This window comes from Perca fluviatilis, chromosome 24 (assembly GCF_010015445.1).
Source record: "Perca fluviatilis chromosome 24, GENO_Pfluv_1.0, whole genome shotgun sequence".
Classification (NCBI taxonomy): domain Eukaryota; kingdom Metazoa; phylum Chordata; class Actinopteri; order Perciformes; family Percidae; genus Perca; species Perca fluviatilis.
In genome coordinates this window covers 6,427,019-6,498,701 of record NC_053135.1, presented here as the reverse complement: position 1 = coordinate 6,498,701, position 71,683 = coordinate 6,427,019, and the positions used below count along the sequence as shown (strand labels likewise).

Sequence of the window (71,683 nt, the reverse complement as noted above, 5' to 3'; positions counted from 1 at the left end):
TCTGTATCAGAGATTAAAACTGTGCTATGAGCCTTAATCCTTCCGGAGCGCATACACACTGATGAAGCCTTGCAGCATAAATCCCACTTAGGCAGCTCTAAAGCACGCTTTAATTGAAAGTATTCTGCATATTTAAAAAGGTGGCTGCCACACTGCAGCCTCCATCAATGGGTAACAACAGTGCGTGCATGCAATGGACATTTATCTGGGATCAGGATGAGACAGGATTCCATACTGAGAAACAACAGCTTCTGCGCTTTAGCAATATTCAGTGTTAAACTAATACATGACATGCATGCAGAGCTGTGTTGTGTACATGGGTCTCTTTAATTTCAGTGCTTAAGCGACAGCATGAATGATTGACAAATTCCACATACAAAAGGTCCAAAGACAGCCTTGACACTGCCAGCACATTTGTTTCCTTCCTTTGCCCTTTATTAGCCTGCGTTGGCTTTTCTGACCTTTCCATGGCCTCTCTAACCACTTTCTCTCTCGCCTGAGGTCCACCCTGCTGCATGCACGCTGACACTAAAATGTACCACTAAGTGTGTAGCTTCACAAGACTGAGCTCCCCATCATCACCTGACTCCACAGATTAGACGATAGTGAAGTTGAGTGCCAGGGTTAAATCAAGTTGTTGGCTGGTTTGTAGCTGGGCGGCGACGGCCTGAGGCCACGGAGACGGGAGCTCGCGAGTAACACCCGCTGTATCTTTAGATAAATCAGAAAAGCGCTGAGAGCAGAATGGGTACACGGCGGGTGGGGAACATAACACAACTACAACCTGATACGCCTGGATTCAACCTGGGCGTCAACTCTGAGTAACAGCATAATTACTAAGGCAGGTGGGTCATATTATAATGGATGCCACTTAGCAGCAATGAGGTGTGACAATTATATTGGCCCTAGATTTCATGGTAACATAAGCAGTAAAAATGGCCATAGCAAAATCATCCATCCATCCATCCATCCATCCATCCATCTTTGTCTGCTTATCTGGGAGCAGCAGCTCCAGCAGGGGACCCCAAACTTCCCTTTCCCGAGCCACGTAAACCAGCTCCGACTGAGGCGTTCCCAGGCCAGGTTGGAGATATAATCCCTCCACCTAGTCCTGAGTCTTCCCCGAGGCCTCCTCCCAGCTGGACGTGCCTGAAACACCTCCCTATGGAGGTGCAAAATCAGTTCAACTGAATTATCAGAATCCTTCATTTACCCGACTAAACAACAAAAACTTTAAATTGTTCTAATGAAATTTGGGAGTTTTTCTGGCTATAAACTAAATTTATCAAAAAGTCTACTCTTCCCTATAAATTATATTAGCGGAACACTAGATTATGATGTATTTCATTTTAAAACTGAATATCAATCATTTAAGTACCTAGGTGTACATGTAACCAGCTCATTAAAAATACTTAAGAAGGCTAACTTTGATAATTTACTAGAACACACAAAAAAGGATCTGGAGAGGTGGTCGGGCCTTCCCATTTCGCTGGCGGGCCGCATTAACGCCCTCAAGATGACAATACTACCTAGATTCTTGTGTTTGTTTGTAACAATTCCCGTCTGGCTCCCAAAACATTTCTTTATCAAACTGGATAGCTATATCTCACTGTTTATATGTAATCATTCCATGCCCCTATCTGGAAAGACCTGAATCTGAAGGGGGGCTGGGTCTCCCAAACTTTCTCCGTTATTACTGGGCATCAAACATTTCCAAACTGGCATACTGGGTGACGGCATTCTCTGACAAAAACGGGCCTGCCTGGGCGATAATGGAACTTTCATCACACGCATCTCTATCCCCTATTTCTCTATTAACAGCTCCCTTGTCGACTCAGACCAATAGTAAGACTTTTTTTAACCCTGTTGTTTCTAATTCCATTAGAATCTGGACACAATTTCGTAAACATTTTAACCTTGATCAGATGAATAGCTTCTCTCCTCTATCCTTTAACCACCTTTTCAAGCCTTCACAGATGGATCAGAATTTCGCTGGTTGGCATCAACATGGACTGGTTTTCTTTGCTCATCTTTTTGATGAGAATTCTTTTCTGCCCTTCGAAGCCCTAGTTAGAGATCATAATATCCCAAGGTCACACTTCTTCAGATATCTCCAAGTCCGCAGTTTTACCTCCAAACATTTCCCTACTTACCCCAAGCCGCCAAATAAAGACACAGCATATGACCTATTAAATCTGAATCCATGGAACAGGAACTGATCTCTAAGACGTATGATATAATACATAAGATTGATCTTCCATCACACACTAGAATACGTGAAGCCTGGGAAAAGGACCTGGAAATTGTAATCCTGGATGATGTCTGGGCTAAATGCATCTCCAGCATACACACATCCTCTATATGTGTAAGGCATGGACTAATACAATTCAAGGTATTTCACAGAGTATACTACTCCAATGACAGGCTAGCTAAAATATATCCATCTGTTCACCCTATTTCTCCTAGATGCGGAAACTCTGTGTCATTGGGTCACATGTTCTGGTCATGCCCCTCCCTAGTTGATTTCTGGTCCTCCATATTTGACTGCCTTTCAGCTTTATGCAACACATCACTCAAACCCATTCTACTCACTGCTATATTACATATATACAGAGTCACACCCTCGGAAATACCTTCTCATTATTTGTAAGACCGACTTGCCTGAAAAACCCAGGCTGGCAGAGTCATAATAGTCTTTTATACTAATACTCTTTTCTTTTAACTTTTATATTACTGTCAAGGACTCTTTGTTCGCTGCATGAATTCATTAGTTACATTATTGCTGATTCATTCAATTGTCTTGTCATATCTCATGTCATTGGGTCAGTTCTTTATGTTTCTCAGCTGTTAAGCAGTTTTGTAACTTTCTTATGAAAATCTCACTATTGATAATCATTATAGATATACATTATTGTGGAGGCAAACGTGGCAGAACAGGGATTTCTGCAAAGATTTAGTGGATACTGGGTAATACTGGGTACAGGCTTGTGGTGTTTGCATGCTGTAACAGCATGCCACAGTACAGGAGAGGACAGGCATCATTTAAATGAAATGAGTCTTGGCCTGGTAGCCTGTTGATATCTAAAGATGATAATACACAGGCATAATTGCCTTTGGTGATGAAATCAGCTGAGGGACTGTCGGACCTGGGCTATTGCTCCCTGGGCTATTCGCTCTGTCCCTCCATCACACATAAAACCTCACGGGCATGGATTCTTATCCACATTCTATAGACTTTTTATCTCAGTAAAGTATAAACACCATATTCTGAATAATCTTATTTTGACAGAGAAGTAAATAATGCATGGTATTGCTCAATTTACAACATTTTTACTGTGATTATTCTGAGGAGGGCACTACTAATTATACACACACACATACACAATTGCTTGAAAGCCAGTGAATTTCACTCATGTCAAAATAAAACTATTTATTAGAACTTGTTTTGACTTTTCAAAAGCGTGTGCGTATATTAACAGTAGCTCTCCAATGTGTGGCCATGTTTTCGTTTTCGTTTTATTTTATAAATTGGCTCTTCTTGTGAAACAGAGACTATTTGGAGCCTCTACAGCAGTGATTACCCTTACTTGTACCGCAGGGGGTATCCATATACTGTAATGCAGCTCATCTATGTTGGTGAGCTGTGCGTTTAAGTAAACAGTAAATCTGGCATCAGGTCATTCTGGTGAGTAAGTCTGTACAAAAGCCAAGGAGGGCTAATGCTCCAAACGCAGCCAAGTACATTTATTTTAAATTACAGTTAAATAATTTACAGCCTTATTTGCTGCTTTCATTTTCCTTTTTTTTTTTTGATTTCCTGCTAAAATAAAAGAGTGGTGTGTTTACTGAAGATGTATGGGAACACAGTTTGACAGCACAATGTGAAAACATTAACATTAAGCTTCTATTTTTCACTATATACACTGCGCTGGAACCACAGTGTGCTCATACTCCTTTCATTTTGTGAAAACAGACGCCTAAACAATTAAACAGATGGGAGATATCAACAATTTGTGCTGTAATTAACTCTGATTTTAGCGGTTTTTGGTAGATGGAACGATTTTCTATTGCTGCTGCTACTTAAAAGGAGGAAACGGGTCTATTAAATAAATTGCTTTGGTTACTGTAAAATCAATTATAGAAAATATATTAGAGTTATATAGAGTTCAGAATAAGGAAGAATACTTGTCAAGGGCAAGTTGAATATAACTTGACAGTAGAGAGAGCTTAAGTCTCCAATGATTTTGTAACATGTGTCTCTACCTGATAAAAATCAAAAACGAGAGCCTGTTCTCAAATAGGTGGAGAATGTAGTTACAAAAGGCTCGGAGATTAAACAAACGCACTGTGATCTCTGATTACGGCAGCATGCCCGGTGCATATCAGGATCCACAAATCTGGCGGTGGTTAAAATGAAAATCTGTTGCTCAAAACATGTCAGATGGAGAGGAGAGGAATGGAGCCAGACATAAAAAAACAGATAGAAAATAGTCATTTTAGTACCAGGAATACAACCAAGATGTGCCTGAGCTGACAAGGGTTTATTTTTCACATCATTTTAAGGTTCAGTGATTGCAATGACAATCATCGCTACAAGGGATTTGACCTTGTGCTCTCTCGATGATGATGATCAGCAGATCAGATGATGCATTACATTAATTTGGGGAATATAACTTGTCTGTTTTACACAGGTTGGAGGAATGTATTAGCATTATAACACATGTTATAAGAGTAAGAATATGGTAAAGTGTGTGATTTTCATTAATATTCCGTGCATTTGTCACATTGAGTATGTGTAATGGAGCATAGTGAAAATTTCGTATTAGCAGTAGAGCCACTTCATTTGTCGCAAAAATTATTGGAGGGTGACTGTCAGTAAGGTGAGGCAGAAAGACAAGCCTTTGAACTGAATATCCTATTTGACCCTGAGAAAACAAAGCTAATATAAAGCCATGGTAAGGGCACGGCATATTAAAAGAAACTTTATAAACCTAATATTCTCTAGTAGTGTGGTTAAATAAAGTACACAGTGCATTTGACATTAAGTAACTCTTGAATCTTGCAATTTCAACCAAAATTGGGTGACGTGCACATACAAACTACTGACTATAAATCTATGGTCATAATCCTTCTACTTCCAATTTGCAACATTTTTTTAAATGATCGCCTCCTACAATATCTGTGCATAGCCACTACAGTATGGGAAAGTTTAGTTAGGCTAAGATCATGTTTATGGAATATAAAATATGGTTAAGATATGGTTACTTTAAAACACGGTTATAGTTATAGTTATAGTTAGGGAAAGAAAAATGTGCCACAATCAGCCACCGGGAGTACTGTGGTTGCACTTAAAACTTTTGAAATGGTGAAATGTCTTGCTTTCAATATGTGATTGAAATTCATCTGCATATCTCAATATATTATATATTTAATCTTTATCTTGACAACATGCACTCTTTCAACAGCAGCAGCTGGAAGCAGCAACATCTGGCACATTTTCAGCAAAAGCATTTTGTTTTTACACTTCTAACATGCTGTGGTGGTGTGGATAATAACCGCTTGCAACTAACTGCACACAGTCTCTGCGTGGTTACAAAAGTAATACTCCAATACTAGAGACCCAGGCAAATAAAAAAACTGAACACAGATCAGCATCTGACAGAACATTTTCTTGAGGCGGACTAAAATGTGCAGCAGCAACATGCAAACTCTTTGAACAATTCAAATGTCTGCAACAGTGGTAAATAATGTACTGTAAATAAACAGTATTCACTCTGAAGCATGGACACATTTAATGGTGTCTGTTAGGCAGTAATATTTAGGTACATAGTAATTATGTCAAGTGAGTGTTAAAAAAAAAAATCAAGCAGGAAACAGACTGTTTTGATCAAGCCAATTGTCCCAAAACTACCCTGTTTCTCTCATTTTCGTGTATTGACCTGGTCTCCCTTGAAAACCAACCTAATCTCAAAGGAACTAACCTGCATACAAAGAAATCAAATGAGAATGAAGAACGATTTTTAAAAAGTAACCGTGTTGTAGTACTACAAACACTCCCTGGGAATACTGTTGGCTACAATGGGCTTTTCTAGCTCAGTAATTGGATAGATGGCTCGGAGTCTGTAAAGCTTACTTCACTGTTTATGCTGCGGTTACTAAGCTAATTAGTGGTAAACAAGCAGCTAGTCAACACCCTTCTGATTGTCTTATGTTGTTTTGTGTCTTACACAAAAACAGCTTTTCCTACAGCATTCATTCATGCATCGGTAACTGAGGTTGAAAGCAATACAACCCTCAAGGCTCTCCAGTGGAGCGATTTGAGTCCTTAAGAGTTGGTGACTCTCTTGTGGTGAACATGTGTGCGTATTAAAATCAAATGGCTGAACAATGTATGCAGTCAACTTCAGTTACTGAGGGTTGGCTTTAATTGAAAGAATACCACCGATGTTAAGACCACTTAGGCTTCCTAATTATCCTACACTACAATGGCACTGAAAGCAGTGCTTTCGGACCAAGAGTGATATAAGAACAGTGTGTCTTTCTCCTGTCCTCCTATTCTTTGGAAAGGATTAACCCCGTCAGTGGTGTTCACGTCTCTCTAATGACCCTAATTAAAAGGGGCTATCACGGATAGTATAGAAACAAGAAAATGATACTGTGCTATTGAAAAAAAATCCCACTAATTATTATCAGTGTACTTCCTTTAAGCAAAGCACAAAGTGTATTATTATGGACATTTTTTGGGGAAGGTTCCACCTTCCTTTTTCCTAAAAATAAATTCATTCAAACTTAAAAATGCCAACTGACAGTTCAACTGAATACAGTGCTCACACTTCCACTGATTTCATCTCAGCTAAAATTTCAACTACTTACCACTTACATGTCAACTGACATTTAAACTGCATGCATCTATTAATCCTTAACTGACGTTTCAAGTGCTTTCATCTCTTACTCCTCAGCTAGTCTTGCATTTCCAGACCTTCCTCCACAGCCTTGCAAAGGAGGGTCTATCTAGTCCACACAGCATTCCGGGTTGGGAGAAAAATGTGCTCTGATTTATTGGCATTTCTTTAACCAATCACAATCGCCGGACGGAGCCACAGTGCCTCTGCAAAACAGCATCCGGAAGGAACTTGTTTTGGTGGAAAATGTGTACGTTCAAAAGTTGTTTTAGTCGTGCAACAGAAAACTCAGATTGGACAGATAGTCTAGCTAGCTGTCTGGATTTACCCTGCAGAGATCTGAGGAGTCCTCATAAATCTACCAGAGTTTAGAATTCCAACACAAAGAAACGGAAGGTAACGAACATCCGGCGGAATCGGAGCAATCCCGGAAGTGGAACGTCGTGGATATAGACTAGTCCTCAGCTAACATTACAAGCTTTCATCACTTGACTGAATGACAATTGAACTGCTTTCAGTTCAATCAATCACAGCTTCCACTGTTCATACACAATTTACTCACTTCAACTTTACTTAGAGCACAAACTATTTTACATTATTAAACTGCAAATTTCCAAAAGTAAGCACACGAGTCTTAAAAAAAAAAATTGCCTTTTCTAGTAGTAGTACATCCTTTATAATAATACATTTTATTTGTTGGCGCCTTTCAAAACACCCACAAACATCTTACAAAACATTAATAAAAACATCAATACAAGCACAACAATTTTATCAATAGTAAAATCCAGTAGTAAGTAAAATCTAGGTCTTCAAATAGTTCAAAACATTTTAACCTTAAATTCTCGTAAGCGTAGAATCTGACATTCAGAATAATTCAGAATACATATGAGCCAGTTGCTCAGATGACGGCAGCCATGTAGCGCCTCCATCTTTAAAATACAATAGCCAAAGAGGGACATACCTCTGCATTTCGCCCTCTTACACCTATTTGCACCGTGACGAATGCAAGAGGGAGATTACTCGCAAGGGAAGCGAAAAAGAGAATTAAAATGACAACGTGACAGGCAAAGCAACAAGACCAAATTTAATAATGGAGTTGCTAGAACAGCTGCGTGTAAATGATGGAGAAAGCTAATTTCGGGTTCGGCCACCGCAGGAGGAACGGCTAGAAAGAGAGTCCAGTTTATTGGTCTTTATTACTTTTCATTACATTTCCTAATCTGTGAGCTCACTAGATGGCACTGATCATTTGTTAGGTAATACATACAGTTCAGACATCAGGTAATTGGATCCCATTTAGAAATGAAAACCCTATAGGCTTTTATTTTGACATCTTGACAAGGATAGATGCACCGCGGATCTCAGATATTGAAATATCTGCTGAAATGTTTTGAATGCTTTGCAGGTACAAAAAAAATTCAACTTGTAAACTAGATTAACAACCACATTTGAAGTCACCTCAACTGTCTGCAAAAGCACTCTGTAAACGTTAATAAAAGTGCTACATAAGGTTTATTATTATAGTATTTGACAGTAGAATTGTGTTTTTGTGTGTAATGTGTGCTGCTAGTTTCTGCTACGTAAGTTTCAGTCTCTCTTCTGTATCCCTCTCACTGCTTCCCTGTTGGCCTCATTTCATTTACCAAGTACTGGAAATAAATAGCAATTTGTCTCAAGGGCGTAAGGTGCCAGTATTTTGACAAACCTGCAATTTCACAAGAGTGTGACACATATGATGCAAGGAGAACAGGAAATTCTCTAATAAGGTAGCGGGAACTACTGCACATGGCCGCAAGCAGCAGTGATTTGGGTCTTGACCCCAACATGTTGTAAAGCTCTACCTTAAATAGGAAAAAAACATTCACAGAAAAAAAAGTTGACCATAGCTCCACTTTCCATGCCCGGGAAATCTTTTTTTACACAGAAGCATCAAGATCAAGAAATACAGATAAACGTTCTCTAATCTCTGACAAGGAGGGTCAGAATAGAGAATGTTTAGATCTATTAAATGAATTGAATGGAGAAAAAAAACTGTGTGCAGTACAACCCTGACAGCTGCTGAATCTACAGCCAACTTCGACTCGGTCACGGCTTTTAATCCAGGCTCCAGAATAACCCAAGGTAAGGCTGGCCCCCTCTCTTTGACAAAAAACTGTTTTTATTTCCCCCTCAGAAAACAACATTTGTATTTCCGTCCGCAGAAATGTCAGGGGGATTTATGTGGTCCCTGTTTTGTGTCGGTGGCCTATTTTATGCTACACTGCACACCTCTCACAACCTTAAATTAAAGCATGACTCTTTCTGTAGATGGCCATGTTCACTGCCAATCAAACTGACAAGTATCCCAAATTCAGATTATTGGATAGTGTCTATCTTTGTAAATGGTTATGATGGTATTGATATGAATCCATTTCTGGTCCATCATACCCTTAATTAGACCGACTAAAGAACAATGACAGAAAAAAAGTGAACAAAATGGCCTCACTTATGTGGCAAAAGTAGTTCTGGTGCCATTTGGTGGATACGTTTTCAAGTAACTACGACGCCTACTGTAAGTGTCTTCTTTGGCATTGTTTTTTTTTTTCTTTTTTTTAAAGAATCCCTGTAGTTATTTAAAGTAGCTTCAATTTTATAGCAGTCAATATGCACACATAGCGTGAGTCCTTATTTGATGCAGCAGAGAGCTCATATACATTTACACAGTGATGGACAAGCAAACAAACCCTTCGCCTTGCTACAAAATTGTACTTAAGAGTACCCAGTAACCAAGAGTATAAATCCTTCTGTGGTTGGTCATTGTGACATCTGCCTGTTGTTTTTTCCTATTTGGATCCTCCTGTTATTCAGTCATTTACACTTCAGATGTGGTGTTAAGCCTAAGAAACACCCAGCAGTAATCTCTGTGGTCTGAGTTTCAGGTTCTTGGAGTAAATCCTGTTAGATAAAGGTAGGGTTTGAAAGAAACCATCTAAATAGTGCTTTTCCTGAAGTGCACCGTTGTTTGAGTGATTTGGTTAAGCAAACACTCGTCTATATCCACGACGTTCCACTTCCGGGGTTGCTCCGTTGCTGCCCGAAAATTCCGCCGGATGTCCGTTAACTTCCACTTTCTTTGTGTTGTAATTTTAAACTCTGGTAGATTTATGAGGACTCCTCAGATCTCTGCAGGGTAAATCCAGACAGCTAGCTAGACTATCTGTCCAATCTGAGTTTTCTGTTGCACGACTAAAACAACTTTTGAACGTACACATTTTCCACCAAAACAAGTTCCTTCCGGATGCTGTTTTGCAGAGGCACTGTGGCTCCGTCTGGCGATTGTGATTGGTTAAAGAAATGCCAATAAATCAGAGCACATTTTTCTCCCAACCCGGAATGCTGTGTGGACTAGATAGACCCTCCTTTGCAAGGCTGTGGAGGAAGGTCTGGAAATGCAAGACTAGCTGAGGAGTAAGAGATGAAAGCACTTGAAACGTCAGTTAAGGATTAATAGATGCATGCAGTTTAAATGTCAGTTGACATGTAAGTGGTAAGTAGTTGAAATTTTAGCTGAGATGAAATCAGTGGAAGTGTGAGCACTGTATTCAGTTGAACTGTCAGTTGGCATTTTTAAGTTTTGAATGAATTTATTTACAGTGCCTTGCGAAAGTATTCGGCCCCCTTGAACGTTTCGACCTTTTGCCACATTTCAGGCCTCAAACATAAAGATATAAAACTGTAATTTTTTGTAAAGAATCAACAACAAGTGGGTCCCAATTATGAAGTGGAACGAAATTCATTGGCTATTTCAAACTTTTTTAACAAATAAAAAACTGAAAAAGTGGGCGTGCAAAATTATTCAGCCCCTTTACTTTCAGTGCAGCAAACTCTCTCCAGAAGTTCAGTGAGGATCTCTGAATGATCCAATGTTGACCTAAATGACTAATGATGATAAATAGAATCCAGCTGTGTGTAATCAAGTCTCCGTATAAATGCACCTGCTCTGTGATAGTCTCAAAGGTCCGTGTAAAGCGCAGAGAGCATCATGAAGAACAAGGAACACACCAGGCAGGTCCGAGATACTGTTGTGGAGAAGTTTAAAGCCGGATTTGGATACAAAAAGATTTCCCAAGCTTTAAACATCCCAAGGAGCACTGTGCAAGCGATAATATTGAAATGGAAGGAGTATCAGACCACTACAAATCTACGAAGACCCGGTCGTCCCTCTAAACTTTCAGCTCATACAATGAGAAGACTGATCAGAGATGCAGCCAAGAGGCCCATGATCACTCTGGATGAACTGCAGAGATCTACAGCTGAGGTGGGAGACTCTGTCCATAGGACAACAATCAGTCGTATACTGCACAAATCTGGCCTTTATGGAAGAGTGGCAAGAAGAAAGCCATTTCTTAAAGATATCCATAAAAGTGTCGTTTAAAGTTTGCCAAAAGCCACCTGGGAGACACACCAAACATGTGGAAGAAGGTGCTGTGGTCAGATGAAACCAAAATCGAACTTTTTGGCAACAATGCAAAACGTTATGTTTGGCGTAAAAGCAACACAGCTCATCACCCTGAACACACCATCCCCACTGTCAAACATGGTGGTGGCAGCATCATGGTTTGGGCCTGCTTTTCTTCAGCAGGGACAGGGAAGATGGTTAAAATTGATGGGAAGATGGATGGAGCCAAATACAGGACCATTCTGGAAGAAAACCTGATGGAGTCTGCAAAAGACCTGAGACTGGGACGGAGATTTGTCTTCCAACAAGACAATGATCCAAAACATAAAGCAAAATCTACAATGGAATGGTTCACAAATAAACATATCCAGGTGTTAGAATGGCCAAGTCAAAGTCCAGACCTGAATCCAATCTAGAATCTGTGGAAAGAACTGAAAACTGCTGTTCACAAACGCTCTCCATCCAACCTCACTGAGCTCGAAGCGTTTTGCAAGGAGGAATGGGCACAAAATGTCAGTCTCGATGTGCAAAACTGATAGAGACATACCCCAAGCGAACTTACAGCTGTAATCGCAGCAAAAGGGCGGGGGCACAAAGTATTAACTTAAGGGGGCTGAATAATTTTGCACGCCCAATATTTCAGTTTTTTATTTGTTTAAAAGGTTTGAAATATCCAATAAATTTCGTTCCACTTCATGATTGTGTCCCACTTGTTGTTGATTCTTCACAAAAAATTACAGTTTTATATCTTTATGTTTGAGGCCTGAAATGTGGCAAAAGGTCAAAAAGTTCAAGGGGGCCGAATACTTTCGCAAGGCACTGTATTTAGTACAACAGTAAGGAGCGATCATTTAATAAAGCTAACAGACACTGATAGCATCACAAGCATTGCAACCACAGCGCTCCGAGATGACTCAGAATACAGCAATTTTGCAATGCTTCAGTCTATGTGAAAGTGTTGCAGAACACAGGCTTCTCAAAATACAACATATTAACACTGCAAACAGAAGTGTCACAGTGTCAGTGATGAAGGTGATTAAGTGCAATTTAGGTTGAGAGAGTGCACTAATACTAGACTAGAATGTGTTTTATTAGTTATTTGATGCTATAACAATGGGGTGAAACGTCAAGATTGACTTGTGATTGGTCGGGCAGGTGTATGGGCAGGACTTCGATATCGCAACTCCAGCGCCCGATCATTACTTCACAGACTCTGGCTCCAAAATTACGAGATGGCAGTGCCCATATCCGGGATATTTTGACTTCACTATTGTACAGGGCGAGGAAGTGGTCTTAATATACAGTCTACGGCACTAAACTAGATCGAGGTACTACAGTATAGAACAAATGAGGGATTCAAAGTAGAGGTTCAGATGTTTTTTGTTTAAATGACTGTAGCTGTATTCAAAGGCACATTAAGGTTTAGTATGATAAAAAACAATGACATTTAAAGAAAAGTTAATTATGCCTGCAGACAAGACTGCATTCACATTTTTACTTTTTCATTCAACACGTAATATCTTCAGTTTAAGTGCGTCAAACGAAGAAACCACAGCAACCCCTTTTCAAAGGTGAATCATGATTTCGCAAATTTAGGAAAAAGACTGCAGCCGATGGAGAGATGATAACTCCAGCATCTTTTCGCCCCACAATAACAAGTGATATTGAAAGTGAGAAAGACTCTAAATTGTCACAATCACACAGCACTGTGGGTCCAATTATGATGCGGAGATTCTGGCTAAAATCGTTTTTGATTTTGGGGGGTTTGGAAAGTGACTATAGCAATTTTCTAAAAAGTCAAACTCACTTTGAACACTGTAAGAAAATAGATTTGAAAGGCTTTCTACCACACCCCAACAGAAAAAAGCCTGATTATTTTACCCCAAGTAACCATGATACCTACAAAAATGCAATGACTGTCGCCATCACAGAATGCAAGGGAAAAATGCTGTATCTACGAATAAACTTCATCAAATCTTCATTAGGCTTTCTTGTCCATTTTGTTTAAAACTAAACACTTTATCTTGATTACAGAACATAGAGTATTAAGAATTAAATGTATCCGTTCTACGTGATGTTAGTCTGCCTCATCTAAATATCTATTGGAATTCAATTATCACAAATTCATTTACAGTTTAACATATTTAAATATGTGAGTTGAAGGTATCTTAACCACATAAAATAGCAAGAATTCCACTAGACAAAGCTGAGATGGTAGTGCTACTGCTCTTAGCATTAGCATGGATATACCAGGGGTTTTTCTTCCACCATGATTAGATGCAGCAACTGACTCATTTAGTTATGTGGAATATCAAAATTGAGTTACCACGGCATATGTTTGTTTTAAATCAATATACCACACTACACGCTGAGGAAGGCTTAAACAACATGAATTAAAGGCCTTTTATTTTTTGTAACCAACATGGAGTGCCTGGATAAGTTTTTTTTTTTTAATACGACTTTTTGGTCATAACTCTTCCTCCTCTCCATGATGTTTCAATAAACAGCTTGAGAAGAATAAGAAGTAACATAGTTTTAGGTTTAGCTAAGGCTAGCTAATCAGCTAGCTTTCATTTGATTGTACAGTAGCTCTCTTGCTTAAGTCAGCCTTTCTTAGCTCCATTTTATAGTCTTTTTTTAAATTTTTAAACTGCCGTTTTCTTGAAAATCATTTCTATGGCATTTTTATATGGACCAAATATGTAGTTACTGTGTTTTGGCTTTGTAGGCCTATTGAAATGATAAAAAAGGCCTGTGATATTGGTCATTAGTGTAACATGTACAGCATAAAATTACTGTCCATCTAGTATCTGCTAAGGGAGTCTTGAAGAAACGTTTTGATGAAGTGATTCTATTAAATTATACCTTTTGGAGCTCTTGTAAATAGTTGTAAAAGCAGCAGCAATTGCATCACCCACGATTGAGTTCACCTGTTGCTTCTCAGATCATCTGCTTGAGAGGGCAACTCACAGACATGTCAGTGTTGGTGCGGCTCGGCTGTTCCTGCCCCCTAAATGCCCCCAATTTTGACAGAAGTAGAAGTGCTGCATTGCTTAATTTAATAGCCTTTCAGTGATTCCGCTCTGCCAATAGTTCAGGGCACGTTGCCACAGCCACAGCCATTATGCCTTTCTGTCATCAAGGACAACGCGTAGAGCAGACTCCACATTTGCATGACCCTCAGCTGATAGTCGAGAAGAGGTCAGGACTATTGTTATAGTGGTTTATGGTCGATACAGCTGACATGGTATTAAGGCTCAGGAGATTTTAGGTTTCTTTTCAGTGGCTCCCACTCTGTCATACATAGTAACCTGACCATCTTTCACATTTTACTAAACCCTCTCTCCTTCCTTTTTTTCCTCTCTTTGGTTGAAGACCCAGACATCAATTCAAAATTTTGTAAAAACAATTAGGAAATAGGTTGTATTCCTTTTAAAAGCCCCAAAAGGTAGTGCTTTATATTCAAGGCTAAACAAATCCTGTCTTGAAGCCATTCAAAGCTCTACTTGAAGCCATCCAAACATGGACAATGCAAAAGACTTTGTTCAAATGTATTTCAGCTTTTGACAGAAGCTGCTGGGTTGCCAGTCAAATAATTTCTGGAAAAATGTAGTATCTCTGAGGAGCCATTACTCAGGCAAAACCTACCAAAACCCCAACACAAATCCTCTCTCAGGAAGTTTTAGGGAGTAATTCAGTGAAACCTGTAAAATAAAAAGCCGTTGCGAGGAAGAGGGGTGACTGCAAGTGGATGGAGTGGGTTCAAGGGAGAGATAGGGATGGGGAAAAAGGATTCTGTTAAAAGTTGAAATCACATCTGTTGCTGTAGGTTATTGTTGGTTTGAGTTATAGGGTCTGAATGAGTTCAGAGACAGCATTAGAGGCAGATTCTGCCGCACAAATGACTTCTTGTTAACTTTTTGTCCTATTTTTTGAGACTTTTCAGGATGGCCAGGTCATTGTGGCAAAACGTCAACTGGGCAAGGCTATTTTCTATTGGGGTGAAATGGGCTGGCTGAAGCAAAACTGTTCCTGTTTTCACGGTTGCCGCTGTAACTGTTTCGCATCATCAGGATGGAGAAAAGAATGTCCATTCATGGATCAAAAGCTTTACGGTAAAGTGAACTGTAAAAGAAACCAAGGTAGATACGTTTTTATTTTACTGGAAATGGTAGATGCTGACTACTTGTGAATAAATTATACAAACTGACTGAAATAGGCTGTACTGTATCCCCTCATTCTCTCTCCGTCTCTACACACACATCAAACATTCAATGTCTCTCTCCCACACATTTCGGTTACTATTAATACACTATTAATTATTCAATGCATGTCATTGCTGTGGCTTTAATTAAATGAAGCTATAGTATTGAGTGCCTTGAAGCATATATTTCAGGTCTCAAACATATGACGTGTTTTCATCATTAATTCCTCAATTTGGGGTTTTCTTTTTAAGCTGCAGTGAAAGATCTGTCCTTTAGAAGCCACCCTCTACTGTCACACCACGTATTCTGACAGTGACGTAGTTTGACTACAGGCTTCAGTGTTCCTGAATGGGTCCAACCCCATGTCTAAAAAATGTGACCTTCTTTAAAAAGCGTGTGCATGTATGTGAGTGTTTTTGTCTACAGAAGGCAGTTCAAATAAGCAATGTCCTATTAGTGTATTTTTCTATTTAAGTGGGTACACACATTCACTGAATGACAAATACATGTGGAAAACTAACTGTAAAACTCAGAGTTGGAGCCCCCTCTAGGGGTGAGAGCAGACATGACTCCATCCCAGTGAGCTCCGCAGGGTGTCAGCTCTTTTGATAATTACATTCTGACCTAAGCAGCATTCTTTTTACAATCACATAAAAATTAACATTTAAAATGTCAAACTGATGTTTAAATTAAATGTATGGCTAATGGCAACAAATCAGCGAGAGGTTACACAAATTAGAAGCTGAAAACAAATACATATTAAAAACTAGTGTTACTTTTGATGACACCAATTAGCATTTCAAACTATGGAAATCTCATTGAAAACCACAATCAAGCCTCAAAGCAATGGATGGCATGTGAATGATCTTTTTAATGCAAATACACTTAAATTAAAAAAGGTCAATCATATTTCACTGTAAAAGACCAAGTATTACACTGCTGTTTGCAATATCATACAGTTTAATAGTGATAAGCATTATGTTGCTAACTGACATCGCATTTTTAACTGAATGTAGTAAGTAATGTGATGTAGCTCGTAAGAATATACTTTAGCTGTGCTTATATATGGAGCTGTGTGGGCGGAGGGAAAACGAATTTTCAGCCTTTGTAAGAACACAGGAGAGCTTACTGGTAAATTTGAGTAGGTGGGAGGGAGGATTATACGTGGGCGAGAAAGTAACCAGGTTTTATATTACAGAAGTAGCAGGGCACACAATCTAGAGTCTCGTATAGGTGAGTAGGACTGGCATGTTTTTCGTAGTCCTGCGGTTGTGTTTATTCATGTGGGAGGGTGTGTATATGTGTGTGCACACAGCCTATTTGGAAGGTGTTTCTAGAAGTGTGTGGGGGCGTTTTGCCTATTCACAGTCCTCTCCTGGTGAAGTACTGTGAGTGACTCCAAGTTGCTTCAGCCTGGTCATCACTCTTTTCCCCATCTGGTTGAACTCAGACCTGTAGGTCGCCTCCATCTGAAGCTCCCTCTGGTGCCTGTGACAGAGCAATTTAACATTACAGATGGAGGAACTGAGGAATTCAAATTGGTTAAAAAGGACTGATCGGGTAAACTAGAGCCTGATTCACCATTCACCATAAGGTATCTAAACCACTATTGATGTACGCTCTAATAAGCAGTATTGATGATTTTAGTATTTGTGGTAGAATTTCCAGCTTACGAACTCATGCTGTGTAAATTGAGACAGGGGTGCCCCAGCTAGATGGTGTTTTTTTGCCCCAACCGCTCCTTCCAGGCAGCGCTGCGACCGCTGCCTTCAAGGCACCTAACCCTAACCTTAACCTTAAACCTAACCTTAATCTCTGCATCTCTACTGAATGCATGAGTAATCTTTGTTTTATACACATCATGCCAGTAGAGTTACCTGCAGACTGTCATTGCTCTGGTGAGGTTGCTATTGGAGACCAGAGCTTCCCCAGACAAGAACTCTGCTCTGATAATCTCTGGTGTTAGTTGGACTCCTGAGCCTTCCCACCTGAATACAGACAAACACACAGAATCTGAGCATGAAAGCAGCAATCTTACTAGAAAAAAGATCCAACAAAAAGATCAATTGATGTCAATGTTACATGTGCTTACGGATTGTCCATTAGTGGTGCCATATCATCTGGAGGGCCGGTAAGAGGAGGAGGAGGAGGTGGAAGTATATCTGTGCTGTAGTCGACAGACCTATAGAGGACACACACACTGCCGTTTCCCCTGAAGAGCCAGACCACATATTACCGAATCGAGATAATGGTCAGATATCCACTCCATCTCACTTAGATGAAAGGACTGCTTAGGGTTGTTTGAAATCGCAGTTTGAACAGGAATGATAAAAGATCTCCCAAGTGTAAGTTGATACCACTGACAGGCACAAAATAGAATGAAAGCACTGACAAGCCACAGGTTTGCTTTTGGAGTGATCCCTAGGCTCTGAACAGAAACTTGCAATATGAAGTATACGGAGTCATTTTGAGACATCATTAAGCATGTCCACCATATTCCATATCATCTCTTTTACTCCTCAATCTAAGCCGGTCACATGTTAGCAAGCTAACATTAGTTTTGTGAGTTAGCCTGCTCATTTAGCTACACAAGTTGCGGTGAGAGTGAATCAAAACAGTAAAGTTGTAGCCAGACAGCTAAACAATGAGCTGAAACTCACTATAAAGCGCTGTTAAGCCGAAAGGAGCTGCAGATTGGGCTGATCATTCTCTATAGGTTCTTCGCTATGAGCGACGACCTCTTTCACACAGGCACATTGTTTTCACAGTCATTTGATGCATTATTACAAAAAATAATCAGGGGACTTCAAACATTCTATGCTTTAAACCATTACAACGTGCTGTAATAAATGACTTAATACTAAATTACAAAATCAAACCTAGGCATTTCAATCAAACTCTCGTATGTATTGGGTATTAGTTGCAGTATCGCTGTAATAAGTAGAGTTAGTGTTTTAAAGTTTGGTAGTTTACAGAATCCTTTTTGCTCATTCACACATTGTGTATAAGGAAAACACGTCTCCTGTTCTCCTGCTGTCAAGTTGCTGTCAAGGTTGTTTTCATATTTTATTATAGCCATCTGACATAGTATTGTTTGGGTTTGTAAGATAACCTGAGAGGCTGTGAATGCAACCGCCAAGGCAGTGATAGAAATTAATTTTAAGACGTCTGAGCAGAGGCTGGGGGAAATTCATATCTTGCATGATAAAAGAAGAATATATCTACAGTTATCCTACAGATCAGTGCTGACAGGCATAAAGAGAATACTATGCCTTGCCAGGCATCTGATTATGTAACACAGGGAAGGTGAGGAGAAATGGAAAGTAGACAGAAAGGTGAGAGGAGAGAGCTGTAGCGGAGTCAGATTCAAACCCACGCATTCACTCGAACATCATGTGAACAGCGGCTGCCCAAGTGACTCCGGCATCTTTTCAAATAAGGACATGAAATTGTTTCAGATCTCACCGGGAACATTGCTTCATCAGCTCTGCAACTTTAAATGTCTATCATGCAAGACAAATTACAATGTACATGACACTATTTTCTTGGGTCAGAGACAGAGTCTTTTGCATACCAAGTGGTATTCGTTGTGACAGGGTGCATAGAGAACTGCACAGCATGGTACAGCCACATGCTGCGTCCACTTATATACTACATCAAAATATCATAATTTATTCACTGTCCATTTAGGCTTTAGACTGAATAAATCATTATTTCACAGTGTAAGTGTGCTGAGCTCTTTGCCTCAATATGACCTAGATTCTGCACACAGAAAGTATTTCACTTGAGGTATACAATTGTACTAATAGTACACCAATAGGTTTCAAATGAATTTAAAACCTATTGTTGTACTAATTATATAGTAATATAGTATAATATAGTGTCTAGCAGGGCTGTAGTCAAGTCCACCTTTGTCGAGTCCAAGACCAGGACTAGTCGAGATCGATTCAAGACCAAGTTCAAAGAGGTTCAAGTCAAGACCGAGTCCAGAAACGTTTGAGTCCAAGTCAAGACATTGTGTCTGTGGCCAAAATGAAAATGATTGATACAGCCAGGTGACCAATCTCGATGCCTGTTCTAGATGGATATTGAATTAAACTAATACCCATTTTCTGAACGAGCGCACTTCATCAATGGTTTTGTTTTGAAAGAGAAATTTACTTTAGAACAAAAGCATATATTGCTGGACTCGGTCGAGACCAACTAGATTATTTGGCCGAGTCAAGTCCGAGACCAAATACCAACGAGTCCAAGACGAGTCCGAGACAACAGAAAAGCATCAAGTACTACAACCCCTGTGTCTAGTATAACAGTAATTATACTATTTCCTCAAAAATAGGATGGCAAATCACTGCAGTAGCATCAACACACACACACTGTCTTCAATCCAAAACTACTGACATGTGGACATTTCTGTGTGTGTGTGTGTGTGTGTGTGTGTGTGTGTGTGTGTGTGTGTGTGTGTGTGTGTGTGTGTGTGTGTGTGTGTGTGTGTGTGTGTGTGTGTGTGTGTATTAAATCAGTGGATCTAACACCTAAAAAGGACAAAACTGATCTCAACACTCAAGATTGTGATTTCAAAAACATAAAAGTAGAACAAACCTAGTGCACAGCATCCATATAGTTTTATCAAATCCTAATAGGATATCAATAAAAAAAAAATGAAATTCAGATCCAATATTTGACAAAAAAACAGCTGTAAGTGCAAAATACTGGAAGACGGCGAGATGTCATGTTTCTGTAATACTGCATGTGAGATGATAAATGGAATGCCAAGCTATTAAATATTCAAGCTTTGTCATGGCAATTTGACAGGATAAATATTTACTTCAAGAAGATAAATGTACTACTCCCAGTGGCCGCTTGCTGAAGCAGTGATATGAGCCTGCGTCTTACAAACAGTAACAGGATCTTAGTAAATCTACAGATGAACAGCTTGAGATCAAGAGGTCAATTATTGATTGACTGGATGTGTTTGGGGGAAAAATGACTGCTACAAAATCTATTGCTATACATCAGTGAGATGCACCCTCCCATTGTCATTCTATATATTGTTATATTGTATGAAAATGATACTTCTGACAATGTTAAATGCTGGAGAAGCTACAATGAAGTGATTGCGACCACACGGTCATAAGTTCACATTCCTCCACAAGCTGGAAAGATATGGACAGAGGAAGTGAACAACAGCCACTTTCCACACTGTAAACATATACTAGTACTTTTTCATCCCACAACAGTCTAGTTGAAGCTTCTTTGCAGTTTTACATGGGAATCTCTGGGTGACTATACCCTGTCTTTTAACTTCTGGGTGGCTGCTGTCAGTACATTATGAATGCACTCTTACTCCCTCCCTTGTTCAGTAAATACGAGGAGGAACTGGCACAACTTGATACTGTACATAGCATTGTGCAGGTAATCGAATTTTGATCATGATTTCAGCTCCTAACTATCACAAAAACAATGTAATCGAGAAAAACAATTATTTTGCACATTACGTTTGCAAGTTAATTCTTATTTTTCTTTGTCTTCTGACAAGCACACTTCCCGAAGCCTAAACTCACTCAGCCAATAGTCAGCGAGGTCCTGTTTGTGGTTTCTGGTGGCATTTAAAAATCAGCGCGAGTGAACATGGCGGAGGGAGAGAAGCTCGCTTGGTGTGCAAGAATAGGAGAGCAAATTCCATTGTCTGGGAACAGTTCGGATTTGAAGTCAATGAGTAATCGTGTTAAATAATCGCGATTTCCATATTGACCAAAATAATTGTGATTTTTTTCCCTAATCGAGCAGCCCTAACTGTACACAGTGATTAAGTTTAGTTCTGTCCTACCTGCGCGGGGCACAGTCACTGGTGAGAGCCGGTTGGTTGGACAGACACTTTGATGTAATCAAATCAAAATCCTTCCATGTCATGATCCCTGTGATCACTTCCTGTTGTTGGTGTAGAAAAAAGAAGCCACGTCTGCATCAGTCCATTTAGATATAAAACAGTAGCTAGTTTCAGATTAACTTCCAACTCAAAAGGGATTGCTCACATATCAAAAATAGCTGTTTTAATGATTAGACCCTTTGGTCCAGCAACACAACGCCTCTACGTACAGTATATTCCCAAAAATGATTAAAGTGATACTGATAATGTACTGAAACTTGGTTCAAGTGCTTCAAGCATCCCAAAGAAAATCACAAAGTTCAAAGTCTCTGAAGATAAATTACCTTGCGGTCCAGAGACTTCTGCTGAGTGTGTGGGGTTTGTGCCCCTCTGCCACACATGTCGCTCTCAGGGATTGTGTACCTGCATACCAAAAGCACTTTCTTTAAAGTATCTGGGTTTGGTCAGGGAATAATCAGGGATATAGCTGGGCATTATTAAAAGTCAGCACAGAGAACACTTGTTTTTACTAAAACAAAGATTTACAGTATATTACCATCAACATGTATGTGATCACTGATGTGTTGCTGTTACCTGGGCAGAGGGCAGAGGTGGAACTCCAGGTCACTCTCCAGGTATTTAGGGCTTGGCTTGTAGGTCTGCAGGCCTGGAGCTGGATTCTGAAACACATGATGTGATAAACATAGGAACAATAGTAGTTTAAATATACTGCCAAACTGATACGCATCATGTACAGAAACACACTCAACGTTCAATTTCAGACTTTGGATCAATAAAGAGAAATGAAAGCCTTACAAAGATTCTGAGTGGGTTTGCTGGAAAAGGTCTGAGCAGAGCTTCGGGGGCGCTGAAGGAGAGACACGCAGCCTTCATATCCTCCAGCTTGTCCTCGAAAGTGACAACAACACAGAAGCATACATTTTAAAAAGTGTAAGTAGATGATAGAGTGGATGAGTGAATAAATAAATTAATAAATATTGTTCTCCAATATTAGCAAACTGTGCGTTTTAGGTCTGGTGCTGCATGGTTACCAGAGCTCCAATACGAAGTGGTCTGGCCAAAGTAGTGGGCGTATAGGAGTTAAATGCCTCCCAGGCTGACACAGGCCGGTAGCCCATAAGCTTATAGTGCTGGGGAACCTAGAGTGACAAAACAAATAATATGGTTACATAGTTTTCTATTTGTAAAGCCAAAGGGCTAGTCTCTTTTAAGATGAAACAATACTGCATGCATGTCATATCGACATTCAAATACGAGGTCACAGGTTCAAAGTATGAAATGTGTTATCAAGTCAACACAGAATACATCAAATATATTGTGTTTTTACATTGTCACATTTCCTATTGTTATGGCAGTGGTGGAGGAAGTGCTCAAAACATTTGCTTAAGTAAAACAACAACAATGTAATAGTTTAGCATTAAAAATCCTATTAAAGGGGTGATAGAATGCAAAACTGATTTTACCTTGTCATAGTTGAATAATTACAGTTTAGTGGGTAACTAGGACATGCATAGAACCTCTAAATCCCATTGACACCTCTTTCCTCTGCAAATCTCACAATTTGAAACTGCCTCTGAAAATGGGCAAATCTCAACAAGCTGCCTAGCTGACGTCAACTCGGCGGCTCCTCCTCATTTGGCTCTAGTCTCTCGCTTTGTCACGCTCCAACATTTGCATAGGCTACACAACTGACCTGAGATCAGTTAGTCTTCTGAATCTAGGTCGGGCAGATCTCAGAAATTGTATACATTGTTCATCTGCTATTTTACCATTAAATTCACTTCTGAGACTTTTTTATGCGAGAAATCAACTATGTAGGTCAAATATGGGCCGTTTTACGAAAATTGATGTCTAACTGCAAATTTTGTCCGACTGTGTGTCGGAGTTCAGCGGCCGGTGCTGCCTGCGTAGCTGCCTCGCCGCCTGGCCTGCCTTCCTTCACAGATCCCGGCCTGCTATGAGGTAGATTGTAGGGATGATGATTGTAGGCCACTAAAAATACTTTTATCACCGAAACAATACGGCCAAAAATTTTGTGATGACACAAACAGAAACCGCGACCTGCACGTGTGTCAGTACTCGTTCCACCTGCAAAGTGTCTCCTAAGCAAAGTGGTTGAGACGGACCACGGAGTGAAAAAAATGAAAAGTACGCTCTTAGAGTCTGTCAGCACACGTTTCAGTGAGATCTCTTCGGATCCTCTGCACTTCATCGCGACTGTACTTGATCCGCGTTATAAAGACCATTACTTGGATGCGGAAATAAAGCAGGGCGCACGAGAAATGATCCAGGCCGCGATGGATGCGGAGAACCCGCGTGGAGACGGAGACGGAGCGCACATGGAGCAGCGCCCAGCGCAGGAGGAGATCAGAGCGCAGAAAAAAAGACTCGCCTCTCTGCACCAGATGAGGGGCATGCACCCTCGTTGTCCGATATGTTCAGTGAAATCCTGCAAGAAAGTGCCTCAAATAATAATAATAATAATAATAATAATAATAATAATAACAACAACAACAACAACAAGTAAGCTATTCTGTTCTTAGGCTACTATATACTGTATGTGACTATCAGATTGTAGCCATATTTCTGCTAGACATTTTTTTAATTAAACTTTAATATTAATTTATACAATTGCAATTTCTTGATTTTAGTAAAGTTAGTACACAGTCATAGCCATAAATGCAATGGTACTAATAATTGGCATAATTTCTAACGGTGTTTCGGTTTCGGCCAAGAATTTTCATTTCGGTGCATCCCAAGTAGATTGAGCTCCGTCAGGGCTGGCAGCCCTCGGCACTCCATACCCGTGCAAAGTCACCGTTTTGTGGGTTAGTGGACTACCAAACGCCGCTGCCTGGACAGAGCTCCAGGGCCTGCAGCTCCCCTCTTCCTGCTTAATGCCCCGTGTGTGTGAGTGAGAGCACGGTCAGCGAGCTTGTTACGCCAGCAATCTCTTACCACAGGTTCCAGTTAATCTTATAATGTGTGTAATTATAATGTGTTGAGTTATTTAAACAAACGATCGGTGAAATAAACGCCTCTTGTCCGCGAGTCTCATTGATAGAGCCTGCGGCTGGATGGAACTAGCTCTATCAATGAGAGCTAGCTAGCCTCCTCTTAGAATTTGAAATTCACAAAAAATTATAAAATTGAAATCGGACACCATTGTTAGCTTTATAAGACCCTGGGGTAGAGGTAATATAAGCGGCGTGATGAAATTCAAACTGTAAATATACTTGAATTACGCCGAAAATGAAGCTAACTATCCGTGATTTGTAGCTACACATAGCTAGGATTGAAGGGACAGTCGCAGTCGCACCTAACGAAACCCTTACAGTTCACAAATATTCATTAACTTGAAATCGGACACCGTTGTTAGCTTTATAAGACCTTTAGGTAGATGTTGTATAAGAGATGGCGTGATGAAATTCAAACTGTAAATATATTATAGTTATGCCAGCAGCCGGCCGCGGCGCCCCGTAGTGCAGTAATCTACAAAGGGTGAATTTGTCCTGGGTATGGAGCCCATCAGGCTGCCGCTTTCTCGTCAGACTGTGTGGAGCTCCTAAAGTCCAACACGTCTTACCAAATTTGCAATTAGCCATCAATTTTCGTAAAACGGCCCATATTTGAGCTTGATTTCTCGCATAAAAAAGTCTCAGAAGTGAATTTGGTAATGAAACATTGCAGTGTTTGGAATATGAAATTCTGTAAGGTGGCATGAAATGGATGCACTTGTGAAATACAAGTGCATACAAATTTTTACTTAAGTATAGTACTTGAGTAAATGTACTTAAGTACTCTCCACCACTGCTGTTTGTTACACATCTGTTGATTTAGAAGCGTGATCTTCAGATGGGCAGTGCTGCAGTAAATACCTACTTGAAGCTTGAAGAAAGGAATACGTGTTGTCACATTCACATCAATAGGATCCACAGGCAATGTGTCCAAATGACTGTAACTCTAGAAATATCAAGGAGACAAATGGCATTATTTATTCAATTGAACACGAGGCCTTGTCTCTGCGGGGCATCTGGAAAATTAGAGATTTAATTAATGTGCGGGAACGTGAGCTTCCTCTTTGATTCCACAGCTAGATCAAAGACATCTTTCAAGGGAAATAATGAAAGAAAATTGTTTTGTGTGCAAGACAATTGCCACTTTTCAGCCGTTTGTCATCCTCCATATGTCGGAACCAATTTAGGTAGTTTAGGAGTGGATTTCAATAGGCTTTAACAAGACAACCTAATTTGCAAAGAAGTGGTCAAGCTATTTTGTTGACAGGTTGCTGATGACATTTTTATGACATTAATGGTAAGTAGAAAGGGTGTATTCTTTTTTTCTTTTCTTTTTTTACAGTTCTCAGTTATGTACTCACTTACCAGCGGGTCATCTTCATTAGAGAGAACGGGGAAAGCAAATGGAAAGACTGGCGAGATCTTCAGATCACAAGTCGTCTCCTCTTCAACTGAAGAAGGTCAGATGGTTAATAATTAAAAAGTAAAATTTTATATTATATTATATATATATATATATATATATATATATATATATATATATCATTATGCACACAGCACCATAAATAGCGTTGTCCCTGAGGCATGTACGTATGTTCTAAGAAGCTCATAATAACCAGAGGGGATTTCAATTTTACCTCGAGGAACACATTCAATTAAGCATGCTTTAGTGACATGGCATAATGAGATTACTTCTGAATGAGGAGATTATAGGATAATCAAAACCTTTCTTTGCCAAGGGCACGTTCTTCATGCTGCCTGACAGTTTCTTCAAACAGGTCAGTCTCCGGTTCATGCGACATCGGATCACTATCTGGATGGGAGAGAAGAGTACAGGGTGTTACTGCGAGTTACTGGTCATTCACATCCACCTCTTTGAATCTCAGAAGGAGATGTATATGGACATAGTGAGACATAAAGAACTAAAGAAAAAAGAAGGTTTTCTAGCTTTTCCACGAGAAACAAAATGACCGATATTTCACTTGCCACTAGGCAGAGAGAAGCATGCTCTTCCTGTGGCTTTAAGAAGCCATGTCAAATTACTCTGCTTTTACTGGAATGCACTCAGTGTACCCAGGGAAATTGACTGTGCTGTAAAGAATATTATACATTTAGTGTGAGTTTACACACGGCTGAACTGAAGGGACACTAGCCCTCTCCTGAGGGAAGAGGAAGGCGTGTGTATGTGTGTGATGTATTTGTGCATTGAAGTACATGCATATGTATGTATGCATTTGCACATGTACCTATACAGTAGGTGTATGGTGTGTGTACCTTGCGTGCTGCCTGCTGGAACAGTCTGAGGGCTCTTTGTCTCAGCTCCCACTGAAAACTGGAGTAAAACTGGAAGGATGGGGCTCCCTCGCAGGCCTGGAAAAGGTTAGAAATACATTTATTGCTGACTTTCATATTATGCTCATTTGGCATCGTTACACTGACTGCATATAAAAAGGACCATAAAGTGAAATTTCACGAGGTCTCAGCTTGGAGTATTTAAAAAGAACAAAAGACATTAGGACAATAAAATTGAATGTTAAATTGAATTAAATAGCAGAATGGGCTGTAAGCAAGTGATTCATTTAATTTCAGACCATTAAGAGCCAGGTGTTTATTACAAAGAAGAATAAAAGACAATGTATCATCCAGATGTATTATGACTTGGTAGAGATATATATATGGAACACACTTGCAAACATGTGTAACTACATCATGTACACCAATTGGAAAGTCAACCTGTAAAGACCAAGTGTGATCATTAATCTAGTGATTATAGGACGATCTATTTGAAAACAACAGCTTACACAACCAGGGAAGTCCAACTTTATCAGAAGCTGCATGAAATGTGAAAGTTCTGAGTCTATCTGGGAGATTAGTGAACACAGCACAGTAGAGCTTTACCTGTCCTGCTTCACAATGCACTCGTCCGGAGGAAAGTTTAGGTTGTCCAGCAGCAAAGTCTTCCTCATGCCTTACATCTCCCCTTCGGACCTACAACAAAATCAGTTAGCATGATGAAGGTCTGTAATGGAATCTACTAAAAATAGACTTACAGTACAAAGGGAGATTGCTATATGGCTTAAAAGCAAAACATTAGATGATGTTCTTTGACATTATGGTTTTGACAAAAACAAATAAAGTCACACCTAATGTCACTGTCCCAATTCTTGTAGTAACACTTAAGCAAAATAGGTTGATAAAAGTTGATAATGTCACAAAGCTGTAAACCATCACTATGATACAAACAGAGGAGGAGGGCTTCTATGTCGAGTTATTTAAGTTCTGGCCTGCAGTCAAAATTCCAAAGAGAACATAAAGAAGATAATAGCTCTTCCCATCCTATCATAAAAAAACAACAGTGTCCCCATAAAATACCAAAGTGTTGTGATATGAGGCTGTAAACAAAGAGTATAGCAGAGGATGCATGTGTGGTTTATAAAGATAGCAGGTGGAGAAGAGATGGGGGAGGAAGTGCTGTTAAGTGTCTGTGAGAGTTCTGTCAACTATTCAAATAACTTTTCTAACACACACACACACACACATACAACACACACACACACACACACACACACACTTTCAGAACCGATGTTACTTTGGCTGAGTCTGCATCTTTCCTCTGTGACTCAATAAAATCAGTCACAGAGGCAGCATGAAACGATCAAAATCACAGTGTGGATCTAATAATGCTGCAACTGAATCAAGTTATGATGCCATTGGTATGCATATGGTGTCTAGCAAAAGTGATTAGCTGCCAACCCATCCGCTAAATGTCATGTTGAATGAAATAGGAAAACAAACGCCTTACATGAAAAAAAAGGCCAGAAAAATCTGTTCTACTAAAAACAAGATTTATAGCCATCAGGATTTGATGTGTGTGTGTGTGTGTGTGTGTGTGTGTGTGTGTGTGGGGGGGGCCCACAGTGTCAGACTTTGAAAGCCCCTACTATTGATTAAACATTCTGTAATACTGTAAGAATATCAGTGGGCAGACTTAATCTCTATGTCCCCTTTAAAGAACAATCTTACCATGTATTCATGTAGTGCAATCTCTCTCTCCTCCGCTATCTGCCTCCTACTGTGCTCTGACACGGGGTCCTTACCAAGATGAACTTGCCTGAATTAAACATACATATTATTTAAGTTAGTAAGTTAAGCAAGTTCCAGTTGTTGTTGTTTTGAAGAACAAAAAACAATGTAGAGAAAAAAAAACAATATACATGAAAAAAAGATCTTTTTTTATGTAGCTGTAAGTTCCCTTGAATTAGATTTCAATTATTTCTTTCCAGTTGTAAATGAAGCAGGGTTGTTTGTATCTTGTTTGCATATTTTTTATTGTGCACTGCCAGGGGACTGCAGATGTAAATTAGCCTGAGGCTAACTCTGGTACAATGCATCAAATGGTAACATTTAGGTTTAAAATTGTACATGGTCCCTAATAAATAAAATAAAAAATCTACAAATTCTACTTTCACAACAAGAAGCTTTCTAATCATTTTGTCTATTATTTTTTCCCCACCGATTATGTTTTGCCTGTGAGACATTTGAGTTTTAACATTAGGTTAGTGCTTAAGGAAATAAATCCAATCCTATCCCAACATTTTAATTTACCAATTTTAGTTTGACCTACCATCTGAGATGGTTGGCTTGCTCCTCCTTCATGTTTTGTTGAACCTTTTTTATGAAGAGGGCCTCCTTCGTCTGCCTGTTTGGTGGGCCAACCGTGCTGCCACAGGATATGGCTTAAGTAAAGGGGATACCGGCAAAACAGAAAAGAAACATACTTTGTTACATGTTTAATCTAAAATAGAAAGGGTGACAGAGTGCAAAAGGAGAATAGAACAGGATGCTAATACAACATTTATCCATAAGTTACAGCAACTGGTTTGCAGAAGTGGCATGCATGTCACAAAAAGACTACAACCCCTGAAAGAGTAAAATCACTGGGTGGCATCTACCTTCCCTCAGGTCTTTAGAGCTGAGTTTATCAGTGTCTTTGATCAGCATCTTTGCCACCCCTGCAGGGGTACAGACATCTCCCGGAGGCTTAACACTAGCCAGATCTCTCCGTGTCTTGAGGACAGGTAAAGAAATAACAGCAAGAAATGAAGGATAACACTGCAATAAATTATCACAAAAAAAAAAAAAAAAGGAAAAAAGCTGTGTGCAAAATACTACAAAAACAATTAGGTTATTTCTTCTATTGTCTCCTTAATCAAAAATGAAAACTGAAAATGGATAAATTGAGGTAAGAGACTAATAAGCATCTTACATTGAACTTACACTAAGGCCTCTGAATTCATTAAGAAGCAAGAGTGCCTTTCATAACTATTTTCAGCATAATAATGAATTCATTAACCTCTTCATCTCTGTCCATTTTACATATAGGTAAACAAGAAAAAAAACATACATCCGTTACTGAACTACATACCTACCTTTGATTTATCAGCCTCCTTGGTCGACCTGTATTTGGTTTTCCTACGAGGGGGCACTTGGGTGGCAGGTAAAGGTCTTTTGTATTCTGCAGGCACTCCATCTCCATGCCCCGAATTTCTTCCCAGCTCGCTATCATGCAGGAAAAATAAGCACATTAAAGTGCACCTTATGGATCATTAGTAAGGGTCAAAAAGGATTCATAGAACACTCATTTGACCGTAAGTGACATTTTGCAAGTAATTTTAGGTTGCTAGTCGAAAAATCGGAATGAACAAACGCAGTGTATGGGACAAAAAGAACCAGTGGGGACGTGGTGGCGAGCACAGTAACTGTTTCATTTTTGTTGGAGGTCCAGGATCAGATCCCGTAGCAGAGTGAGAAAGCCTCTAAATTTGGTGTTTATACAATGATATATGGACATCAATGATATATGGACATCATGGGCATCACTGATATATGGGCATCACTGATATATGGGCATCATGGGCATCACTGATATATGGGCATCATGGGCATCACTAAGCTCAGCCTTTTAATGAACACAGAGTTGACTTAACACTTGTCGGACACAGTGTCAACAAGAGCTCAATATTATCTGCAATACAAAGATTTACGAGGTTTATTCAACGATTTATTGCAAGGTATTAGATTGATCAGACTGATGGAAAATGCAACAAAGAAGCAAGATATTAAACCCAAGATATTAAATTAATCACTGTTTATTTTAAGAATAGCCTCTATCTATCCGAGTCAGATAAGTGAGGCAGGGGACACTAAGCAACAAGAGAGTATCAGGCATTGGTTGTAGCTGGAAAAACATTGGCCCTTACATATATTTCTTAATCTATCCATTGCACATATCTCATCTTTTATTTGGTTCCATTGTGGGTAACAACAAACAGAGGGAGAATGTTTTATATGCTAAACATCCATCGGAAGGCATATCTTGATATCACTGCACCCGCTACCAAGCTATTTTCATGAATTATTAACTTTTGGCCGAGATAACACCAAGACAGTGCAGTGGATGGAGCTACTGCTGTGTGATGGATAGCACCCTCTTTCTCATGGGAACAGAGTTAAACATTAGGTTTTATACTGGCTGGAAAAAACAAATCAGCACACAAGCTCATTATCTTTTAATCCAGTTGGGTGCATGCTGTTAGCCCAAAATGAACCACATAGTTTTGTAGTTAGTTAGTTGAGTTTGCACATACAACCTAAGAGCTGGTATCACTACTGGACAGCAAGAAGAGAAGGGAAAGGCTCCACCCGATCAAAGACTCAGTTAAGTACCATGGGGAAGAACTATGTTAGTTACATACGGTAGATTAATTATCCTATGTATGTCACATAAATTAAATATTGTCACTGCTGTTATATAACAGCAATATGTGGTGTTACTTTGATGTGCTGCCAAACGGGCTTGTGTACTTGCTGAAGACGTCAATGGAACTAATGGAATGGGCGTGAACTTGTGGAGTGAGCAAAAGCAACATTTGAGTATGAGCTAATACAGAGGGATGAGATAGCATAGGGAGAGAAAAACAACAAGATGTGTTACAGGGCAGGAAAAACATCAGGGCGTCACCGTTCTTAGAAGATCCGGTGGAGCTTGGCGCGCGGAGAGAGAGAGAGAGGTGCGCTCATAAAAGTTAAAACATTTAGAGACTGACAACCCCATTAACATTCCCTAATGGGTATTTTTATGAAAGATATAGATTTTCAGCAGAGGGAATTAGGCTGTTTGTCGGCTTCCTGAGCCGTGTGTTGCCAATGCCACACATCGCTTTGAATGATGTTTTTATATTTTTTATTTTCTCTCACGGTCGCTTCCCACTGCCAGGGTTGCAACTGATAATATAATGGGCTAAAGCAACGACAGTTTATGGAAAGCACAAGTGTAATTATGGTCAGATCTTGGTCCTGACTGATGGGGTAGTGATATTGATAAGCTTTGTGATTTACGCTTAACAGCGTCGGCTTTTTTTGCCAGCTTTCCTTCCTGCGTTTTGCCTGTAAAACCGTGTCGGTGTTCTTCATATTTATGTTGAATTATAGTTTGCTCTTCTTATGTAAAATATGCAGCTCCGGTAGATGTTTGCGATTGGTCATGCTGAGCAAACACCGCCTCTTTTATGTGATGCGCTGGATTGGAAAACCCTGGGTTGACTGAACTAGTTGATAACCACCAACGTGACACATCTTATGCGGGACAGCGGTTGTTAGGTTACGTGAAGCCGGGTAACTGAAATAAATCCAGGGCATGTTGATCTTGATTCGTAGTACAGGCCTCAGGTCTAATCAGCCAGATTAACTCAAAACACCCGTGTGGGTGTTCAGGGCCTTTACATTATTTCTGCTGGTTCCTGGTCAGTGGAGCTACTGCTATCTGTGTGCCTTTAATGCCAGTGGGGAAACTGGAAAGAAGACTTAAAATCTTGATATTTTACATAGCGGTCACATTGTCTTTATGGCTAAATAGTCATGTTTAAGTGCTGTAATGGTGGATTATTTAACTAAACAATCAACTACTCTGATTACCTGAGGGCTAGGTGAGGTGCAGAGCTCCCAGTGATGGTACAGAGGTAGGGTCGGGTGTTGAACTGTGAGATGACCAGCTGGATGGTGACCTGACAAGTCTCATATTGCAAAGGACTAAATGTCACAATGATCTTCTCTTCACCATTGGCTGGTATCACACCTGGAAGAACAAGAAGAAGACAATAGGGATACATGGCTGTTATGTGTATATATTTGACTTGCCTTGGTCAGTGATTTCCAACCAGGGCTACTTTGTGTGGGTTTAGCGACAATTTGCTAAACACACAGTACATAATGCGCTCCACACTAAGTCTGTTGTAACACCTGAACACCACCTGTTGCCATTGAGAGTGGAAACTAGTTAGCAAGGCGAGCAGTACTTGTAATAGTTAGAAGAGGTACTATGAGCAGTTGAAATAGTTAGTTAAAAGTACTGGACAAACACTTAAAATTGTTTGCTAAAAGAACTGGATCGAAAGTTGAAATTGTTAACTAAAAGTATTGGATAAACAGGTAAAAGGATAGCTAAAAGTATACTGGATAAGCAGTTAAAATTCTTAGCTAAAAGTAATAAGTAAAAATGTTGAAATAGTTAACTAAAATTACTCAAACGGTTAAAGTAATTAAAAACAATGGACAATGATTGTCTTTATATTGTAAGCTGTAGGTGGTGTAATGTAGCCATGGTTTACTGTGTGTGTGTGTGTGCGTAGGGAGGAAAAATGACAAAACACTTCCAAAATAAGAAACTCATTTGTATCTCTTCTTCTCATTCCAGGTTTGTACCAAATTTAAAACTGCCACTGTAATTCAAATGCTGAGTGCTGGTTCCGCCATGTGTTATGATGTTTCCCAGAGCATGAATACTGCTTAGTGTCCGCGTGTGGAAAGTTCTGTGGTGACTTGTTTAATACACAACCAGTCCAAGTTTTTGAGAAAACACAGCACACCTGCTCTCCTGATGGGTTACATTCTTAATCTGGTAGGCTAAATGAGAACTATCAATAGAAAAACTTTATTAAATGATTTAACCTTAAAGGCACATTCAAAAATAGCAGTTACATAAAGAGTAAAACAAAATGCCTACATGTCATCTTTAACCCTTGTGTTGTCTTCCCATCAACCTTGATAAAAACACTTTTTTGACGCCTTTTTTTCAGTTTGTTTTTGCCTTTTCCAAATTTTTAAATTGTTAAATTTTTCTTCTACACATTTTCAGCACTTATTTCTACGTCCTATATTTTACAATATAAAACAAAAATTGGAAACGGGTCAATTTGACCCGAAGTCAACACAAGACACAAGGTACTGTAGAAACTATTTGCACTGCAATGAAAAGGCAGGTTGATAAAAATAAAAAATGTCACTAGTCCATACCTGTAAGGGGAAGGATGGTGAAGGCCTCATGGGGTTGAATAATGTACACCTGAAACTCAAAGTCAATGGGGCAGCTGCATCTCAGAGGAATAGCATGGCAAACACTAAGAGACAAGTGGAAAAAGAGATGAGATTTCTTTTTTATTATGATTTGACATCAACGGGTGAATGGAAGCATGGCTGGTTGTATGGAAGAATACAAAGAGACAGGCAAGCCCTCGGGCAGATGGGAGGTCAAAAAACAGTCCATTGAAGATATCTCTCTCACACACACACACACACACCACACACACACACACACACACACACACACACACACACACACACACACACACACACACACACACACACACACACACACACACACACACACACACACACACACACACACACACACACACACACACACACACACACACACACACACACACACACACACACACACACACACACACACACACACACACCTTTGTCCAAGTGGTACGGCTGATACGTTGATACGAGGAGGGATTTGCAGGTCATTGATGACAGGGTAAGCATGAACTGGAATTAACAGGTTCTCTTCCCCCTTAGAAAAGGGTGGAAGGTGGGTTGAATGAACAATACAGAGAGTAGATATGGAGATTAGACAAGAGAAGAGATAAGAGAAGTAAACATGGAAATGTATCATCAAAAGAGCTAAGTTAAAGCAAGTAGGAATTGTTTCTCAAGGTTGTTTGAGTCAAAAGAGTCAAGCGATTTAAGCGTAAACTAAACAGGAACGCTGCGTCCACAGCGGCGTACAAACTGTTGGATCCTAACCTTGCAGTGAACCCGAATGCAGTCATAGAAGTAGCGCCACTCGTCGGGACAGAGCCTGACCTTCAGTGTGTAGGCGAGGCCTGGGATGAGTCGATACTTGAAGGAATGGAATGAGGTTGAATCATCAGAAACATCGATTGCACTAACGGGAAGGGTGGAGTCATAATATTACATTTAGGTCAGCAATTTGTAATGAAAAAAACATACCTTTTTGGTAAAAGTTGTTTGGAAGTGCTTGGTCTGGGTGGGAATGATATGAATATTTATGACTTCAGATGAGATGTTGATTAGTTTCTGAGGGAGATGAAGAGGAAGAAAAATAATAGTTAATTTCCATCCAATCATGTGCACTTGAGAAAATCATTTCCATATTTTTGGTGTTTACATCCAGTGCTTCATCACTCATATTTAAAGTAAAATCAGTGCCGTTCAATTAAATCAAATTTATCCTAGATAGAAACCAAATGATATTCATTTGTGGGGATAGGACGTTTACAATTATTTCAATACTTCACCATTTCACCAAAAATGATACACTGTTGCTACTACAAAACCCAAACAGACGCCTTGGCATAACACCAAGTACAACACTCTACTTCCTGGTTAAAGCTATGAATGCTGCATTCATCTCTAGTGACCTTAACCTTACCATATTTCATCAAGCACAGTCTGATATGCACTGATAATAGTTTCTAAAAATAACTCACAATCAGTAAGTTAGCTGCCCACCGTAGCCTGTGAATGGGACATGTGAAAAATGAATGGTTAGACATTTAAAGCATATTAAAAAGTATTTTCCTCACCAGGATCTTTACGTAATCCTTCCCCATCTCAAACCCACTGAAGTGAAGCACTGGGGGCTCTGCTTCGATCAGGCTGTTGCTTTTCAGTTTGGCATAGATTTCTATGAAAGGGGAAAAACTTTAGTGAAATGTAATAAGCTTTTTGCAGAAAATACAAAAGAGAAAATGCAGGTTTTTCACATCCGCAAAGAGGTTTTCCATATGTGAAAAAATCAAAACCTTACAGTGTATTACTGTAAGGATGAATACTTATACTACTATAATACTATCATTGCTGGCAGTAGGAAAACAGTATTATTGCACCCTATCAGAGGGTTCCAGAGGTCATGCTTATTATGTACTTGATTCCAGTAGATGATTGGGAATGTTGGCAGTGCTCCTGCTCTCCTCTACCAGCTGGCTCAGAGGCAGGGGGGCCCCCCTCCTGAGGGGGTTTGGCACTATCTGCGAGGCAGAGAGGGCCACCTCCATCCTGGCAAAAGGTCAGCTCTGGCTCCTCATGAGAGAAATGACAGAAGGCTGGAGGACAGACAAGGAGACAGCAGTGTGTTGGGAAATAGTATGTTGGCAAACATATGAATTTATAATCTGACTACAAGAGGAGAGACATGGAAGGACAACAGGCTATTATGTGGGCAATTTGTTGTTACGTCAGCAAAAAAAGAAACGCCTCTTTTTCAGGACACTGTATTTTAAAGATACTTTTGTAAAAATCAAAATGTCTTAAGAGATCTTCATGGTAAAGGGATTAAACAATGTTTTCCATGCTTGTTCAATGAACCATAAACAATGAATGAACATGCACCTGTTGAACGGTCGATGAGACAATAACTGCTTAAGGGCGGTAGGCAATTAAGGTCACAGTTAAAAGAAAATGAGGAAAGTAAAGAGACCTTTCTACTGACTCTGAAAAACACCAAAAGAAAGACGCCCAGGGTCCCTGCTAATCTGTGTGAACTTAGGCATGGTGCAAGGAGGCATGAGGACAGCAGATGTGGCCAGGGCAATAGATTGCAATGTCCCCCTCGACAACGAGATGCTTCATCTCAAGGGGTTATCCTCTTAACAATTTCAATAAACAATGTCCCTCCTGCGAGACGCCTAAGACAGCGCTACGGGGAGACCGGAAGCACAGCTGATCGTCCTCGCAGTGGCAGACCACGAGTACCTACACCTGCATAGGATCGGTACATCCGAATATCATACCTGCAGGACAGGAAAAGGATGGCAAAAACAACCGCAAGAACTGGCCAGTCTGGTGCAGTACATGAGGAGGAGATGCACCGCAATACTTTGTGCAGCTGGTGGTCACACCAGATACTGAGGGCTACTTTTGACCCCCCCCCCCCTTTGTTCTGGGACACATGATTCCATTTCTGTTAGTCACATGTCTATTAACATTGTTCAGTTTATGTCTTAGTTGTTAAATCTTTTAATGTTCATGCAAATATTTGCATGTTAAGTTTGCTTAAAATATAAAAGCAGTTGAAAGTGACAGGACGGTTTCTTTTTTTGCCGAGTATATAAATGTACTGTAATACTGTTGGTATGAAAGTAGCCTCACATTCCCTCCACCTTTGCGATACAGTGCATTCAGAAAGTATTCAGACTCTTCCCCTTTTTCACATTTTATTTTGGTGAGGCCAAATGCTAAAATAATTTTAATTTTTCCCTGAATTAACATTCAAGACCCCTTAATGACAAAGCCAAAACAGGTTTTTTTTGTAAATTAAAAATAAAAAAAAATAAAAAAGACTGAAATATCCCATTGACATAGTTAGAGTATTGAGACCCTTAACTCATTACTTAGCTAGTTGAAGCACCTTTGGGCAGCGGTTACAGCATTGAGTTTTCTTGGGTATTAAATTTACAACAGGTGGGCTCAAATTAAGGTGTAGACACCAAGCTAATCAAGAGAAATGGGAGGCACCTGAGTGCCAAGTCAATGTGATAGTTTAGGGTCTTAAAGTCTAAAATCCTGTTTTCGCTTTGACATTATACCTATAGATTAAAGAGGGGGAAATTAATACAGCGTTTAAAAAAAAATTGTTTGCATAAGGCTGCGACTTAAAATAAAATAAAAAGTGAACAGGTCTGAATAACGTTACTTGCACCGTTTTTGTGCTGCCTGTAAATAACTTAGCGTTATAGCTAATTCTAAAAATAAAAAATACAGTAAAATACCTTTATGTGGCGTTACATATTTTGAGAAGATATAGAATAACACTCTTACCAGAATTTATAATATTGACAGTTGGCTATAATTATTAAACGTGTAACAAACCTAAATTAACAAGGAGGCTACCGAATGGCAGATAACTAACAAGGCTAGCTAGCTAATCTAATTGTTAGATTAATTTAACTAACGTTATGCTAGCTAGCGTAAACTTAAATAGACGCTTCATGCATGAGTTTTCTCCGCTTCTGATGAAACACCTTTTGAACAACGGAACTTCAAAACTTACTTAGCTAGCTATGTTTTAGACAAGGGGTTGCAATTCGTTGTTCAGAAAAAAACAGCCATACTTCATCTATTTTCATACCAGAAGCATTTAGTTTGGACACCTGCAGCTCTCGTTGTTGATGGAAAGGACCCCACTCTCTCAAACACTGCCGTTGCCATAGTCACACTGTGCTGTCAAGGGGCGGAACCAACGTCCCTGTGTGCGAATAAGCTTTGTTGGATGCCAGCGTCATTAAACCACGTCAAGTTAAAAAAATTAAGACCAGAAACTAGCCATTCCACCTTCAAAATAAAAGCATAGAGTACAAACAATGTGGTGTGCAATGAAAACAGATTCACATTTTACAATTTACTATGACTTTATTAGTACCAAAGATTCAAAGTATCTGTTATTTCATATACTACTATACGTGCCCATGAATAAAGTCTTTATTTTGAAAGTCCAGAAAGGAAGTTCGGATTGTATCATAACTATCTTGATAAGCGCTTATCAGATTGTCCTAAGGTATAATGTGCATAATTATCGACACTCTAAAGAGGCCTATGTTTGATTTTCAGACTTCCTATATCTGCTGCATGGCAGGATGCTTGCTTTTCATTCAGATATAATCAGATATACGGCTTGAGGTCTGGACCTAGGTAGCCTTACCTATCTTGATGGAAAAAAGGAACCCGTCAGACACAATGAAAAAAGTTGGACTTATTGGAGTGCTATTGTTACCCCAGGTGAGAACAAAGATGCGTGTTTGATTTGAATATATATATATGTTAAGAACAAGTGCATTATTGTCTCCTTATTCACAGGCAAAATCGTCATCATGGTGTCATCCTCATGTTCATCTTGTGAAAGAGGAGGAAAAGTGCATGACAGATCTGCTACTTTTTAAGTCACAAAAAACAACAGGTGAGTCAGTACAGTTTCTAAATTGTGTATTTTACACCTTTTGTTTATTTTTTATTTTAAAGAATACTGAATGAATCGAGATTGCTGCGTTCCATTGAAAGAAACGATGATCTCCGAAACGAATAAAATCTTTGAATTAAGCTTTTTTTAACCTACAGAAATTTGACGTGGTGTTAGTGACATCTAGTGGTCCCTTAACATTATGCTCCTTGAAATCCAAGACTTTCATGAGGCAGAATGCGTTTTATACTGAAGGATCAAGATTAATCCAGATATGGTGGTTTTGTAGTGTTTTATCCTGCAACTAAAACATCTACTCAGATATATTTATTTCTCTTTTTTTGTGTAATGGGTGACTGTGTGTGTGTGTGTGTGTGTGTGTGTGTGTGTGTGTGTGTTGACAGTGTCACTTTTTATCCTTCTATCCATTATTCTGCTAAGTGAGTGATTGATGTCATCTTAATTTCGTTGTGTAGAGATATGCAATGACAATTAAACTATCTATCTATCTATCTATCTAGAATCCCAGCAAATAAAATGAAAAAAAAAAGTGTAATTTTTGTTCCATCTATGAAGAAAACAATATAAGTGTACACTGTCAAGGAATGTGGGATGAACTGAACTGCTGGCCTCCTGCTTCTCTTGGGGATACCGTCTCTCAGCCATGTCCAGAGTTCTTCAATTCCGAAGGTGAGATACTACTCTTGCGCGCGCACACACACACACACACACACACACACACACACACACACACACACACACACACACACAAAATCAGTCACCCATTATCTAGATCTATCTACTGGTTAATTATTTGCCGGGAAACTGATTTGTTTCCATCGAGGATTAAGACATGTTTTCCCTCTCAGGGTGTCTATCCAAACATTTAGCCATAAAAAGCCTATGCACACAGAGACATTGTGTAACACACTGGAGTGCTACGTCTATTAAGAAATGAGGATGATAGATGATCATTTATCTAAAGAACTACATGTTTATTGAAGCACCTGATAAGGGAAAGTAATGGTTTGGCAGCTTTTTACTGTCCAATAAATCCAAGTTTGTGAACACAGATCTACGTGCTATGCATACTCCTGAAAAAAACATCCTCATAAGAAATTATATTTTCCAGGATACATTCATTTTTCTGTTCGGCTCAAATGCACTCTCAGACAACAGTGACAGACGCAGGTTTTTATTGCTGTTTTGCAGCTGAAGTGCATCGCAACTGCACTGCCAGTGGCTGGACAGACCCTCTCGTCCCACATGAAGATGCATGTGGATACACTTTCAATGAGACGCTTCACTTTCTCAGAGAGGTTGGTGGTAACTTGTATGCACACACTATGTGTAGTTTATCTAATAAAAAGCTATGAAGCACAAAGCACCCAGTTTTGCATTATCAGAGTACTATTCTATCTGAGTACAGACATACTGTATCTCTTGAGATGGTGGAGAAGCTTAACATATGTCGATTTGAAAGAATTGTATATGACTATAACTAGTGTTTCTATGCATACTTAGGTCTGTGAGCCAATGGGAAGAGAGTAGGGTCCCTATACCTGAGATTCATCACTTCCTTTTCAGCCATAAAAGTATACAAGCAAATAAGATATATCAACGATGTTTCATTTCCGAGATTGTTCAGCTGTCGCCGGAAATGCCGCCGGATGTCCCTTCTTTTCGGCCGGATGTCCGTCTCCTTCTGCTTTCTTCGTGTTGGCATTTTAAACTCTGGTTGATTTCTGAGGACTATGGTTAACTGCTCCTCAGATCTCTGCAGGGTAAATCCAGACAGCTAGCTAGACTATCTGTCCAATCTGAGTTTTCTGTTGCACGACTAAAACAACTTTTGAACGTACACATGTTCCACCAAAATAAGTTTCTTCCCAATGCTATTTTGCAGCGGCGCTGTTGCTCCGTCTGGCGCCTAGCGCCGACCCAGACGATTGTGATTGGTTTAAAGACATGCCAATAAACCAGAGCACGTTTTTCTCCCATCCCGGAATGTTGTGTGGACTCGCCAGACCTTCCTTCGCAGCGCTGCGAAGGAAGGTCTGGCAACGCGAGACTAAGAATGAGAGGGTTAAAGAATCTTTGGTGTAAAAAAAAAAAAATCAGCTGTAAGAGAAATAAAAAGCCACACAAAAGAGTGAAATGTTTTACTGGGCAGATATAACTTAATCTGCAGTGTGTGATAAATACGTTTGTAGTTAACATTAGGATTTTTTACATTAGCACAACAAGTAGAAAACTTTCCCTTGGGCTTCTCAAGTCCCTGCACAATGGCTGTTATTGTAATCTTTGTAATTATTGGGAGCGCTAGCTACAGTATATTGTCAAATCATGCTGTTTTGGAGGTGATAAAGTGCTGCTCTCTTTCCCTTGTTCAGTCCTCAGACTCCCATTTGTATTTCTCCTACGTGAAGACCATGTACACAGCCGGATACACACTCTCTCTCATCTCCCTCACCATCGCCGTCACCATATTCTGTCTGTTTAGGTGAGAAAACACCTTTTCGTAGCCCTTTCTCTCTCCTTCAACTAATGTGAAATGCATTGGTTGAATCTTACTATTTCTGCAGAAAGCTGCACTGTACCAGGAACCACATTCACATCCAGCTGTTTATCTCCTTCATCCTGAGAGCCATCTTCATCTTCATCAGAGATTCTCTGCTGTTCACCAATGAAGAGCTCTATCACTGTGACCACTACCCTGTACGTATGGATGCATGGACCCTTTTTTTGTCACACCCTCCCATTTTTAATTACTAGCCGATGCTCATTTTAATCTACTACATTACACAGTTACAGAAAGGTGTTCTTATTTTATATCTTATTTACATAGGAGTGTCTGATTAACACAGCCTTCTTTTCTGTGCGGCAGGTGGCATGTAAGGTGGTGTTGATGTTTTCCAACTACTCCATCCTGGCAAACTACAGCTGGCTGCTGGCGGAGGGTCACTTCCTCTTCACCCTGGTGAGCCGCTCCTTCTTCTCCCTGAAGAAACACCTCGCCGGGTACATCGTCCTAAGCTGGGGTAGGGAGAAATCAAGTGCACCTTTCTCTTTGCTTCACACAAAAACAAAAGTCACATGAATGCAATAAATCAGCCATAACATCTGATGGCCTCCTGCACACTGCTTGCGTGGCGTGAGCTTGGCGTTTCTGTTGCGTGGCGTTTTCTATCTTTTCACACCAGAAACGTGTCTGACGCGGCGCTGCTGCTAGCCTTGTCTGTACACATGTACTAGGTTTCCCATTGATAAAATTAAATGTTCAACATAAATATATACGGATTTGTTATCAGCAAAGAAAACGTCGGCAGCATTGACGGCAAAATAGGATACAGAATATTTTGTTCTGTAATGACAGGTGCAATATTTGAAAATCAATTATTATTACTTTTTTACATTTACACCTGCATTTATGTCAAAACCTCGAGACTTTCAAACATCAACATGTCATTTATTAATATGTATTCATGTCAAAATGACATATAAACATCTTTTTGTATTCTATTTTGCCTGGAAACCCTTCCAACACGCTTGCGTGTCGCGTGAAAAATAGGCGTCAGTTCTATTTTTAGCATGCACACATTTCCGGCGCGGCGCCTGAGACGTGCGTGTCACGCAAGCAGTGCACAAGCTCTAACCTGTTAACAGGGGAGCCGAAATAAAAACAGACACACCACGCAGGCAGTGTGCAGGAGGCCTAACTGTTACGCACTATGGCCTCACAGTGCTAGTTTAAAGTTGCAGAAATACGTTTTGAAATAATATTATATAGCACCTTTTGTCTTTGCTTCCATTTACCCAAGATTGATTTTATCACACAGGTTTACCTTTGATTGTTATTGTCTCCTGGGGATGCGCCAAGTATTTTTATGAAGACGAAGGGTAAGGGGACTAACAATTGGTTTCACTCATTCATTTGCAGTTTCTATATTATCTTTATTATATTTTAAGTGTGTCATTTGAAAACAATTTCTTACTTCATTGCCAAAGCTGTTGGGAAACCAGGAGACATGAATGGATTTGGTGGATTCTTCGAGTACCAGTTCTTCTGACTATATCTGTAAAAACCTTATTTTCTTTTTGACTTAAATTCCATTCTTTTTTTAAGACATTATAAAAAAAAAACAATAGTTTGATATTTTGGAGAATATAGTTATTCACCTTTTCGCCAAGAGTTAGATGAGAAGATCGATACCACTCTCACATACATGAGTGGGATGAATCTTCTCTTCTAGCTCTTGGCAAGAAAGCAAACTAGCATTATTCCCAAAATGTTGAACAACGTGCATGACAAAATAGTATAACAATAGTGTTTTACTCATTTCAGATCAATCTCATCTTTTTTGGGGGCATTTTGAGGATACTGGTGAACAAACTAAGAATGCCAGATGCACAGAGGAATGAATTCAGCCAGTACAAGTGAGTAGTGATCACACTGTGGGATTGTTGCCCAGTTACACTATATATCTGTTAGGTAAAGTGGAGGAAAAAGCAGAGTCTTTGAGGAACGGGAATGTACTTTGCATTGGATAAGGTCATAAAGATTCCTCCCATTTGCTTTGTTAATCCGAGTAACAGTACAAACACAAGCAGGTCAGTTTTACAGGGACTGACGCAAATATAAGGACATAATACAGTAGGGTCAATGCCTGGAATGAAACATTTTATGGTTAAAAATGCTTCCCTTTTTTCCTTTCACCAGGAGGCTAATCAAATCCACATTTTTTCTGGTGGCTCTGTTTGGTCTGCATTACATCCTGTTTGTTTTCCTACCCGTTGAAGTCAGCAGCTCAGTATTTCAGATATGGACATTTGCAGAGCTGGCTCTGTCATCCACACAGGTAAATTGGGTGAATGAATGAATGAATGAGAGAGAGAGAGAGAGAGAGAGAGAGAGAGAGTCTAATCGAGTCAGAATAATGACAGATCAAACTCCCCTCACCGTTTCTCCTCACATCTCTAAAGGGTTTTGTGGTCGCTGTGCTCTACTGCTTCATTAACGGGGAGGTAAGAAACGCTTAGCCAATTAGAGACTAAACTCAAAGCTCCCAAAAGTTAAAGTGTAGAGCAAATGTGGGATCTATAATGTACAACATTTTCCAGGTGCAGCATGAGTTTCAGAGGAGGTGGAGGAGGTGGAGGCTGACTCAGCACCTCCCCAGTCAGCGCCGGCAGCATCATGGCTCCATGAGCCACAGCGGCTCTCCCCAAACACAGGTCTCCCTGCTGCCCTGCTCTCCAGGCAGCCCGGCAGCCAGCGGACTCCCCGTGGATACTGTACAGATGTGATTCGAGTTGGGATTGGCTCATTTTCTCACTCTTGTCGTCGATATACATAAAGGATCCTGGCTTATTGCTGACAGCCAGTTAGTACACAACTGCAGCTTGGGTGTTTAATACTGTGGTACTGTCAAATGCATAGTTTTCTTATCCCTGGAGTGTTTTTACTTGATGACGCAAGGATGTAAAATGCACTGTAGATGCCCAGTTAGTAAGCTGCCAGGTGCACTTGTTTGTAGTTCTTCTTATAATGTATTAAAATGAATTTGGCAATGATGTTCAAATGTCACATATATAGATATCCATTTTTTGCACTTTGTGATTTTCATCTGTGAAAAGCGCTATATAAATAAATGATACTTACATTTTTAAATACCAATTAAAGGGGGTACTACAGTTATTTACTATTGCACCATTAAGTTTTGGGGACTTGAATGACACAGAAAAAGGGGGGGGGGGATGAATGGTTAGAATTTATGAAGTAGAGGCTAAGATATCCTGTTTGCCTATTTTGTCTCAAAAAACACCTGATCCTACATTTCCCATAATGCAACTCTACATGTAGGGACCCTCATTATGCTACCGTGGAAGTGTGGTGCTATTTTGAGCCTTGTTAGTGGTGTAGAAATAGCGATTTCTTTTTACTTTACCCTCTGCGCCGGCGACTAGCGTTATAAGCTAATTAGCGGTTTTCGATAAAACTGGTCACATTCGCTTGGCATGAAAACAGATCCCAGAGAACGGTCAACTCGGTACACATATGTAATTAACCCCTAGGTTCATTTTGCGCCGGATTTGTCCTTTAAGCGTGATTTATGTTTCTGCGTAAAATCTACGCCGTGGCTACGTACGTATAGGTACGTGGAGACACAGACCTGCGCTGTAGCCTGACGTGCACCTCTTGAAAAATTTACTACGCGTCGCGGCGACATACGTCACTCAGCCATGGCTTGGTAGCGTTGCATTCCCCAACTCATTTCCTGGTTCTCCTTCTCCATAAACAACATGAAATCAAGGAGATAGTTAACTTTTCCTGCTCCAGATTTCCCACCACCGTCAAAAAGAACAGGGGAGACACTTTGTTTCTCTCACTAGGACTCTAGAGTCACTGCTCGCTGTGACGATAATCAAGTCACTCTCTCACTTCTCCCTCGCTTTACCACACACTCCCCATACACACACACGCACACGTATGCTGGCTCGACGCACACACCAAGACACAAATATAAACTTCAGGGCACTTACGTAGGCTATGGCGAAAGCCATAAATCACGCTTTACACAGTAACAAAGTACCAAAGATTGGAGCGGCATGTCAAATCTGACTTTAATTTTGAGTTACTATTGAGAAGTGAGAAATGTGATGTTGAAAAAGCTACGGTACAAAATAATTTGTGAGAAACAGACTCTAGAACCCATATTCCTTCTTCAGCTCCTCCACCAACTTAACATAGGCGGCCATTGCTTCATCTTTGGACAGACCTGTTGGTTCAAAATGGACCCAAGAAAACCAGTTAGTTTTTGCAGGACAAAAACACTAACTATTTTTAACCACGTAAGGTAAAATACATCAGTTTTATGTTTTGCATATAATCTTTCATGTTATTTATATACAAATAAAAACTTCTATAAATCGGACCTTTCCTTCGTTCCCATGCATCCCATTTTCCTCGTCCTGCAAGGTCAAATATCCCTGGACGCCCTGTGGATGTAAAAGCAACCGTCAATAACTGAAATAACTGAAACATAATGCACTTTAAGTGTCAAAACTACTCATGCAGTTTATATAGTGTTATACTATTATCACTATCACGTTCTACTATTAAAAACGTACATATGATGGGTATTTTATAGGCTGATTGTAGTCTTTTTTTACAGTCAATACATTAAAAATGTTTATAGTTTTAGACCAATGAATAAGTAAATACATGATTCAGTTCACTTACTGTTGGGAAACAAAAGTTATACAAAAAGTGAAGACAAAATAATAATTGAACCGTTTACTTAATAGATTAAATACAAAATAAAATGCATGTAATTAAAAACATTAAAACATTTAGAGATAGGATTAGGGGTCCTGGACTGGAGACCTCTGTATTTCTAGAATACTTGCTAGTGTATATTTAGGAATATTACTACTGTTGCAGTTGGTCACCATGAAGCTAATTCAACTATTTTGTATCTATAATTTGAATCTGTTAAGTAACTAAAGCTGTCAAATGAACAGAGTAAAATGTACTAAATGTATCACTGAAATGTAGTTTTCAGATTTAGATTCCCATAATAGTGTTTTTTTTTTTTTCTCTCACATTTAGCCATTCATATTTAATGTTATAGAGGAATACTTCAGATCTGAAACCAGATCCTTAAAATCCTCATTTTGAGGCGCCCAGATAGCTCAGTTGGTAGAGCGGGCGCCCTTATATAGAGGTTTACTCCTCGACGCAGCGGGCCTGGGTTGGACTCCGACCTGCGGCCCTTTGGTGCATGTCATTCCCCCCTCTCTCTCCCCCCTTTCATTTCTTCAGCTGTCCTGTCAATAAAAGGCCTACAAATGCCCAAAAACTAATCTTAAAAAAAAAGAAGAAAAAAAAAAATCCTCATTTTGAATCATGTTCATAATAGTTCTTTTTTTGTCATACAGTATGGGCACACAGTCAAAAATTGTTTCCTGCATTTGTTTTTTGTAAGACTGTACTTTTTTTATTTTTAATAAACCGCTTCATGTAAATCAGTCATGGGATCTCTCACCAGGGGTGTCTGACTGGGGGGTGGGGGGGAAGGAGACTGAGTACCCAGGGCCCTCGTGTGAGGAAAGATGCTAGAATGAATAGCTGTGGGAGGGGCCCATAGAAAATTTCCTTTCTACAGGGCCCAGAATTTTGGGCTACTGTAACACCCCGTCTCTCACACAAAGACATCTAACTTGTCAAACTGCATTCTTTCTCACCACACCCTGCTGCTACTCTCCCTTTCCATAAGTACTGGACTACTCAACAGAAAGCGGGTTTTTTGTGCGTTTTCATATAAATTCTACAATGTTAGAAACCTTAACGAAGCGTTTGCGCTACAGAGACTCACCTATGTTAACATCGCCGACTGTGGCTTGCTTATATAAACCATACACTTCACCCAGCACTCCATAGCCGGGTCTTTGTTTCAGTATCTTTACGTCCTCTACTGCTTGCTCAAAGGAATCCTGATAGGATCAGACAAAACAAAAGCTGATACAGACTCATCTTCTTATGACCTGACTTACTTATTTGCAAAATGGTTTTTTTTTTATACTCTTGTTCAATTATCTAAATCATCGCCTCATTACATTTACACAAGACTTTACACGTAGCTGAGCGGAGGGATTCCTGCTCTGTAACAACCTCCCTGGGAATCTGGATGAGTAAACATCCCTGAGAGATAACTTAATAGTCCCATAAATCTTCTAGGAAACATTGTAGGGAAGGCTTAAATTTAGAAGAGTACTTACATTCATGACTGCCGGTTGAAACTGACACACCTTGCTGCTTCTGCTGCTGCACCTTGCTTGTCCAACTCGTCCTGCAATAGTGTCCTTTTTCTGGGCTGGGATTTGCTGAGGAGCATAAAGTGGGAGGTAGCTCCTTAAGGCCACACCGCCAGCGAAGACAGCAAAAGACTAATTTCTTGACACTTTTACAATTCTTTAATTATAAGGGAACGATATAGTTCAATATGACAATTTAAGTTATGTCATACATTATATCTTTTTTTAATTTGATTTTTTGGGCATTTTTAGGCCTTTATTGACAGGACAGCTGAAGAAATGAAAGGGGAGAGAGAGGGGGGAATGACATGCAGCAAACGGCCGCAGGTCGGAGTCCAACCCGGGCCCGCTGCGTCGAGGAGTAAAGGGTGCCCGTTCTACCAACTGAGCTATCTGGGCGCCCTGCCATACATTATATCTTAACACTTGCCATGACTTCTTTTACAAGGTAAGATAATTATACTCATCTTACCTTCAATTCATTTTTGCTGAAACAAGATTCTGTCACAGCTACGTATGCAGTGGACCGATAACACCGGGGGTTTCCAGTTACGCTTGCAGCGCTGCAAAACATATTTTTAACAAAACCTCTAGCCTCCTTTCACATATTTGACAAGAAATTCTCTTTTACTTTAACGACACAAGAACAGATTGAATCCTTTACTTAGGTTATGCACCCGTTTTTTACACGATTTGTTGACTTTGTTTTGAAGGAGCTGTATGAAAACCAAATGTCACTTATTACTTGTGTTTTCCAAAGTACATATTCATGTCAAAGAAAAAGTTTCTACCTTTGGAAAACAGGGGGAAAAATATTCCTCAACCACAAGATGGCAGCATCCACATATTTCACGATGTGGTGGGTTCATTGCTGTTGCACACTTTGGGTTCGGCCTGAGATTAGATTATCATTTCATTTCATCATTATTATTTCATTTCATCATTATCAGTGGACATTAGTATAATCTTTATACAGTGAAGACAGTTGTGTGTTATTCCAGCCTTTGACTCAATTAATAAATCCTTACATGAAGATTTAAAAATCAATTACCATTATTTAAGACAATACAATAGTGAAAAGAAATGTGGAACAAAATGGTTTATTCTATGTTCTCGAAATATCCATTTGAATAATTTCCATTCGCGCATTTCTGGTTAGAAACTGCTTACATTTCAGTACACTACTTTGACATAGTCATTTAGATTCATTCAACTACTACCTATCATGGAACGATAATCATCTTTGGCAAATTCACAAAACTGATCAAATACAAACTCGTATTATAAAACACAACAACAGCTGAAAACTGTGCTTTTCATGCTAATAATGAAAACAGTAAAACAGTTCTGTAACAGCCTATTGATATTTCAATGTTTGTGCTGATGGGTACTTAATCAGCAGGTCAGTTAGCACAACATCACATTGTAATGTAAAAGAGAAAAAAAAAGAAAAAAAAGGGCTATGTGTCAATGATCATTTTCTAAAACTTGTCTGTACTAGATGTTGCAAACCGACACACTGCAGCCAAGTGTGGCAGCTACAGCAGCAGTGTTTTTCAGCTTCAGTCTCGGCACGGAACAATTCATAAACACCACCTGAGTAAGGGACTGTGCAGAAATTATTCGGGGGGGAGGGATGGTCAGAAACAGGGAGATGTTGAATTCTTTTTCAGTTCTGGACCCATGTTTTCAGCCCATTAACCAAGACACTTTAAGTTTCCTTTGCATACATCACTTGGCATTTCCTTGTGCATAAAAACAGGTGCTTTACATTTAGCAATCCTTGGTTCGAACACAAATATGTCTAGAATATAAAAAAGGTACACATCATTTGCCGTACATTTGGTAATTGCTACTTCTCTAATTTGTGTAATTGTGGAGGACATCAAATATTTAAATTGGGGTACATCATATAAAATGCCTCCCTCCCCACCCGAATAATTTCCATACAGTCCCGAACAGTTTGAATTAATATTACAGCACATCAAATTGTCAAATGTTTGCAAAACGAGCTGTTAGAAGCAAAATGAAACATTGTTGCCAGTGAAAAACCTCATAACAATGTTGGGCTATGTTGAAGACTGGCTGACAAAAAAAAATAAAAATCTGTGTAGAAGTCCTGAAGTGCCGAAAGAAAATATAATTATCCAACAGGAATGCACAAGCCAAGAAATCATATTTCAAATGCTCACTTGTGCAAAACTCTGTTGTACTGCAGGTTCATTAGAAGTGTAACAGGGACTGGTTTGCATAAATTAAACCAGAAGCTAATATTGTTCTCCTATAGTTCTTCAACTAGAGTACTAATACATAACAATAAATTAGAGAACTAAATACCGATTAGTGACGATGCATAGTGCAATAAGGTTGACGACTAAGGAACTACCGGCTAATTTGATAGAAAGAAGCTCACGCATCTCTGAAATCTCGCAGTGGGACTTCGAGACGAGCCTTCAATACATTCCAAGGCTGTATAAATCATTCATCTCCTGTGTGAGTGGTGTTTATATTCATGAGTGCACACATAAGGAGCTCTACTTCACACACACACACACACACACACACACACACACACACACACACACACACACACACACACACACACACACACACACACACACACACACACACACACACACACACACACACACACACACACACACACACACACACACACACACACACACACACACACACACACACACACACACACACACACACACACACACACACACACACACACACACACACACACCTTACAGTGTGTTTCTCACACATTACTGACATCCTCCAGCCCGTTGCGGCAGTCGCCGTCCGGCAGGGTGAATCGGATGTGTCTGCTCTTTTCCCAGCCGCGGCGGATCTGTCGGAGCCGCAGGGCCACGCAGGGCACACAGAGAGCCAGGCGGCCCAGCAGGACGGCGAGGGGAAGAATCAGGACCAGTACGAAGGTGGGAGGCAGGCAGAAGCGGTACTGGGCCGGATCAAAGGCACGGTCCCAGCCAAAGAGGAGTGTGTGGAGGGTGGCCATGGTCAGGGCACAGTTACCCAGTGTGCACTGCAGGAGGCGAAAGGAGGAGGTCACAGATTGCATTTGGAAGTGAAGACAATGTATCATTATCAAATATATGGCCCTCATGGTTTGAAGTGACTCCTCTTCAGTTCCCAGTCCACTACATTAACTCACTGTGTTACAGGCTGCTGCTGCAGACCCTCAGGAAACACACTGACCTACCGCTCATGACCTAAATCAACCCCACTTATGTATGTGTGTGCCATATACTGTACCTACAGGGACCACTCATTAAAAATAACTTCCTAGGGTGCGTCAAATAGGGACCAGGAGTTAAAAAATACACTTTTGTTTTCTTTTTAAACACACACACACACACACAGACACACACACACAGACACACAGACACACAGACACACAGACACACAGACACACACACACACAGACACACACACACACACAGGGCAGAGCGGATCATAATTATTTCCACTTGACAAGAGTGATGACATTTTATTACAGCGGAACGGCAGCAATTAAAAAAAAAAAAAAAAAAAAAAAAGATACCCAGCAAAATAATCATTGTAGATTGATAGCAATAGCAAAAGGTTTCCCGAGGTGTGTCTAAAGAATCATATGGGAATTTGGGGGATTGTGGTACCTTTTTACAGCAGACATTTTGAGCCGTCAGAGCGGGAAAAGCAAGAGTGGGAAAAGCAAAGGGTGGAAGCACGGACATTAACAGTTCCAGGAAGTCCTCTTCCGTGAGCCAGCGTGTACCATACAAACCACTGGAACTGGCTCACCTAAATGGGATACAACCAATTATCAATGTGATTAGCTACACCTTCTTTTCCTACTTTGACAAAAATTGTCTTGTGGTATTTAAAGTGGATATATTTGTGAACCTGTAATAATCCGCTGTTGAAACTAGTCCCCAACAAATACACTACATGCCCTCGGTTAGCTAAACCTACAGTGCTGTTCCAGGAAATAATTTTTCTTTAAAAAAAGAATAAGATGAAACTATATATTTGTGACCAGTTGTGAAGATATATGTCCTCAGCTGGGACTGAGAGCAACAGACAGTTATGGAGTCGGAAAGTATTGTTGATTTTGGTCCGTTTGTGGATTTTGATGACAATACCAGAAATATAGCAAATCGGCAGTCTTCTTCTTCTTATATTTCTGTGAGCCTGGAACACTTAATTCACTGATTTACTCTGCCGGTCTAAGATTATGGCATTACATGAGACTATTCCACCGCACATATTTGCCATTTCTGTAAAGTAAAACTTACGTCATATGATGCGTTTTATTTTATGTAATGTAGAGACCACTGTTTGCATGGTTATGGTTTTTCTTGTACATAATCACAGTAACAAAAACAATGCTATACTAATATGTTTTTCTCTCAAAATAAAAATATTGAAATCAAGTTGTGACTTTTACAGTAAAATTATACATTGTTGCCTTGTCTGGTTTTTGTTCACACACTTTCTACATACAAACCAAGAGCTGTAAACATGAAGTCATATGGCCTGACAGTTTGATGATGTCATCCTGCATCATCATCGTTACATGGACCTACATAGAGAAATCTAAGTCTCGGGACTGTCAGCACATCCTGCTGCACTTTACCGAACCCTATTATGTTCTCTGGTGTAACAAAGAGCACAGCAAAAAGTGATTATGAACATTGTAAGTAGAGACTTCAACTGGACCTCATGTCTTACATAATGAGGATCAGTAACGGGACAAAAAAAAAGTCTTGTACTGTAACATTACAGAGGGGACAGTTAATGCGTGGTTACCACGTTCTACTTACTTTTTAATGAGAAACTGCTGAAATACAATGAGTCGGACACAAGCTCAACACATCTCTGGCTTAGAGTATTTAACAAATGCTGTGGCTCGTTTTTCTTATTATCAATTTGCTAAACTTAAAAAAAAAATAATAATAATCAAAACACATACAGGTCATGTGGACAATGTTCTGCCTTTAGGGACTAAACCCAAAGAACCATTAGTGTGTAATTGTGGTAAATCAAGTATGAGAGAGACTGATGTGTACACACACACACACACACACACACACACACACACACACACGACACACACGACACACACGACACACACGACACACACGACACACACGACACACACGACACACTGTCCTGCAGCTGCAGGAAGCAAGTCTAGATGTGCTGGGCAGAAAGTTGCTTTTTTATTGCTCCGGCTGTCCGCACATGACTAATCTGACAGCCACCGGATTAGCTGAACGGAAAGATGAAAGGAAAAAGCAGCACCAACGGACCACGAGTCCTGGAGAAATGGAGGCCACGATGGGGGAAGTTAAAGAGGAGAGGAGGAAGTGTGTGTGTGTGGTGTGTGTGTGTGTGTGTGTGTGTGTGTGTGTCTGTGTGTGTGTGTGTACCGAGTCACAACACTCCTGATGGTTTGTCATAGCCCACGTTTAATGCCAAAACTGGGCCAACACAGTGTTTGTATGTGCCATGTGAGCATGTAGGACACCTAGTGTGCGTCTGTCACACATCAGCGTGATGCCTAATTCTGCCTGCATGTTTATGTGTCATAACTGTCTGTCAATCATTCCATATTAATTCTATCTGTCTTTTACCCTGCATCCAAGAAGAATAGAAACCCATCCATGTTGCAGTATATATATATATATATATATATATATATATATATATATATATTTCTTGTGTTTCTTTATGTAACTAGTAAATCACTCTGTGTGTGTGTGTACCTGTATGAAGCTGAACTCCCTCCAGTTGACAGTGTTGGCCACTGAGGGCAGCGAGGTGACAGCCAGCAGAGAGAGCAGCCCGAGGGCCATGATGCCCACTGAGAGGTACAGCTCCATCCTCCACACCTCCTCGTCAATCCAAAAGTCCTCCCCCTCCTTCACCTGGACATCACACAATAAACAACTAAATCCTGTGTCCAGGGTTGAGTGTTTTGCACATACTACACTGTTGCGACAGTCAGCGTTTATATGAAAGTGTAAAACATTCCCCTGCTTATTTCGATCACCTGTTTAAAATCGCTGAGTAGTTTGAAGCGGGCAGACTTCCTCATGGGGAGGCACAGACTGTAGATGGCGTGTAGAACTGCACACAGGAAGCTACACAGTCCAAGCTGCTTCCTCCTGGTTAGCCACCGGTCCAGCCAATTAGGAAAGCGGTTGTACTTGGTGCCCGACCACAGCTGGAGGAAAGCGGCGCACACACCAGGCAGGTAGACCAGCGCCAACATCACCAAGGCCACGGAGGGAAGAGTGACGTTAACGGTATCGATGGGCATTTTGTAGAAAACACTCTTGCGCGCTGTGACGTAGGGCTGCAGGACATCCCGGAGGAAGTTGTACGTGTAGAAGAAGATGAACAGGGACAGGGTGCAGAGGACTGGGATGCGCCAGGAGGGGAATAGATAGAGGGGGAGGTTTTCGATCTCCAGAGAAGAGGAGAGGAGGCCCATATCGATGGGGACGAAGCCCATTCTGCGACAGAGCTGCATCACCGAAGTCTTGGCCTTGCTACTGTTACTGCACAGCAAAATCTAGAAAAAATAAAAAATAAAAAAAGATGAGGTTGAGTTCAGAGAGCCCCTAAATCTGGACTCTTTTCTTTCAGGAAACATTTCATCTGAAGTCAGAAGCTTCACTGGGCCTCCGTGAATCTACCTACCTGCCTGCTTCCATCCCGAGGTCCCATCTGGAGCGTCCAGGCTGATATGGTGTTAAACCCTTTGACTACAGAACTCTCTGGAAACAGGTCGGCCAGCTGTTCGGCATTCGAAGGCCCGTCTTGGTTGATTCTCAAACCATTGCTGACATCCACCAGTGTCTTTCCAGCTAGTGTCGGCTTCAGGTCCAGCAGCGTGGAGTGGTGCTCGGGGAACACAGCGACAAAAACCAGGTCTGCCTGGCTGGCTGCCTCCATCTGGGAGGTCACCTGGAAGACAAAGATAGAAATGGTTATACTTCACATTAGAGCTGGGCAATATGAAAAAACTAATATCACGATATTTTTGACCAAATACATCATTACATTTTTACATTACATTACATGTCATTTAGCTGACGCTTTTATCCAAAGCGACTTCCAATTAAGTGCTTTCAACCTTGAAGGTACAAACTCTGCAAAGCAAGACGTAAGTGCAAGTACATTAGCTTTAAATAAGCCAAACTTACAATGATGTTGATTTTGTGGCGATATTGTAGTGTGTAGTGTGACTATCGATGCTTTCACTAAATATTAACACAATGAGAGTTTTTATAAATAATCACCAATAATGTGGATATAATGACTAAGTGGGTAAAGGCAAATAATAAAACAGCTAGACCAGTCTGGTAAGTTCAAAAAATGACATCACTTAAAACCAGGAAAAGACAACACTTGTGTCATATCACTACATTTTATATCTATGTATCACTATATTCAAAATTTAAGACAATATCTAGCCTCATATATCGATGTCGATGTGGTCCCCGGGCGCTGTAAATGGCTGCCCACTGCTCCCCTGAGGGATGGGTTAAATTAATGAATTTCGCTACATGTATGTGTATTGTGACAATAAAGTACCTTTACCTTTATATTGCCCTGCCCTCCTTCCCATCAGGAGGAGTAGATGCACATTAAAAGTACATTATAATAATAACAAGAGGAACATGACACAGTAATAGTATGCAGTTTAGGATTATGTGATCAACTAAATAAGTGGCCAGGGAATTAGAATAAACTTCATCAGATTTTCATTCAAATGGCTAGGAATGTATTTATCTTTTGAAGATGTCAATATCATATAATTATCTGATGCTGATTGACAAAAAATGCACTTATAAGAATCCTTGTGGATTCCTTATTCGCCAATGCTGACGATAGAAGTTGAAACTCTAAAAATGTCGGATAAACTGCATTCTTCTGTTCCCATACCACAACTGACTCAGACTCAGATTAGGTATCTATTCAAGATAGTAACAACAGTTATTATGCCTTGTGGATAAAGTCAGAGTAAACCTATAATTATCACCATCGGGAGAAAAACAAAAACACCAATTACATGGTGAGTGTGAATGTCAGTGTCACTGTGTGTGTGTGTGTGTGTGTCACCTCGGCCTCTTCAGGGAACAAAGCCGCACAGCGTTTGGGGTTTCGACTCCCCACCACTACTTGGTAACCAGAGGCCACCAGCCTCCTAGCCAATGAGCGGGAGAAGTCGCCCGTACCCAGAATGCCAATAACTGGAGTGCCAGCTTCAGACATGGAGGCTTCAAGATGTCTGGAGCCTCCTCCTTCACCTCTGCCTCGGATTAAAGGCCTCGACATCTCATCAGGCATAATGCACTGACAAACCTATAGAGAAGAGAAATGGCCATTAACTAGGTTTATGTTTATTTATACCCATATTACCTCAACTTGTTCCTAAAATGCAAGAAATAGAAAAGGAGAATGAAAAGCAAAACACTTTTCATTAAAGTCATTAAGATGTTAATATTTACTTATTTACTTACAGCTAGAGATTGTTAGGGCTAGACCTTAGAGGCTTGCTTTTTCATCCAGCATGGGAACTACAATAAAAAGTCATCATTATTATTAGTAATACAATATGTAAAACATGCAGTATTAAATGCAGTTCTATCTGCCATACGGATGCTATTAGGATTCCCATCATCGTTGTGTCCGAATAATAGAATAAAAGGATATTACACACCCTGAAGACTGTAACAGCCAACTCTGTAACTATCCAGATGGCTCATAAATGACATACCAAAATGTTAATATAATAAAAACCACGCAGGTTTAACAAAGAAGTCTGCCAATCATGCAAAACTTCATTCCGAACTCCGCTGTTAAGTTCGATACACCCTTAAGGTGAGATAGGTTACGTTAGTAGTGGAAATAGTAAATTGTACATTTTATAGAAGTGCTGCATTGGTTATCATCAAGCTATGTGCCGAATTTACCAGAAAGCCGCGACTCTTCAGAAACCGTTTCAAGTAACGTTGTACCATTTATTAAAGCCGACCTACTAGCAATACAACATTAAATTGCAAGAAATCCATATTGATATTCTCTTCATAACAGAAAAACTTCAGACGCCACCATGCTTGTTGTCCTTGACTGAACTCGTGGAGACTTAACCTCCGAATAAAGTTGCTCTCCTGATTCACAGGACGACGAAGGAAAACGCACAGTGTACATTTGGATCAAGTAATGGATGGCATAACATAACGTAGCTTCTGTTGGTACTTACAGCGATATTTTTTAACCTACTTTCAGGTACTTTCTCAGCCCGCTTCTCCGCTCTCTGTAAGCTGATGCGTTTCTTCCTGATAAGATGACGCAGCAGCCAAAGCCCCGCCCATGCCACGCCTCCACGTGTGTGCAGAAGATAAAACCGAGGGAGAAAGAGAGAGCACTGGGCTCCACAAATGTAGAAAATACAATGAATATGATCTAGGAATCGATTCAGAAGCCACATAATAGACTGTTCACATTACAACAATAACACAAATAGCACTTTTAAAAGACAGTGGTTACAAAGTGCTTTACAGGAAGGGGGAAAAGTGACACAACCTCTTTATACAGGCTGCAGTTATGTGTACAACCCACATTATTAAAAGGGGATACTTCACTATTGTCAGCATGCTAACACGCTAAACGTAGATGGCAAAAGTGGTAAGCATTGTGCATGCAAAAAATCAGCATGCTGGCATGCTGACATTTGGCCCAAAGCAGTCTCACAGACATGTTAACACGTCTGTTAACTCTTGCTCTTCTTCCTGTTATAACAATGGTTTAATTGGATTTTTCACACCGCATTGTTTTCTGTTGGAAAATGAAAAGAAGACAAATCTAATCATTTTCATACTGTCTCATTAGAGACTAGAGATTTAAAGGGGAACTATGCAGGTTTTTTAGCTTAATTTACCTTAACTGAACAGCTCATTGGAATGGTTATATGACTTTTTTCGGGTTGAATGGAGATCATCTTGCTCCCCCCTAGCGCCTGTGAGAGGAAAAACCACCCTTGCAACTTTCGGCCAGGGAGTAGCCGGCCTCAGCGTCAGGAAGTATCGCGTGATATCAGGTCTTGCGATGTAACAAATTGCTTCACGGCACTGCACACATACACCCATTCGGGAACCGGCTAACAAGGTAGCGATGGAGTTTTTCACACCGTCGTATCATCATGGCTGAGCCGGCAAAAAAAAAAGGAGAAAGCTAGGAAAGCATTGTCGGAAGGAACAGAGAAATGGCCCAAACTGCATAGCGCCCCTTTAATAGTAGGTTCTCCCTTTACTCCATCTGCAGCTGTTGGCGTATTTGATAAACTGGCCTTGGGATTAGAACCAAAAAGCAAAAACAAAATCGTGTTAAAATGAAGTCTGACCGCGGGTCACACACTGTCAACATGACTTCATCATCTCTGCCTTTGCCACTTGCAAAAGGTTGAACCCCCCTGGCTCGCAGCGCTGCATCAGTGTCACCACGTACACACAAGCGCGTACACACAGTGCATGCATGCCACCCTCTCTTTCACTCTCCCTCGGCCATGGCCTCATGTTTGTTTACAACGCTTAAGGTTACAGTCCTTGACGTACACAATGGATTTTGAGATTTTTCATTCATAGGTATCGATTACTGGTGTCTCCTGGTGTGTGGTAAGCCATTATTCTTACAAGTCAAACGGTTGAGGTTATTCTGATCCAGTGGGGACAGCTTTTCAGTTTACTACTCTCCCTAAAACAAGCCTGATGACGTGGATTGAAAATGTGATGAGAAAATGAGCATACAGCAAGGTATCGTAACCTTTCCTGCAGCCTCCTGATTTCAGGTTCATAGATTATTATTAACCCAGCAATTAGAGAGTTGGATGGGAAATACTGTGCCAGAGAAGTAAAGGCACAGTCATAAACGGTTAGCCTGAGGTGGACAGGTACAGCCATGTTACCATCTGACAGGGCTTCACTGTCAAAATGTTACATGGAGGAAGACATTTGTTTCTGTGCTTTCAAGAGCGGAGGTGTCTTCAGTGCTTTTCATCAGGGATTAGGGACACATGTTAAGACAGGAGCTGATGTTGCAAATTCTTACCGCTGTATTGTTGTGGCTCAGTGAAGGTTTCCCACATTGAGTGAATACAGTACAGTATGTTTTGCTATTCCCAAATGGATGTAATGACACCGTTTCACCTATAATTCATTCTGAAGTAAAATCATAGTGATTCAAGTCCATTCTTTCCATCAGGCGAGGGTGGGTTTATGACTTCAGAGAACCTGCAACTAAAGGAAACGCCTGCAAATACACAAAACACAAGCAGATGATGAAACACTGCAAGTTGCACGCAACAAAAACGAACAAAAGGAGTTTCCAGGGGACTCTAACAACTGATGAACACATAAATGAGCTCATGGAGTTCCTTATATCTGCCATAATATCTGAGTCATGGAATCAGCGTGTTAAAACTAACGTTAACTTAAATCCTTAGTACATTTGCCAACAAATTTTAAACAGATTTCCAGAAAATATGAGAAAGAAAATGTAAAATAACCGCACATTTCCATCCACTACTGTTATGTAAATATTAGGAGTTGGAAACATCAAGATAAATGGTTGGTTGCGCTAACTCTACAGTGGAGTGCCATTAAACCACTGCTGAAGAACAGGGTGCAACAAGATGACATAATTAAGAGTGGCAGTCAAACGCCAAACAAACATAGAGATGTAGAAAACTTGATGGAAATATGACATTTGTTTTAGGTATTAATGAGAGGAAGGTGACAGTCTCCTCATCGCTCCAAACATATTTGATGTTTTCATCTGCTGCCAGTTTTTCCTATCTTCAATCAATGAACTTAACAGTATGTTCAGTAGTTAAAATGACATCCTGCTCGACAAGCCACAACACTAAAATGATACTTGCCTGTTTATGCATCAATCATTTTAATAAGATTAATCATATAGTACTATAAAAAGGGCAACTCTCTGCCATAATACTTTGGATACCCTTTCCTGTGAATGCCTCATGCTTAACTAGGCAATCTTACTCCAGAACGGGAATGGCGGACTCCGCCACTTCCAAAAAAACAACTACACAGAGAGATACGAACTGAATGTAAATCCATTTGAAGGGTATTGTAGAAAGAATAACAGGGTTATAAGTCATGGAAATCTTAAAGATTCTAACTTCAAGTATATTTTTACTTTTAATATTTCTATGATTTCACTAAATTAAAGTCTAAAGGAAGCTAATGATGGACTGACTCATTTGTATCACCGTATGGTTCGTGACACAGCAGTCCACTAACATGCAGTATGATTAAAAGCACGGCAGCGCCCCGGGGTAGGAGAATCTCAGCAGCTGCAGTGCATAATGTGGACAGTGTGCCGTGCATGGTTTACCATAGCCCAAAGATACAGTTCACTGTACTAATCCTGAGTAAAGGTCATTTCTGCAGTCATGTACGTAGCAGAGTCGGGGAGCACAATGTTCTCTGTGTTCTGCATTCTTATTTTCAGGGTTTTTGTTTTGCAGATGATTCTTGCGTTGCCTTTTGCGGTAGATGACAATTCCTAATTGAATTTTCCAGCTCTGCCAGGACTCTCCTCAAATTTAAACCCTCAATTTCATTTTGGACCGAGCTCTCGTGACTTGTCGTGCTCTTTCTCACCTTCAGACATGAGCAGCCCGGCTGGAGCCGTGTCCTGGGGAGTTAAAGCTGAGCTGAGCACAAGTTGAAATTGCTTAGGGGGTGTAAAGGGGGGAGGGGGGTAGGCTTCTGCAGTGTGACCGTAGGGCTTCAGCTAAGCCTTGTCTCTGGCCTCTGAAGATTTTTCAGCATCGCTTTGAGCTCTAAAGCCTCTGTTGTGGATGTGGGGCCTGTGCGCTAATTCCGGGTGCTTAGTTCCCAACCTGCACTTTTTAAGTATTTCAGCTCCTTTGTGGGGAATTTTTTAGCTTTAGGACAAAATCAATAGATTTTATTTCCAATAAGCAAAGTCTCTCTTTATCAAGTGTCTCAAAAGCTTGCAGTCTTTGGAAATAACCAATGGGAGGCATTAATAGCAGTCTTATTCAGCAGCTGTGCTCTCAAACCACACGGCTAGGACAAGTGTACAGTGGCCTCACCGGTAAAGAAAGAAAAGAGGCTAAAGATGTATTTAAGACAAATCTGTATGCAATAGAGCAATGATTGTCTGTGCACAAGAAGAATTTTAATTTGTTGGAGAATTGAAATTCAAGGCCTGTGGTGCTCCACCTCACGAAACAAGACATCAAATATGTCCCTTCAGCTGGGGAGCTCGGAGCTAAAGGTGTCGACAGCCGTCAGACATCTCGGGTCCATTTCCTGCATATGTTATCTGCCCCCCCACCTCGTCTGGTTTTGTTGCTCCCTCTCTGTCTGCATGTGTGTATGTGTGCAGTTGGTCATCTGATGTCACTATAGTGAACCTGCCTTCAGCCATTGGTTCTGACTTTGAAAAGACCCCTCATGGTCTGAGTCAAATATGTGGATGGGTTTAGTTGCTGTTATCACAACATTAAACATGACTTTAACCTCTATTTTTGTCAAGCTGAAGTTATAATACAAATTCTTGCCATTTTTAATTCATTTCTGTTGATTTGGGGAGTCTATTGGATGAGACCCAAAAAGATTTGAAAACAACTCTGACTTATCATTATATCTTAGATGGGTTGGACATAAATCCAAATCCCTGATCATGTACCTGAAAAATGTAAGGATCTCTTTCTAAAACCATAATTTCCAAAAGGGGAGTGTAAATAAACTGCATGGTAATTTTGGCCTCTGTATTCCACCTATAAGAATGCATACATAAAGAGCTCTATAGGCTACGGTTGAGATTTGTGAGATAAATGTGCAATCATTTGGCATTTTAAGGCTATGTGTATACACATGGATTGATACATTCAAGTGTAAGATTGAGATTTTTTCTATAGATATTGATGAATAAATGTTTAGTAAAATCTTGAATAATAATTGTGCAGACTTAAACTTTACGCACAAGCGGTACCTGGTCCACTGTCAAGTCAGTCAAACCGAAATAGAGGACTTCCTGTTGCACATTTAAAAATAAAACTGTTGTTAGCAATCTGATTTTTTTTTTTGTCTAATAATTATGTTTGCTGAAATTGGATTTGGTGGTTAGCCTGATGTAGTGGTAAAACTAAAAAGTAAAAGTCTTGCATTCAAAGTTGTACTTAAGTACAGAAACATTACTTATACAGAATTATGCAGTATCTGGTCCCTGTCAGTGTTATTTACTTCAATCATTATTAATGATGCACAGTACTTTCATGTGGCAGTCAGGGTTGAAAATGGACTTGCTGTCCACCAGCCAAATGGCTAGTGGACAACAGATTACCACTGTGTGGTGAGTGAAGCAAATCTAGCAGCCACTTGCATGTTTTACCAGCATTTGGCTGCTAAATGGTGCTGGTTTTGAACCCTGGTTGCAGTTGATAAGAGTTGCAGCTCAATTTAACTGCTTCATGCTCTTGGCTAGTTTAATCCATCACAATGCATTATGTATTATAAACTGATCATATGTTTTGTTTAAAATATTAATTTTGCAAAGATCCTACTTAATAACTGTCAAATAAGCTACAGTGAAAAGTACAAATTGACCTTCTGTATTGTAGTGGAATAGAAATATAAAGCAAAATGTACTTAAGCGTACAATTACTCAATAATAATTGATTGATTAATTGATTGATTGATTGATATAATTGCACTATACTGTAGCCTACTTGAGGAAATGTACTGGCATGGGGACATATAACTGCAAAGTATATGGCAGACAAGATAAATGTGGCCCAGACAGTGCAGCCTTATATCCCAGGGGTGTCGGGAAAGGGGACTGAGTACCCAGGGCCCTCATGTGAGGAGGGCCCAAAAACAAATGCTAAAATGAATAGCTGAGGATGTGGGGAGGGGCCCATAGAGAATGCCTTTCTACAGGGCCCAGACTTTTGTGCTACGCCACTGTCAGATCCTAATGCTTATTAAAAATGCAGTTTTGGTTCTGATCTGCACGTGCATATATAACACCATAGTTTCCAATTTTAAACTTAACTGATTTCTGTTTTTATTTTATTTTTACATATTTTCTCTTTTCGCTCAACCCGTCCTTAATCTACTTTTAATTTGAAGGCTCTATCCCATTTCTTCCGGTCTTATCCTCCGTAACTTTGACAGCTGGCTGCAGCTGGACGCCGCTGTCCGCGCGCAACTATCCATCCAGCCAGGACGCGCACCCGCTCCCCGGTCGCAGCCTCTGCCCAGGGGCTCCACAGCTACCAATTAGAACAGCTGGGACCAGGGATGCGCGCTCAATTAACGTAATCTCTTTTTCTTTTTGTCGTCCTAAAAGAACCCCCTGTCCTCCGTCACAATTCCCCCCCAAAGCGGCTCCGCGGGTTTCCTCTCGTCCGTTCGTCCCCGAGCCGCGCGGAGGAAGTGCTGGCTGGTCCTTGTGCTGACCGCCGCCGCGATGCTTCTGCTGGCTCTGGCCGTCGCTGTCCCGTTACTGCTGCTCCGCACCTCGGACACCTCCGCTCATTACTACGAAATGATGGGCACCTGTCGGATGGTTTGCGACCCGTACACCCCAAAACCGGGAGGCGCCACCGCCATGGAGGTGATCCAGAACGTAAACGGTATCGCTCCGCAGCCGCCGATGGCGCAGGGGAGCCGCGGGGAGCCGGGGCGACCGGGTAAACCGGGATCTAGGGGCCCGCCGGGAGAACCAGGACCCCCGGGTCCGAGGGGGCCACCGGGTGAGCGCGGCAGCGGTAAACTCGCCTTCCCCGCGGTAACTGGACCTGTTGGGTCCGAGAACGGCGAGACGGACGGTGTGAACTCCACGGCCAACAGTTTGAGGATCGCTTTCTACGTCGGTCTGAAGAACCCACATGAGGGATACGAGGTGTTAAAGTTTGACGACGTGATCACAAACTTGGGGAACCAGTACGATGCGAGCACCGGGAAGTTCACCTGCCATGTGTCCGGGATCTATTTCTTCACCTACCATGTGTTGATGCGGGGAGGAGACGGGACCAGCATGTGGGCCGACCTGTGCAAAAACGGACAGGTAAAATTAGACCTATACATCAATAGGAAGAATAATGACGATCATCAGTTTGAACCCAATTCCACACTTTGACTTGCTTGTGAAAACATCTAAGGGAACATTTCCACTTACAAAAGAAAAGAAGGAGGACAAATTGGTTTTTTAAATAGAGACTATCATAGCCTAGTCTACTCCGTAAATCAACTGAGATATGCATATAGCTAAAAAAAAATAGCTGTTATTCTCCTTAATATGACTTATATAACTGCGTATTCTCAGTGTGCATGCTCTGTTTGTGTGTAAACCCTGTTTGAATGAGATGTTAACAGCTCCAGCTGCATGAGGGGTCAGATAGGAGTCTTAGCATTATCAGTGCTCATTATAGATGCTGCAAGGGGATTCAATTCAAAAAGTGTCTGGATCAAATCTTTATTTTATAGCCTACTATTATGTATCATTATTCTATAATGGTTAGTAGTGATTTTAACCTAATTTACCCAACATTCCTTTTCCCTTTGAGTGTCTATTTTTGAGGCTGCACCACTGCTGTTTCACTTTGCCTCCAGGCATAGATGAACTTTTCTACTCAGTCTCTATTTCTATTCTGTTATTAACTAATGCCCCCCCTGCCCCCCCCCAGGTACGAGCCAGTGCCATAGCTCAAGATGCAGACCAGAACTACGACTACGCCAGCAACAGCGCCGTGCTGCACTTGGACTCGGGAGACGAGATCTACGTCAAACTGGACGGCGGCAAAGCTCACGGAGGCAACAACAACAAGTACAGCACCTTCTCCGGCTTCATCTTATACCCCGACTAAACGCAGCACAGCAGGTTCCATGGACAGTAATCATCACTAAAAAACTGTTTCCATCGAAGTATATGGTCCAATATGTTTCTCCTCTTTTGAAGATAGGTGCCACGACACACAGGTGTATCTGCAACTGTATGTTCTTTTGATTTAGTGAGAGACCTTTTGTATATGTGTTTGATTTAACTTAAGGTCAACAGCTCTACCGTCATCAGAGTTCGTATCTTAATACTGCCGACCTACAGTACACGCTGAGAAAGCATCATGTTTCTTAAGTTCCTCTGTATGAAGGTGAACACATTTCTAAAATGCTTTGGGGGAAATGAGCCCCAGCACAACACATTTCATGGCAACTTCAGTGGAATCACAATGATCAGTGGATTCTTTGCGGGGTAAATACCAGACCTTCCTCACCAAAAAAATAAAGATCGTCTGTGCATGCAGCTTGTTTTACGACCCATATTTATGTTTATTGTCAGGCAGCAACCTCTATTGGCCGTAGTAATTATGGCGGGAGCAAAGGCGGAAATCAGGTGACGCAGTATAAAAAGGGACAAATGTAAGTCCGCTTTGGGAGGAGGTATGGGTCAAACAAATACAGTTTACTTTCCCTCAGAAGATGGCTGTTCGTGTCGTGTGAAACCAAAAATCAACGTTGATTTATTTGATCCTACGGGCGTAAGTCACATGACAAACATACTTATTTTAACCCAAAACATGATCTTTCCTAAACCTAACCAAGTAGTTTTGTTGCCTAAACTTAATCAAGTAGTTTTGTTTCACAACGTTAACCACGTGTTTAATTTGCGACCATTTCACAATGTTGAATAGAACGGTCATATGTCGTTTTGGTGGTCATTTGCGAACCACCTATTCGGACAGGAGTCAATACGTCATTTCATTAAACAGTGAATTTACTGTCCTGTTAGCGACGAAGCTAACAAGTTTGGGACTGATAGTGAGTAAGCCAGCTAGCTTGGAACAAAATGCTAAGGGGAGTAAACAGCACAGAGAAGCTCAGAAAGCTTTTGTGACTCACTAGCGCTAGCATGTTCCAGGCTGGCTAGCATATTAGTAGTTAGCTTGCCAGTTAAATTAGTTCACAGACGTCATCAAGCTTCTCCAACCAAATATTTTGCGTAGATGCGAGGATGTGCCACTTTCTGGTGCGACCAGGGCTAAAATACTGACCCTTACAGCCACATGCAGGGGCGTCGGACTGGGGGGAAAAAGGGGACTGAGTACCCAGGGCCCTCATGTGAGGAGGACCCAAAAAGATGCTAGAATGAATAGCTGTGGATGCAGGGAGGGGCCTACGCCCCTGGCCACATGAATTACTTTCATTCTCCAGTTTGTCTTTTTTATTGCCCACAAGTAAGCACATCATCAGTATTGATGGCAAAATGGGAGCAACAACTTCAACAGGTACACCTTTCTCTCCATACTTCACCTGACATGCACCTTAACTGGATAAGCTGGACCTGTGGTAGAAGATACGATCAGTTAAAATGGTGTGACGTATGAAGTATGAAATGACGTGATGAAGGTCAGTGGAACACATTCTAAACGCATTAGATAAGATGCAAAAAGTCTAGGCCATTTTAATATCTATAGCAAGCAAAATCATGGTGCTTTGAGTAGTGTCCAATGTTTCACTAAATAACCCAATAACCACACATGAAAGATACAAACGGATGTCTTGCATCGTTATTGACTCGGTTATATTTTGTTGTCATATATGCAAATAAATATTGTGTTACAAACGTTTTGCTTTGTGTGAAAATCTTCAAGTGAATCCAAGGGTTGTTTGTTTAATCTGACAGATCCACATGTTTCTGCGAGCAATCTGCTTTTATATATATATATTTGTCTGTTCATATTTGGTTCCACAGGCTGCCTGTCTGAATGTGTTGCATTGCATGTAGCCTACAGACTGTGGCAAGAGAGTGTCCTGCACTCTGGCTCACAGGTTCCAGGTGCCTCCCTGAATGTCCTTTGTGTCGCTGTAGCTTGCAGACATTTTTTTAGTCAGTGAGCCTCGACACCATTCTGCTCTCAGACGGGGCTGTTTTGTACTGAAAACCACATTTTATTGTATTAAGTACATGACATCTTTATTCTAGTGTTCAAAAAAATCTTCCAGAGTATACATTCTACTTGTTGCAAATTCCAATCAACAAATTATACGTTTATTAATCGATTCAGAAGATACTTAATCGGCAACTATTTTGATAATAAATAATAATGCTGCTTAACTGAATATCTTTGCGCTTTGGGCTGTTGGTCGGACAAAACCAAGGAACTTAAAGATGTCACCCGGGGCTCCGAAATAAAATGATTTTTTCCCACTTGTTTTGGACATTTCGTAGACTAAATAATTAAATAGATTAATTGAGAAAATAATAAGCAGCCTTATGGATAAGGAAAATAATAGTTGCAGTCCTAGTTTTAAGTCATTACATGGAGCTGCTGTATAAGACTAAATTTAAGAATATGTAATATATTTAAAATAAACATTTGTGACATGCATCTCTCAGCTATAACCATCCCTTCTGTTACTTTGCTTTTATTTTGAAAAACAGCAAGCTGTCTTAGTGGCAAGAGACACCAGACTGCTAGCAAAATGCTGCTTAGGTGAGTCCTAATATGGTTGTTATGGTGTGGTAAGGTGAGGAAACATAAATAATAGGGGTGTGCAAAAAAAATCAATTCATATTCAAATCGCGATTCAAGCTCTACCGATTCAAAATCGATTCATATATATATATATATATATATTTTAATTGTATGTCTACTGCAATCACATGGGAACAATAACTACATTTACATACTGTGAACCGTTTTTTTAATCGTAAATCGAGCCTAAAAATTGATATTGAATCAAATTGTGACATTTTCTCAATCGTGCACCCCTAATAAATAACATGCCATGTAAAACTGGGTATAGAAGCTGGTGGCTGCCGGCGCCTGTGTTTCACTTCTGATTAACTTGTATTAAGATTTGAAAATGCTTTACCAGACTCAAATATCGCTGTAAGCCTTCATTAAGATGATGGCTGTTTTGTGTGTGTCTGATTTTTTTCTTTTTATCCCATCCCCTCAGGAACACACACAAAACAGCTGTTTACACACCACCCCTGTCAATTTAAATGGAAATCATGAAAAACAAATATTAGCATGTCTGGTTAGATAAACCTCTATTAAAGTGTTGGCTTATTTTCCTGCACTCTATAAGCTAACTCGGTCTTCCTCAGAGGGGACTGTGTTATTCTTCAGCTACTCGAGGACAACAAAAACAGGTTGTCCCCACAGTTTTATGACAAAAATGGTAACGTTTATGTGCATATATGGTAAAAGCCCAGCATGTGTACACCTTGCATATGAACGTGTTCTGGATTTCTTTAGGATTGTATGGTTTCGGTTTGGTTTCTCTACTCTTTACAATAGAGGTGGCAAGTTTGAAGTGAGCATGACCCTCAGAGACACATTTATGGGCTCTGCATTGAAGCAATATGTGTAACTTAATATAGGGTGGTTTTAGCCTACTATTGATTTAAATATTGAACAAGGTATTACACCACTTTCCATTTTTTGTGCATTTATCAGTAGTGCAAACTGCAAAAATAAACCTGGCACCGACTCTACATACCTTTTTTTCCTGATGGACCTTATCTTACACAGTTGGGTTTTCTTTTTGTTTCCATTTCCACCAATTTCCTAGTTTTCCAAATATACTGGGCCCTAATTTGATCGTGCAAGCGCAACGACGAGTGCAAAGGGGTAGGTCTTGGGTGCGCGGACATCTTCGAGCACCTTTGCGATTTTGTTTCAAGTACGTGCAGCAGCGCAAAGTCCAAAAGGGTTGGGTGAAGTGGAATATAGATCAGAGGGTGGGGTGATTAATAAATACACTGTCAGCCAGTCCCATCGCTGGTCTCATCCTGGAACATCTGAGCCAATCACAGTGAGGCATGATGAACAAATGGAAAGAGGCTTTTTGACTGGAAAGCGCAATGTGAACACAAGTGCACCACAAACCTGCAGCCCGTGGCAGATGGGGTGGGGTTTTTATTTATTTTGTTCGATGATGATATACAGTAAATAAATACAATGGTTAAATAAAGTTTTTCAAAGTCAAAAGATGGGTTAGGGTTAGATTGGACATTCTTTAAAGTTCATTTAAGTATTTTGTATTTTTATGCTATAACCTTCCTGTTTGAGATGATCATTGTTCAGGAAAGGTTCGGAGATGTGAGCTGGAGTGATGATGTCACCATGCAGAGGCCTTTTAAACTGTTGAAGTTCAAAGACATGATGGTCTTGTAAAGGCTCTCAGCCCCCGCTGCAGACACATTTAGGATGAAAAGTGGAGCTGCTGACACCAACTGAGACATCAACAGCAGTGAGTGTCACTGGCTGCCAGACGGATGCTCACACACACACACACACACACACACACACACACACACACACACACACACACACACACACACACACACACACACACACACACACACACACACACACACGATAGATGATCATCAATCCCCCTCGTCTAGGTGAGGGATTGCTGACTGACAGACAGAGTAGTGAAATTCTCTGATGGATGAGATAAGTGGGACAAGGCCACACACACACACACCAACACACACACACACACACACACACACACACACACACACACACACACACACACACACACACACACACACACACACACACACTTTGAACATTATGCTCAGGAGAATGCAGCTTGACAGGAATCTGAGCATACTAGAATAATGACAGCATGTGTCACATGGTTTTATATGTGTGATTTGCCTGTTGTACATGCCAGTAAACGATGATTTTTTTCAATTAAACCCAGTGAATATACAGTCTATTTAATTATACCCAAACACACCAGTGTTCTGCCCAAACGCGTGTCTCCAGCAGTAAAAAGTAGCCTGCCTCAGTTGATTTCAGAAAGTGCCTGATTGCCGAAGCGACATGTCAAATTGCAGCCGACAAGCTCTCTGCACAGGCAGTCAATCACCGGGACATTTTTAAAACCTCTCCTCATTCTTTCACCGCGCTGATTTTCTCCCCGCGATGATTGATCCATGAGTAACGCTCATGCCTGAGATGCAAATGCCAGCGTGGCATGAGTAAAATATAAAGAGGGACATCTGAAGGGACGGGACGGGAGGGAGGGTGAAAGCCGAATCTGACACCTAAAAACCTTCTGCTTATCTTCCTCTTTTGTTCGTTGTATGAGTCTTATTCAAGCCGGTGTGCTCGCAAACCCCAGAGCTGGGAGAGGAGAACATTCTAACTGGAAAATTAAAGAAAGGAGGCAAAACTGAGGAGCCGGTGCATTAAAGATGTGACTGTGTACAGTGGAACAATGACCTGGTAAACTGTATTTGATCATTTTACAAGGAATACACTGAGTTTTTAGGGACTGTACAGAAATGTATAGCTGGAGAGAGGGGGTCAGAATAGGGGGAGGGTAGTCTAACTTTTTTGGGAACATTAAAATGATTCTTACGTGTTAATGCCCCAGCAATAATAATCAATATAATATAACACTGACAGGAGGCCCTTCTGCAAAATGAATACTTTTTCTTTTGATTACTTTAAGTACATTTGGCTGATACAAATTCTACTTCCATGTCAGTGAAAGTTTGAGTGCAGGACATTTACCTGTAATGGAGTGTATACTTTTGGCTGTATATGGAGGATGAGGAATATGTTTTGCTACATATTTTCATTATTTGTATGTATGGCAGTGTAAGTTATCCATTTAGCATATGAAAAAAAAAGATCTCATTTTGACAGGTCAGTTGTCTACATGCCCCAAACGTCTCCATGGCGAACCTGAACAATACACAGCAAACACAGAAACCGACACTGACACACACTCATACGTATTTTGCTTCAGTGGAATATATTTTCAGTATTCATATTCTGGATAATGATTCAGCCAAATGCTGACTCACTTCATCTGTCAGTCCGCACTCTGAAAATGACATCTCTTTTGTGGTTTAATCGGCCAAACGAGGGAAAGATGTGGGGAACAGAGAGAAGAGAGTGATAGAGAAGGAAAAGGAATCCAGTGAGGGAGTAAAAAAACAGACGGAACATATTTTTTCCCTCATAGAAGTAAATAAAATAATACAAAAGAGACAAATGACTCCTGGGAGGTTTATACGCAGGATTAAGCTTATTTGACAAATAATATAATGTTGTGGGTGCTTTTGCAAAGGCAATAAGCTTCCAGGCTCATGAAGATATCTTCTGTCAAATGCTGCACACTTGAGAATCCTAAAAAAAAAGTCTCTCTTGTGCCACAGCTTATTGTTGCTGCTGAAACACTTGAAAGGACACAAATCTTAAAGGCTGCAGTGGCAGTCAGTAAGGTGGTTTTCATTGATTTAAAGCCGCTCTTTGAGCCATTTTAACATCATTGAGAGAGCTATGCTGAGAATGCAACAAATGTAATAATCAATCCATTGTTATGTCATTTTCTTTGCAAAATAAACTCTGGTTTCAGCTTCAAATGTGGATATTTGCTGCTTTTATTTGCCCTCTATAATAATAAAATAAATATATTTAGATTTTTGATGATGTGGATTAGACAAAACAAGATATTAGAATGAGTCAACCTGAGCTTTGAGAAATTGTGACATTTGTGGCATTTTAATTTTAGAGAAAACAACTAATAAACTAATCAAGAAAATGGTTAGCAGATTAATTGATAATAAAAATAATCATTAGCTGCAGACCCAATGTGCCTGCCTTGGCCAAAATAAAAGGAGCATCCCATAATCTTAATGAAAATTAACTAACTAAAATTGTCTAACTGCGTGTCAATCACTGCTCATGCACACGCATTCATTCTCCCTTGTGGGGGAGGGGATTAGGAGACCGTTTTGGGCTTTAGCAGAAAGGGGGGGGAAGGACTGAGAAGTTGTTGATGTTCAAATTTTTTGGCTAAGTCCTGGATCTTCCCAATCCTACCTACAGCACCTTTAAGGACCTGAACTTTGCACACGTTATCTGTGTTATGCTTGGAATTTCTGAAGTTAACTCTACTGTACATACATCAGCTGTTGCTGAAGCAATGGACAAACCTATTGCATTTATTTTGATTTCATTTTTATG

The 71,683-nt window shown here is 40.3% G+C and overlaps 4 protein-coding genes across 18 annotated transcripts; 2 read left to right on the top strand and 2 right to left on the bottom strand.

Annotated features, from left to right (window-relative positions):
- Positions 1–16,392: 16,392 nt before the first annotated feature.
- Positions 16,393–38,055, bottom strand: cfap221 (cilia and flagella associated protein 221). 5 transcript variants are annotated; one of them, XM_039793774.1, is made up of 25 exons: positions 37,951–38,055; positions 35,749–35,926; positions 35,408–35,508; positions 34,812–34,898; positions 34,605–34,700; positions 34,271–34,371; positions 33,804–33,907; positions 32,427–32,586; positions 29,882–30,011; positions 29,405–29,519; positions 29,077–29,188; positions 28,476–28,563; positions 27,351–27,440; positions 26,727–26,822; positions 26,178–26,265; positions 25,818–25,903; positions 25,318–25,398; positions 22,467–22,574; positions 22,231–22,323; positions 22,009–22,094; positions 21,759–21,837; positions 21,376–21,476; positions 17,638–17,727; positions 17,423–17,533; positions 16,393–17,033 (listed from the first exon to the last, which is right to left on the bottom strand). In XM_039793774.1, the coding sequence occupies exons 2-25, from the start codon at positions 35,876–35,878 to the stop codon at positions 16,904–16,906; spliced, it is 2,463 nt and encodes an 820-aa protein (XP_039649708.1). In that variant the 5' UTR covers positions 35,879–35,926; positions 37,951–38,055; the 3' UTR covers positions 16,393–16,903. The 5 variants fall into 5 exon arrangements, with proteins under 5 accessions (XP_039649708.1, XP_039649712.1, XP_039649709.1 ...); XM_039793778.1 differs by having other exon boundaries at positions 22,231–22,317; XM_039793775.1 differs by having other exon boundaries at positions 37,873–37,989.
- A 42-nt stretch (positions 38,056–38,097) lies between these two features.
- LOC120554749 (secretin receptor) lies at positions 38,098–44,506 on the top strand. Of its 2 annotated transcripts, none has more exons than XM_039793780.1 (13): positions 38,098–38,597; positions 38,676–38,775; positions 39,379–39,465; positions 39,988–40,094; positions 41,169–41,278; positions 41,361–41,493; positions 41,663–41,816; positions 42,615–42,675; positions 42,784–42,853; positions 43,121–43,212; positions 43,496–43,634; positions 43,759–43,800; positions 43,897–44,506. In XM_039793780.1, the coding sequence occupies exons 1-13, from the start codon at positions 38,529–38,531 to the stop codon at positions 44,080–44,082; spliced, it is 1,350 nt and encodes a 449-aa protein (XP_039649714.1). In that variant the 5' UTR covers positions 38,098–38,528; the 3' UTR covers positions 44,083–44,506. The 2 variants fall into 2 exon arrangements, with proteins under 2 accessions (XP_039649714.1, XP_039649713.1); XM_039793779.1 differs by having other exon boundaries at positions 38,100–38,597; positions 39,352–39,465.
- An 868-nt stretch (positions 44,507–45,374) lies between these two features.
- On the bottom strand, positions 45,375–57,007 carry LOC120554182 (metalloreductase STEAP3-like). 10 transcript variants are annotated; one of them, XM_039792880.1, is made up of 11 exons: positions 56,885–57,007; positions 56,142–56,198; positions 55,741–55,983; positions 54,316–54,582; positions 53,663–54,187; positions 53,376–53,537; positions 50,378–50,650; positions 47,557–47,661; positions 47,154–47,271; positions 45,712–45,774; positions 45,375–45,554 (listed from the first exon to the last, which is right to left on the bottom strand). In XM_039792880.1, exons 3-11 carry the CDS (start codon positions 55,966–55,968, stop codon positions 45,481–45,483), a joined length of 1,815 nt encoding a protein of 604 aa, XP_039648814.1. In that variant the 5' UTR covers positions 55,969–55,983; positions 56,142–56,198; positions 56,885–57,007; the 3' UTR covers positions 45,375–45,480. The 10 variants fall into 10 exon arrangements, with proteins under 10 accessions (XP_039648814.1, XP_039648815.1, XP_039648821.1 ...); XM_039792881.1 differs by having other exon boundaries at positions 56,905–56,998; XM_039792887.1 differs by lacking the exon at positions 56,142–56,198 and adding an exon at positions 48,065–48,155 and having other exon boundaries at positions 50,367–50,650; positions 56,885–56,975.
- A 5,830-nt stretch (positions 57,008–62,837) lies between these two features.
- On the top strand, positions 62,838–66,304 carry LOC120554187 (complement C1q-like protein 2). The gene is made up of 2 exons (XM_039792900.1): positions 62,838–63,747; positions 64,367–66,304. The coding sequence occupies exons 1-2, from the start codon at positions 63,148–63,150 to the stop codon at positions 64,544–64,546; spliced, it is 780 nt and encodes a 259-aa protein (XP_039648834.1). The 5' UTR covers positions 62,838–63,147; the 3' UTR covers positions 64,547–66,304.
- The last annotated feature ends 5,379 nt before the right edge of the window (positions 66,305–71,683 follow it).

Bases quoted from the DNA above. Each gene is read 5' to 3' on its own strand.
- cfap221 (XM_039793774.1), bottom strand. From the start codon at position 35,878: ATGGAGGTGGCCCTCTCTGCCTCGCAGATAGTGCCAAACCCCCTCAGG. The intron at 22,095-22,230 runs GTAAGGCTTTCA...CATGTGTTTCAG, and splicing joins CAAACCCACTCAGAATCTTT to AATCCAGCTCCAGGCCTGCA. The intron at 21,477-21,758 runs GTAATTTATCTT...CACCAACAACAG, and splicing joins AGAAGTCTCTGGACCGCAAG to GAAGTGATCACAGGGATCAT.
- LOC120554749 (XM_039793779.1), top strand. From the start codon at position 38,529: ATGGAAAAAAGGAACCCGTCAGACACAATGAAAAAAGTTGGACTTATT. The intron at 41,279-41,360 runs GTGAGAAAACAC...CTATTTCTGCAG, and splicing joins ACCATATTCTGTCTGTTTAG to AAAGCTGCACTGTACCAGGA. The intron at 41,494-41,662 runs GTACGTATGGAT...TCTGTGCGGCAG, and splicing joins ATCACTGTGACCACTACCCT to GTGGCATGTAAGGTGGTGTT.
- LOC120554182 (XM_039792887.1), bottom strand. From the start codon at position 55,968: ATGCCTGATGAGATGTCGAGGCCTTTAATCCGAGGCAGAGGTGAAGGA. The intron at 54,583-55,740 runs GTGACACACACA...TTTGTCTTCCAG, and splicing joins TGTTCCCTGAAGAGGCCGAG to GTGACCTCCCAGATGGAGGC. The intron at 45,775-47,153 runs GTGAGTCTCTGT...TTACATCCACAG, and splicing joins AGTCGGCGATGTTAACATAG to GGCGTCCAGGGATATTTGAC.
- LOC120554187 (XM_039792900.1), top strand. From the start codon at position 63,148: ATGCTTCTGCTGGCTCTGGCCGTCGCTGTCCCGTTACTGCTGCTCCGC. The intron at 63,748-64,366 runs GTAAAATTAGAC...GCCCCCCCCCAG, and splicing joins ACCTGTGCAAAAACGGACAG to GTACGAGCCAGTGCCATAGC.